This window comes from Salvelinus namaycush, chromosome 16, assembly GCF_016432855.1.
Source record: "Salvelinus namaycush isolate Seneca chromosome 16, SaNama_1.0, whole genome shotgun sequence".
Taxonomy (NCBI): domain Eukaryota; kingdom Metazoa; phylum Chordata; class Actinopteri; order Salmoniformes; family Salmonidae; genus Salvelinus; species Salvelinus namaycush.
Genome location: NC_052322.1, coordinates 40,241,687 through 40,313,775, shown reverse-complemented (window position 1 = coordinate 40,313,775; position 72,089 = coordinate 40,241,687). Strand labels below are relative to the sequence as shown.

Below are 72,089 nucleotides of genomic sequence, written 5' to 3'. Positions count from 1 at the left end.
TCACAGACATGGAAAAGCAACATTGTAACAATACGAACCTGAAAAGATCCGAATGCGCGAGACTCAGTCCTGTAGATAGGGCAATCCCAACGATTGTACGCTATCCACTGCGACAAGTTTGTGCAGCTACCGCGGTAGCCTACGTGGTGGCAAGTGAAGGAGGTGGCTATGGAATACCTATAGGCCTATTTAATCACTAATTATTATTTAGACTATGTAAGAATATGTTCTACGGCTCTATTCGACCAGTGACTTTAAGATGGCTACACTATGGGTTTGTCTATTTGGCGCTGACAATAACACGGTCCCAGTCCATTATCAGCCATATCGCCAGGATCCCAAGTGGAAGTGGTGGCGTGATCCCGGAAAACACCGCAAAGGGTGTGTGTGGGGGGGTGTGTGTGTGTGGGGGGGGGGGGGGGGGGATAAAGTTCGGAGAGCAAGACACAAGGGAAATTACCTTATTATTTTAGGCAGGTTTGATCCGAATGTGCACCCCTTATATCTTCCTGGTATTATTTTTCTTCTGCATAATTGATTATCTGCAATTTATGGTAATTTAATCATAAATTAATATTCAAATCATAATTATCCAGACAAAAGGGAATACCTTAAGTGCCACAGGCATGTGGTCCTTATTTCTGCATTTTGCATAGGCCTATAATGATAGCTAGCATATGTCTAATAAGCATAATAGCTGCCTATAGAAAAATGAAGAGCGAGACGATAGATTAGAAGATATCTAGGCCACCACTTGTCCTGAATAATTATAGGGGATGTATAGATAATGGGCATCTGACTAAAGCGAGTGATACAGGGTATGTGTGGGCTATAGCCACTTTGATTTTGATTGGAGCGGAGGTGTAGTTCTGGACGGTTAGTCGGCATAGCGCTCGAAATTACGCACAGCGCGAGTAAAATGGAACAGTTTTCAGGCCTGTTCAGACTAAGGGTGTTTTCACACTTGGTCCCTTTCAGATCATTTTTGTGAACTCAGTGCAGTTCGAATTTTTTTTTGTGCAGTGTGAACACTCCAAAGGAACTCAGACCCTTCAAACGAGCCTGAGTTCGGTTAGCTTGAATTCCGAGTTCCCGTTCCCTTTTTTAGGGAAATGTGAACGCAAAGTTGCCCAGGTTCGCATGTCATTATTCCCGAACGACGCACTAGACTACTGCAACACCGTTTCCCTTGCCATAAACCCTCACATACAGTTAAAGTCGGAAGTTTACAAACACTTAGGTTGGAGTCATGAAAACTCGTTTTTCAACCACTCCACAAATTTCTTGTTAACAAACTATAGTTTTGGCAAGTCGGTTAGGACATCTCCTTTGAGCATGACACAAGTCATTTTTACAGCGATTTTTTACAAACAGATTATTTCACTTATAATTCACTGTATCACAATTCCAGTGGGTCAGAAGTTCACATACACTAAATTGACTGTGCCTTTAAACAGCTTGGAAAATTCCAGAAAATTATGTCATGGCTTTAGAAGCTTCTGATAGGCTAATTGACATCATCTGAGTCAATTGGAGGTGTACCTGTGGATGTATTTCAATGTCTACCTTCAAACTCAGTGCCCCTTTGCTTGACATCATGGGAAAAACTAAAGAAATCAGCCAAGACCTCAGAAAAAAAGTAGACCTCCACAAGTCTGGTTCATCCTTGGGATAATTTCAAAACACCTGAAGGTACCACGTTCATCTGTACAAACAATAGTATGCAAGTATAAACACCATGGGACCAGCCGTCATACCTCTCGGGAAAGAGACGCGTTCTGTCTCCTAGAAATGAACGTACTTTGGTGCGAAAAGTGCAAATCAATCCCACAACAACAGCAAAGGACCTTGTGAAGATGCTGGAGGAAACGGGTACAAAAGTATCAAAATCCACAGTAAAACGAGTCCTATATCAACATAACATGAAAGGCCACTCAGCAAGGAAGAAGCCACTGCTCCAAAACCTCCATAAAAAAGCCAGACTACGGTTTGCAGCTGCACATGGGGACAAAGATTGTACTTTTTGGAGAAATGTCCTCTGGTCTTATGGAACAAAAATAGAACTGTTTGGCCATAATGACCATTGTTGTGTTTGGAGGCAAAAGGGCGAGGCTTGCAAGCCGAAGAACACCATCCCAACCGTGAAGGGGGGTGGCAGCATCATGTTGTGGGGATGCTTTGCCGCAGGAGGAACTGGTGCACTTCACAAAATAGATGGCATCATGAGAAGGAAAATTATGTGGATATATTGAAGCAACATCTCAAGACATCAGTCAGGAAGTTAAAGCTTGGTTGCAAATGGGTCTTCCAAATGGACAATGACACCAAGCATACTTCCAAAGTTGTGGCAAAATGGCTTAAAGTCAAAGTATTGGAGTGGCCATCACAAAGCCCTGACCTCAATCCTATAGAAAATCTGTGGGCAGAACTGAAAAAGCGTGTGCGAGCAAGGAGGCCTATAAACCTGACTCAGTTACACCAGCTCTGTCAGGAGGAATGGGCCAAAATTCACATAACTTATTGTGGGAAGCTTATGGAAGGCTACCCGAAAAGTTTGACCCAAGTTGAACAATTGAATGGCAATGCTACCAAATACTAATTGAGTGTATGTAAACTTCTGACCCACTGGGAATGTGATGAAAGAAATAAAAGCTGAAATAAATCACTCTCTACCATTATTCTGACATTTCACATTCTGAAATAAAGTGGTGATCCTAACTGACCTAAGACAAGGAATTTTTACTAGGATTACATGTCAGGAATTGTGAAAAACTGAGTTTAAATGTATTTGGCTAAGGTGTATGTAAATTTCCGACCTCAACTGTAGGTGCCGAACAAAAACCGAAAAAGATGATGGTGTGCATGTTGGCGTGAAAAAAAAATGTGTGCTGTTTTTGGATATTGATTAGAAATTGTCAAGGTTCCACAGAAATTTCAAAATGTGTGGAGTTTTTAGTTCAGATTATTTGATTTTAATTTGTGATCATAAACTGTTTATTGACTGTGGGATTTGAATAGTGTGAGAGGACAACCTATTTGGTGAGAATCACAACATAGGGTACAAAATCTATTCTAGCTCTCAAAGGGCCAGTAGCCTACCTTGGGTGTACAATTTTCAACTACAGCATTATTTATTCTGAAGTTATTCTTCTGCTATTTATTCTGTTAGCAATCAAATGTACATGTTAATAGTATACTATATATACTAAAGTATGTGGACACCCCTTCAAATTAGTGGATTTGGCTATTTCAGCCACAACCGTTGCTGACAGGTGTATAAAATCGAGCGCACAGCCATGCAATCTCCATAGACAAACATTGACAGTAGAATGGCCTTACTGAAGAGCTCAGTGACTTTCAACATAGCACCATGATAGGATGCCACCTTTCCAAGAAATCATTTTGTCAAATGTCTACCCTGGTCAACTGTTAGTGCTGTTATTGTGGAGTGGAAACATAGGCGCAACAACGACTCAGCCGTGAATTGGTAGACCACACAACTCACAGAATGGGACCCCCGAGTGCTGAAGCACGTAGTGCGTAAAAATCGTCTGTCCTCGGGTTGCAACCCTCACTACCGAGTTCCAAGGGTTTGCTGAGCAGCCGCACACAAGCCTAAGATCACCATGTGCAATGCCAAGCGTCGTCTGGAATGGTGTAAAACAGTAAAGGGGCGGGGTCATGTAGTGTATATTCTGATCACAATTATTATGTCTCATATTTTAATTAAATGCTATCTATTAGCTTCCAAAATGTAAGTAGGTATATCTAGCTGCCGGATAACACATACTGATTGAATGGCTTGTCCTGTACTTTGTAAAAACCCAGAGTGCATGTTGGAAAAAGCTCTTGGTTCCTTTCTAAACATAACAATGTGAATGCAAAGAGAACTCGGACCATAAAATAGGTGAAGTGAACTGGCAAAAGAGTTGAGTCCTCATTCAAAGGCAGTGACAGTGTGAATACAAAGAGAACTTAGTTATTTAGCTTTTTTTTTTACCCCAGAGTTCACTTTAAAGAGGACTGAGATGGGTCCTTTTAAAGAGGACTGAGATTGGTCTTTTAAAGAGGACTGAGATGGGTTCTTTTAAAGAGGACTGAGATGGGTTCTTTTAAAGAGGACTGAGATGGGTTCTTTTAAAGAGGACTGAGATTGGTTCTTTTAAAGAGGACTGAGATGGGTTCTTTTAAAGAGGACTGAGATGTGTTCTTTTAAAGAGGACTGAGAATGGTTCTTTTAAAGAGGACTGAGATGGGTTCTTTTAAAGAGGACTGAGATTGGTTCTTTTAAAGAGGACTGAGATGGGTTCTTTTAAAGAGGACTGAGATTGGTTCTTTTAAAGAGGACTATATGTGAAAACACCCTAAGATCAGTGAGTTCAAATTTGGATCCGTAACATAGTGGTCCAAAGGTCAAACTCGTGGTATCAATACGCACCTGCTATTTACACCTCTTCATGAATGGAAATGTCCTTTAAAATCAAATGTCAGAATCATTTGTGACCTATACTCTTTTAAATACCATTAAAAGCTGGTATTGCATCTCAACAGAGTGACTAATGGCACACAGAGAGAGAGAAAGAGATGTAAACATGTTTCCCATGCCAATAAAACCCTTTGAATTTAAGTTAATTTAATTGAGAGAGCAATTAGGCAGCCCATGAGAAGATAACCAGATGGAGACTGTGTGGAGGGATTATGCTCCGATAACAGCCATAGATAAAACTGTATTTGCAGCATTACTCCAAACAAAAATAAGTCAACCCAGACCACACCAATGCCAAGAGTAGCCTACAGTCAGTCCCACGTTGCATTCCCTTTATTCTAGTGCCATCGTGTGGTAACGGAGGCTCACTGCGTCGGAATTTGGAATGTTTTATTCTGGTCGTCCGCTAGAGGGCGATAGTGTTTTGATAGGTTCCGAAATCAGAACTAGCCGTCTACTCTTCTCCCTGCTCTCGTTTATGTAGTTGATGTTGTCAGGGGTACAGTCAACAATAAGCGCATCTACATGAAATATGGATTATCCCATTGCAAGTTGAGTCCTTTCGGATATTTAACACGGTCATAGATAGTGTTGCCTTTTATTGTATCTAAAGGAAAACAACCTGTCGTCGTGTCTGAAGAAGGCAGGCTCACTCGCTTAGCTAACCTACTGTACTTGCATGCTAGCTAAGCTACCGTTATATGGGTGAAATGAATGTTAGTAGCTAGCTACATAGTTAGCCATCTTTGCATGTATGATGCTGTTGTCAGCTATCGTTAGCTAACGCTAGCACACAGTGGCAGAACAGCCAGCATATGTACATCTCCACGAATATCCTGCCAGACATTTAGCTAGTCATGGATTATAGCAATCGACATATCCATTCAGAAATGGATGATGAATCTCAGGAAAGCATGGATGCGTGTGGCGACTCATCACCGTATGTGCCCCCGCACCTCCCTCCAATGCCTGGCCGAGAGCGGCTTCAGATTCAGAAGAGCAGTGTCTGCTCCCGGGCTTACTTCGTGGTGGTCATGGTCTTCTTCCATGTTTACATCATAAACATCATTGGGCTGTTGTTCTACGTACACTACAATAACAGTCCGGCGGATATTGTCAGCGCCGACGGGGACACATCGGCATCTAGCAGCGGGGTTGACAGCCGCCTGTCCCCGTCAGACCCACCTCAGCAAGACCCTGACCTGGATGTCCGTCAGAGCTTCAGTCTACCACGCATCGAGGGGATACGGGTGAGGAGATAATGAGGCGCACTCATACTATTACTATCATACAACAAAACGAGCGGTGTGCATCCAGTTGCAGTGGCCACCGGAAGACAAAAATAATATGCCAGCCAAGTTCGATCGCAGTGGTCTGTGCGCCCGCAATTTTCAAACTTTGCGAACTAGCTAGAACCAGGCAGAGAGGAAGAGTCGAGGCCAATATATATAACTAGGTCATCTTTGCTAGAATAACTCCAACAGTCTAATAGGCATGGCTTGGTGGTAGGTGTCGACGGTGGAAAGTAAACATACATCTATCTGCCTTTTCACTCATTCGAACAAAATTTTGACGGTCCACTAGTTCTGATAAATAGTACAAAGTACTAGTGGTGGCACGTCAAACTAGATGAGTGCAACGTTCTTAAATGAGGGAAAAGGCTCAACGGCAGCTAGCTAGCTGTTACCGTTCAAGCTAGCTAGTTAGCTGTGGTTGTTAGCCACACGGAATAGCTTGTACAATATTCCAAATTCATTGGTTTATTTAGCTAGCTAACGTTAGGTTACCTTTGCTTCTACTATCCAGTTGGAAACTCAAATCAGTCTATTAGCAAGCTAGCTAGCTTTGTTAGATAGTTAGTAGCCTTAGTCCTCTTTTAATGTGCAATACATTAGACTACAAACGTAGTTGCTTGTAGCAAATCTATTGTTTACAAGAGTTACCAAACCAACCTCGCATTAAAGTTTATTGTTATGGCAAACCATCAATGAATGACCAAGTCTTGTCAATGTCAGTTTGTAAATGGTCGTGTTACGGTTGTCAACGGATAAACTGGGCTATATTTTCTGAAAGAAACTGCTTTGCTTGGTTGTAGCGGCACGTTCCGTCTCACATAGTGGCCTCTGCTGTGCCGGAGTCTTATAGGCCCGAACTCAACGACGAGGCGCACTCGGTATACTGCGAGAGGGTTTGCGAAGACCACCATCCTAACAAACACTTAATGTTGATCATGCCCAAGGCTTTACAATATTAATGTAGACTGTTTCTTCAGGTGGGTCATGTCCAGAGGGTGTCACTCAAGCCTGACAGAATCCAGGAAATGAAGACTCTCAGCCTCAAGCCTCTGCTCTTTGGTAAGAATAGCACCTTTTACCCTTTAGGGCAGGCTTTGTCTTCACACATACAGTTTAGGATATATATCTGTTATTCAAATGCTTTGAGAATAACATGATTGATGACACTGTTAGACAACCCCCATCTTTCAAGACCCATGAAAACTGACAACCCAAACTGCATCAATAACATCATGAATGAATGCAAGCTCAACACTTTGAAAACACTAATTTAATTTCAGTCAACCTCTTACAAATATAGATCAGTGATATTTACTTATAATTTATAGATATGTACATTTTCAGGAAACACAGAAGGTCTTGTCCTTTGCAGCGTCCTCTCCTGAGCTCAGGATGGTGCTCTCTGAAACATCCAGCTATCCAAGGATGTGATTAAAATCCAGGAAGTCTATCATAGAAATGTACCCTCCCCCAAACAACCTCCTCTCTCTCTACTGATGTTATATGGTGTTTTAATCACATCCCTGACTCTGTACACCTAGGCCTATAGCTCTGCTCAGACCCATTTCAGACCTCAAGTTCAGCTTCTAGCCAGAGCCCCTGCTAGCCTCTACATCGGTGCTGTTTCCACTTGCGGGCTGCAGCCATCAGGTTCCTGGCGTGTTTGTTCCAGGCAAAGGCCTTGTTGACCACCAGCCATTCCCCCTGCACCGTGCCCGTCACCAGGAAGGTCCCGCCTCGGGGCTGACGCCGCGTCATGTTCCGTACACAGCTGGCGTCTCTCTCCAGCCACAGCTGCAGGCGGGAGCGGATCTGTCCTCCCAGGAGAGGCCCGTGCTTCAGAACCTGCAGACGAGAGGCCAGGGAGAACTGGGCCAAACTCACCTGACTGGATTTTAGCTGCGTGAGACGCAATTTCACCACTGGGGACACAGAGGGCAGCAGAGAGACAGAGAATTGCATTAAGATGGGTAGGTAGGGTACATCTCAATGTTTGATCTGGATATTGTCAATAGGGAGGACAGAGAAACATTGGAATACATCATCTGAACCAATCTCTGTAAAATAGTAATATAATAAAGGAACAGAGTGTAGTTCTGCTTACCAAAGTCACTCCTACAGAAAGTTTCCAGCACATCCTTGGCAGACGAGGCCTCCTCCAGCTCACAGTCTCGACAGCTAGCCTGGGGCACTGCTGAAACAATCATCACAGACACATCCAGTCAGAGTTCTTAGTCTGACATGGACAGTAGAAAACAGAGCATCTTATTTCATAGTGTGTGTGTCTCACCTCTGCGCCCTCCTGTGCTGGTGCTGGTGTTGGTGACAGAGGAGATACACATGAGGTGGTTGGCAGGAAACTGGTCACAGCGAAGGATATCTGGCCAGGGGTAACCATAGCAACCCATGATGGGCGCGCAGCTGTCCCGCACTGACTCACACAGACTCTGACACGGAGAGACGAACCTGCCCAGGAGAGAGGGATTGACAAAATAGATGCAAGAACAAAGAGCCAGGAGGAGAAAACAATAGTAAGTTGTTAGTGAATGGATCCAAATCAATAAAGGAGAAGTAGTGGAGGAAGAGAGATGCTGCTACACCCTATGAGATAACGTTTAGAAACATCTGTTTCTCCTTTTTAACACTATGTTTTCTCTCTTTAATAAAACATCCCGTGGCCGACTGGGAGCAGAAATCAGCCCTGGCATTTCTAACACACCAGCCCATTTTTCCCCGTAGCCCTTTGCTCTCGTACCGGGTTGAAAATTGCAGATTTGGGCACTGATAAACACCTACATTTAAATGTAGTAGCTGTACATGACATCAGGCTCTGCTTCTTTTTACCTTTATTTAACTAGGCAAGTCAGTTAAGAACAAATTATTATTTTCAATGACAGCCTAGGAACAGTGGGTTAACTGCCTTGTTCAGGCACAGAATAACAGATTTTTACCTTGTCAGCTTGGGGATTCAAACTTGAAACCTTTCAGTTACAAGTCCAACACTCTAACCACTAGGCTACCTGCCGCTTCACAGTGCTGTGTGGGTTTTATACTGACAAACATTCTGAACTTGAGCACCTCGTGTGACAAGAAGTTGCCCCATCCCTCTTGGTAACTTTTGCCATTGTTTTATTTTCTGAATGAGGGAAATGCTATACATTTAAGAGGATTATATGTGTTTTGAAAGATGAGACGTTGAGAATTATTTAACTAGGCAAGTCAGTTAAGAACAAATTGTTATTTACAAGAATGATACCCTAGCCAAATCCAGATTACGCTGGGCCAATTGTGCACTGCCCTATGGGACTCCCAATCACAGCCAGATGTGATGCAGCCTGGATTTGAACCAGGTACTGAAATGCTGAGATGCAGTGTCTTAGACAACTTCACCACTCGGGAGCCCATAATACAAGCAAGCCGAACACCCATGACTCCAAATGTGCACTTCACATTTCCATATCATAAAGCTCATGTCATATCCAGTGTCAACGTTTCTGATCACTGTGTGATGGACAGTTACAAGATGACATGGCGTCATACCCTGGTTGTTCTGAACACAATGAGCCTGTTAGTCGACTGTGAAGAAAACACCTGGATGCACTCATGACTCCTTTCTATGTGCACCAAAGTTATCTGTTTCCCTGAATTGCCTTGTGAAAGGCTAACACTTTAAGATCATATTTTATAACTTAGCTAGTTATGTTGGTAATAGAACAAGCTGTCAAATGATGTCGAGCTGACCCAGATTGGGATTTATAATGGACCGTTTTTGGATTGCGTAAACAACAACAACAGTAAATGTGATGGTAGGGATGTAGGGTTGTGTTCCATACAAAACAACTACAAGTGAGAGACCAAAAAAGCACCTTATAGTTGAACTCTTTGAGTCATAAAAGTGCATTGTGTGGCCACTTAGAGACAACAGTTAGTCCTCTCACTCAAACCCTTGTCATTTTTCTGTCTTATGTTACACCTACCTCACATTTTCCAGGAATATTCTTATCGTGTTACTGAATTTATCCAGAGTGTTTTCAGATTTCGTTATCAACAAATTCGGTGAAAAGTAGAGTAAAAGTAGAATGCACATATAATCAGTCTTGTGTCAGGTGAACTGTTGTGTCCTCAACTTTAATCTAATACATTTCCCATAATCTCCAAACTGTTCCCTTTCAATTGCTACCATGGTTATGCTTTTCAGATTTCTTCCGTAAGAAACATTTAAATTTAGCCCTATCCATATAGGTCAATTCCCACAAGTGTAAAGGGTTAAGTGCCCCATTACTAGCCAGATAATGAGGATTTTGCACACAAAATAACAAGTTAGACTGGGTGAAAAATGGACCAGCCTATCTGGCATTTGCCCAAAATGCCAGATGGCCAGTCAGCCGCTGAGCACAACTCAAACGAGATGAGGGGCCTTTCATGGCCTGAAGGTTGTGTGAAACCAGGGCCTTTTCTGTGAGGCAAACCCAGATTAGCATAGCTCCCGGCACCGTGTAATCCCCCACTCTGGAGTTGTGATTCAGCCCAGAGGAACAGAGAGAGACATGAAGACAGACAGATCCAGGTTTCCTCTCAATGGCTGCTTTGTTTTGAAGAGCTTTCCAAAAGATATCATGCTCACTCAGTAGATAAGTGCTTTGTAATATAATCATGATAAAGATCTGGAACCGCCCAGGCCAAAATAATGTAAATGTCACTGTATGCAAAATGACATCAAGAGTTTAAAAGTTCTACCAGTTATCTAGTCTACACTATACCTTCTCTCAAAGAGACACGTCTCCCCGTCTTTCTCCCTCTTTACCAATGACTTGTCTATTTAGTGTACACACATCTCTACACTCTGTTCTCTACAAAGAAATACCTTTGTATTTTCCTCCAACACGTTCTCTAATTTCTAAAGACAAGCTAGTAGTTCCAACTTCCCAGCGTCTCTCCCCTCCTTACCTGTCCAGACAGATGGGTGCGAACAGCGAGCAGAGGAAGATGCGGGCGTCAGGGTGGCACTCCCGGGCGAGCAGGGGCAGCCAGCTGGCACTCTGCTGGACGGCCTCGCCTGGCGACTCGTGCCCCAGCAGGTTGGGCATCCTCATGGTGGCGTAGCCGATGTTCTGGCAGAGGGCCATGCCCGCCGGGATGGGCACACAACGGGAGGAGCTCCGGGGCTCCCACTGCCCTTCACTGCTGACGGACAGGATGGTAGCACCAGCTCTATCTTCAGCCACGGCCTCATCCGCAGTCTCCAACCCAGCTCTAACTCTAGACCCAGCTCTAACCCTGGTCCTGGTAACTGTACCAGCCTCTGGTCCACTCCCAGCTCCAGGTCCTGCCTCTAGCCTGACACTCCAGCCAGGCCCAGCTGGAAGCAGGAGGAGCAGGAGCACGAGGAGAGCAGGAGCACGAGGAGAGGTCCTCTTAGAGGTGGTGCAAGGAGGTGGTGCAGGAACGGGCATCATCCCGGGAGGAGGAAAGGAAATCCACACAGGAGAGAGTGTCTGGGTGTTTGTGGTGATGGTCTGTATGACAGGGAGGGGATTGGTGTATTTATACTAGGCAGGCGGTGACACGTCACCTCTGTAGGCTTGGTCTGCATTTGAATAGGAGAGTGGTGGGGGAAGGGATGGGAGTGGGCCAGCAGGGGGTTAACGATGGGGGGAGGGCGTGGGGTACAAGGGAGTGGGACAGTGCTTGAGATGGGATTAGATATGAAACCCACTCACTTTCATTTGCTCCAATGTGTTGTGAGTGAGTGAGTGTTCTGTAGTAATGACTGAGTTAAGAATATCAAGGATTGTGTGTGAATCTACAGGTAACTGACAAAATAAAGGAAACACCAACATAAAGTGTCTTAATAGGGTGTTGGGACACCACCAGCCGGAACAGTTACAATGCGCCTTGACATAGATTCTAAATGTCTGGAACTTTAATGGATATATGTGACACCGTTCTTCCACGAGAAACCCCATCATTTGGTGTTTTGTTGATGGTGATGTAAAACGCTGTCTCAGGCGCCGCTCCAGAATCTCCCATAAGTGTTCAATGAGGTTGAGATCTGGTGACTGAGAAGGCCATGGCATATGGTTTACATCATTTTCATGCTCATCTAACCATTCAGTGACCACTTGTGCCCTGTGGATGGGGACATTGTCATCCTATGGGGGCATAGCCAAAATAATGGCCTGCCCAGCATTTGGTCTGCTCAGATGTTAATTGATTAATTAACTCAGGAACCGCACCTGTGTGGAAGGACCTGGCTTTCAATTAACTTTGTATCCCTCATTTACTCAAGTGTTTCCATTATTTTGGCAGTTACCTGTATGCGTGTGTGTGTGTTCAGAATGTTATGCTCTCTTGGTGTGTGTGTGTGTGTGTGTTGTCCTGACTTAGCCTTAGCCTGACTTGCCATTCCGCCCCCACAGCTTGAGATGAGGAAAAGAGTCCCCCTCATGTCACGAACACCTCCTCTCCCCTCTCTTCGGGTTGAATGATTCAGTTGTGCAACTGACTAGGTATCCCCTTTCCCTTCCTTTCTCGCTCTTTTCAAAGGCAAAGGAACCCTTTCTCTCTCTTTTCAAAGGCAAAGGAACCCTTTCTCTCTCTTTTCAAAGGCAAAGGAACCCTTTCTCTTGCTCTCTTTCTGCACTCCTGTCCCCAAGAAGCCCTCCAGTCTGCACTCCCTGTTCAAAGGATCCCCTCCACTTCCCCTTATCTCCCCATACCCCTACAAGCTCGTTTATCCCGATCTGACCCCGAGCCTCCTCTCCATCCCATCTCTCTAACTAACGAGTGATCTTTACAGATGAATCAGGAATGCCTGATTTCATTACCTTTTTATGAGGATTACTTGGTACTATTTCTGACATCTGTGTCTGTTGTGTGCTGATTACATCTAAGGGAATGTAAGAAACCTATTATTTAGTGTGTGAGCGCCCCAGCGTGTGTGTGTGAACATGCATGTGGGGGAGAGAGGTGGTAGGGTTCTCCCACTGTGAGGCTGTGACCTGATTCCTGTCCAGACAAGCAGGTCACTTCCTCTACAGAGAGACAGGGACAGAAAGAGAGAGACAGAACGGGGGAGGGAGAGGAGGGAGAGAGGGGCCAGACCCAGTCCCCTTCATTCATATCACCCATCTAGCTTAATGGTGCATGACTGGACAATAGGGATTAGCCATCAGCCCCTCCCTTTCTCTCTCCCCCTCCCTATCTCATCAGCCACAGTACAGTACAGGGTCTGCTGTGGGGAACAAGGCCTATACTGTACAGGCAGGCGTACAGCCGGAAGCCTTTTATTAGAAGAGGAAGGGATGGATAGAGGGAGTGATGGGAAGGCAGGGGTGCAGCTAAGGGGTTACCAGGGGGTCCTGGGCACTCTCATATCAGGAAGCCTTAGACTAACACACAGGTCCAGCCCACTGCTTTTAGGTCACCTCTGACAGTCCATGTGTAAATCATGGTTGTATATTCACACAGGGTGAGTGTGTTGTGTGGTCTTCTTGCTCTCCCACACACTCTATGAATGTGAATGGGTCTGAATGAGAATGATGATACCAACCTCACACAGACATACTGGTACTCCTGCATACTAACTACTATATATGAGCGACCACCAGTCCGGCTCTCACCCAGGGGAACCACAATACAGCTTCTTTCTCAGTCACCCCCCCTGTGGGAGACATTCAATGCCTTGGCTCATTAGCACTGTCAATGGGTCGGGCCATACCACAAATAGCTCCCTGTGGGGGTGATGGGGGGCCAGGGAGTTCTCATTATCCCCATATCCACGATCACTAAAGAGTCCCTGTGTACACACACCTGCTCAAACACGACACGGAGAAAGCTAAAGCAAACACAACCGAGACATATGTTGTTTTAGATAAGTTATTTCTTGAGCTTAACAAGTTGTAAAATAATTACTGCTTTTTCAGTGCAGTATCCAATCTCTTTGCAGTGCAGAAGGCCTGGGTCGTTTTCTACTGTAACTCTGTAAAGATAAGAACTTGTTTGTCTTCAAAAACATTGGTTATGAATTTAAAGTACTGTAAACTGGTAGCCCAAGTTTTAATCATCTCTACTCCTCAGGGATCATCATTCTGGTTTTCTGACATCAGCCAATCAGGAATACTAGGCTATTTGTTACATAAATGTAAACCAGTAACATAATCAGTCTTCCATCCATGTCATGATTGGTTCTACTAGATAGAACAGTCATGTGTGCGTCATCATCAGCAGCAGGGCAACATAGAGAGAAGTCTGTAGTCATTGATCATGCTGGTCTGATCTCCCAAGTCACTCAGGCCCTTTTGATAAGGAAATCCTTGATCGTGGACCTGGGCTCACCTGAAGGCTGCTTGTTGTCTGTTGTTATGCTAACATGGACACCACCACTGACTTCAGTATCATTATGTTGAGTCTGGATGGGTGGCGTTTGCACATACATTTGCACACTAACTACATTTAGGCTATCTGATGTCCTAGGCAAGCAAGTGAATGGCTACACAGATAGGACTGGTTTCAGTCCTAGGTTGCTAGTTTACCTAACCAAACCATCAGTCCTAGCTTGCCATTATTAAAATCAAATTCAACAATGCCAATAATGTTTTCAATTCGACTTCTTCTTTCAAAATCAGCTCAAACATAGAACATGTACGAATGAACTATAGCCATTGAATTCTACCGTGCAAATATACTGTGCATTATAGGGAAATAATACACACTCTAGAATGCCCTTCAAGCCAATCAGAAACAACGATTCAACATTGCCATGGTATAATTAAGCAATAAGGCCCGAGGGGGTGTGGTATACGGCCAATATACCACGGCTAAGGACTGTTCTTATGCACGATGCAACGCAAAGTGCCTGGACACAACCCTTAGCCGTGGTATATTGGCCATATATCACAAACCCCCGAGGTGGCTTACTGCTATTATAAACTGTTTACCAACTTAAGTAGAGCAGTAAAACGAAATGTTTTGTCATACCCGTGGTATACGGTCTGATATACCACGGCTGTCAGCCAATCAGCATTCAGGGCTCGAACCACCCAGTTTATAATGACTAATAATGGCCAACAGGAGCACGCCCTGTCGAGACATTAGTGTGGGAAACCCATTCTGTGTCTGCCTATACATTACATTTCCATCCAGAGCATGACGTTGTACAGGTAATCAATGACGTATGGGTCCCCCCTCTCTCTGTTCCTGTCAGAGATTCCTGGCTTCCTGTCTGAGGAGGAGTGTGGTGTGGTGGTGCAGCTGGCCCAGCTGAAGGGTCTGATGGAGAGCCAGGCCACAGTGCCACCAGGAGACCAGGAGGAGGAACTGCAGCCACTGCTCTCCCTCAGCCCCGAGGAGACCTTCAGCCTGCTAGACCTGGACCAAGACGGACTACTGCAGAGACAGGAAGTGAGAGAGGGAGAGGTGGGTGGATGAGAGGGAGGGAGGGGTAGAGAGCGGCCGGCAGCTCATTAGTTTGTGGTTGTGTGTTTCTGTCCCAGATCTTGAGCCACTCTCGTTCACGGGACGGGACCTGGCTGAGCCCAGAGAACTTACGACAGATACTCACCGGCCAGGAGGCCAGCCCAGCAGGTACTTTGTAGTGTGTGTGTGTGTGTGTAACTCGCTCTCCATAGCCAATGTGAGGTAAGACCTTTAAATAGGTTAACTTTCGCAAGGCAGACTGAATACCAGGACGTGTATTCAGAGCATGCACTGACCAGCTGGCAAGCGTCTTCACTGACATTTTCAACCTTTCCCTGACCCAGTCTGTAATACCAACTTGATTCAAGCAGACCACCATAGTCCTTGTGCCCAAGAAGAAGTGATGCAGTCAGTCTCTCCTCAACTCTTAGCCAAGAGAGACTGGCATGCATAGTATTTATGTTAGCCCTCTGATTACAATGAAGAGCAAGATGTGCCGCTCTGTTCCGGGCCAGCTGCAGTTTAACTAGGTCTTTTTTAGCAGCATTTCACAGTGCCATCCGTTTTGTCACCAAAGCCCCATATGCTACCCACCACTGCGACCTGTACGCTCTCGTTGGCTGGCCCTCGCTTCATACTCGTCGCCAAACCCACTGCCTCCAGGTCATCTACAAGACCCTGCTAGGTAAAGTCCCGCCTTATCTCTGCTCGCTGGTCACCATAGCAGCACCCACCCGTAGCACGCGTTCCAGCAGGTATATCTCACTGGTCACCCCCAAAGCCAATTCTTCCTTTGGCCGCCTCTCCTTCCAGTTCTCTGCTGCCATTGACTGGAACGAACTACAAAAATCTCTGAAACTGGAAACACTTATCTCCCTCACCAGCTGTCAGAGCAGCTCAAAGATCACTGGACCTGTACATAGCCCATCTATAAATAGCCCAAATAACTACCTCTTCCCCTACTGTATTTATTTATTTATTTTGCTCCTTTGCACCCCAGTATTTCTACTTTGCACACTCATCTACTGTCAAATCTACCATTCCAGTGTTTTAATTGCTATATTGTATTTACTTCGCCACCATGGCCTATTTATTGCCTTTACCTCCCTTATCTCACCTCATTTGCTCACATTGTATATAGACTTATTTTTCTACTGTATTATTGACTGTATGTTTGTTTTACTCCATGTGTAACTCTGTTGTTGTATGTGTCGAATTGCTATGCTTTATCTTGGCCAGGTCGCAGTTGTAAATGAGAACTTGTTCTCAACTTGCCTACCTGGTTAAATAAAGGTGAAATAAAAAAAAACGAATAAAAACTTGACCACATGGCCTGACAATAATCAAGGTAAGACAAAATTAGAGCCTGCATGACTTGCTTTGGAGTGTGGTGTCAACAAAGCAGAACATCCCATGACAGTTTACATTCTAAGGTAACACCAAGTCATTTAGTCTCCCCAACTTGTTCAACAGCCACACCATTCGCTACCAGATTCAGCTGAGGTTTAGAGCTTAGGGAGGGATTTGTACCAAATACAATGCTCTTAGTTTTAGAGATGTTCAGGACCAGTTTAATACTGGCACCCATTCCACAACTGACTGCAACTCCTTGTTAAGGGTTTCAGTGACTTCATTAGCTGTGGTTGCTGAAATGTATATGGTTGAATCATCAGCATACATGGACACACAGGCTTTGTTTTAATGCCAGTTGCATGTCATTGGTAAAAATAGAAAAGAGTAGAGGGCCTACAGAACTGCCCTGCGGTACACCACACCCTACATGTTTGACATTAGAGAAGCTTCCATTAACTTCTTAAGACTATTAAAGAAAACCCTCAGTTGTATTAGGTAAATGGCTCTGAATCCACAATATGGCAAAGGTTTAAAAGCTATAAAACATACACGACCGTTCAAAAGTTTGCGGTCACTTAGAAATGTCCTTGTTTTTGAAAGAAAAGCAAAAAAAAATGGTCTATTAAAATAACATCAAATTGATCAGAAATACTGTAAAGTGTAGACATTGTTAATGTTGTAAATGACTATTGTAGCTGGAAACGGCTTATTTTTTACGGAATATCTACATAGGCGTACAGAGGCCCATTATCAGCAACCATCACTCCTGTGTTCCAATGGCACGTTGTGTTTATAATTGTAAAAGGCTAATTGATCATTAGAAAACCCTTTTGCAATTATGTTAGCACAGCTGAAAACTGTTCTCAAACTGTCCAATAAAAAGAAAAGATTAAGATGGGCAAAAGAACACAGACACTGGACAGAGGAACTCCATATTCATAGCACGCAATGATTACATCAAGCTTGTGACTCTACAAACTTGTTAGAGAATAAATGGTTTTCGAATGATCCAATTAGACTTTTAAAATGATAAACTTGGATTAGCTAACACAACGTGCCATTGGAACACAGGAGTGATGGTGGCTGATAATGGGCCTCTGTACGCCTATGTAGCTATTCCATTAAAAATCTGCCGTTTCCAGCTACAATAGTCATTTACAACATTAACCATGTCTACACTGTATTTCTGATCAATTTGATGTTATTTTAATGGACAAAAAATGTGCTTTTCTTTAAAAAACGAGACATTTCTAAGTGACCACAAACTTTTGAATGGTAGTGTGTGTATATATATATATATATATATACACACACACACACATACATACATACATACATACAGTGGGGAGAACAAGTATTTGATACAGTGCCGATTTTGCAGGTTTTCCTACTTACAAAGCAGCATGTAGAGGTCTGTAATTTTTATCATAGGTACACTTCAACTGTGAGAGACGGAATCTAAAACAAAAAAACAGAAAATCACATTGTATGATTTTTAAGTAATTCATTTGCATTTTATTGCATGACATAAGTATTTGATACATCAGAAAAGCAGAACTTAATATTTGGTACAGAAACCTTTGTTTGCAATTACAGAGATCATACGTTTCCTGTAGTTCTTGACCAGGTTTGCACACACTGCAGCAGGGATTTTGGCCCACTCCTCTATACAGACCTTCTCCAGGTCCTTCAGGTTTCGGGGCTGTCGCTGGGCAATACGGACTTTCAGCTCCCTCCAAAGATTTTCTATTGGGTTCAGGTCTGGAGACTGGCTAGGCCACTCCAGGACCTTGAGATGCTTCTTACGGAGCCACTCCTTCGTTGCCCTGGCTGTGTGTTTTGGGTCGTTGTCATGCTGGAAGACCCAGCCACGACCCATCTTCAATGCTCTTACTGAGGGAAGGAGGTTGTTGGCCAAGATCTCGCGATACATGGCCCTATCCATCCTCCCCTCAATACGGTGCAGTCGTCCTGTCCCCTTTGCAGAAAAACATCCCCAAAGAATGATGTTTCCACCTTCATGCTTCACGGTTGGGATGGTGTTCTTGGGGTTGTACTCATCCTTCTTCTTCCTCCAAACACGGCGAGTGGAGTTTAGACCAAAAAGCTCTATTTTTGTCTCAACAGACCACATGACCTTCTCCCATTCCTCCTCTGGATCATCCAGATGGTCATTGGCAAACTTCAGACAAGCCTGGACATGCGCTGGCTTGAGCAGGGGGACCTTGCGTGCGCTGCAGGATTTTAATCCATGACGGCGTAGTGTGTTACTGATGGTTTTCTTTGAGACTGTGGTCCCAGCTCTCTTCAGGTCATTGACCAGGTCCTGCCGTGTAGTTCTGGGATGATCTCTCACCTTCCTCATGATCATTGATGCCCCACGAGGTGAGATCTTGCATGGAGCCCCAGACCGAGGGTCATTGACCGTCATCTTGAACTTCTTCCATTTTCTAATAATTGCACCAACAGTTGTTGTTTTCTCACCAAGCTGCTTGCCTATTGTCCTGTAGCCCATCCCAGCCTTGTGCAGGTCTACAATTGTATCCCTGATGTCCTTACACAGCTCTCTGGTCTTGGCCATTGTGGAGAGGTTGGCGTCTGTTTGATTGAGTGTGTGGACAGGTGTCTTTTATACAGGTAACGAGTTCAAACAGGTGCAGTTAATACAGGTAATGAGTGGAGAAGAGGAGGGCTTCTTAAAGAAAAACTAACAGGTCTGTGAGAGCCGGAATTCTTACTGGTTGGTAGGTGATCAAATACTTATGTCATGCAATAAAATGCAAATTAATTACTTAAAAATCATACAATGTGATTTTCTGGATTTTTGTTTTAGATTCCGTCTCTCACAGTTGAAGTGTACCTATGATAAAAATTACAGACCTCTACATGCTTTGTAAGTAGGAAAACCTGCAAAATCGGCAGTGTATCAAATACTTGTTCTCCCCACTGTACATACATACAAAAGTATGTGGACACCCCTTCAAATTAGTTGGAAACTCTACAATGTTGGAAAAGGACCCGTAAGTAAGTATTTCACTGTAAGTCTACACCTGTTGTTTACAAAGAATGTTACAAATAAATATGTCTTTCCCAAAGCCTATATACCAGGCTTTCCCTGCCAGTATTATTAAGGGGTGAGTGTTTGTGCGTGCCAAGGGTGTGTGTGACCTGATGCCATTATGCCAGGCGCCGTTTGCGTTTCCCAGTCCGGATGTGTCCCATCATCTCATTAAAATCTGTGGCCTACCAACCTCCTTCCTTAACATTCCCCCGGATCCCTCGTACTCCTCCTCCCCACACTTACTCGCTCCATCCTCCCCTCCTGCACCCCAGAGCTATTGTTTCGTCTGGGGCGCTGCTTCATAGGGGGATGAGGGGAAAGGGGGCCCGGAGGTTCACTCATTCGAGAGTAATAGAGAGCGAGAGAGTTACAGGGAGGGAGTGGAAAAGCAAGAGAGGAGCTGCAACAGCATACAGAGCTACAGATACAGAAAATGGCCGTGGGATGAGAAAGATCGGAGAATAGGAAAGAGGAAGATGAGCTGAGAGTAACAGCATACAGTATTACACCTACGGGGAGAGAGTGGATAACGTGATTAGGAAGATGTGAACATCTTAATAGGAGAGCGAGTGAGATAAATGTTTTTTGCAGCAGAGAGGGGGGCTAACCGTGTGTTGTCCCTGCAGGTGTGTTAACTCTAGAGGAGTTCAGGCGTGTGTGTGACGGCATGTCCCAGCATCCCTTGCAGCAGCGAGGCGGAACGAGGCGGGGCCAACCGAAAAGGAAGAGCCGACACACCTGGCTGTATCAGGGACCAGGATCACACCACATACTACACGCACTGAGGAATAGGTAACTCTCACTCAGTTGTAACACGCACCCCGTTGTCATAGTAACTCAGTTGTCATAGTGTTTTTATGGCTTTATTCCGGCCTCTCCTTCCTTAGGGTGACCCATCTAGCGCGTCTGCCCTCCCCATTGGTTGAGCTGAGCGAGCCGCTGCAGGTGATTCGCTACGAGCAGGGAGGCTTCAGCCACGCCCACCACGACAGTAGCCCCTCCCATCCAGAGACCACCTGCTCACACACACGCCTGGCTGGAAACACTTCGGCACACACCGAGATCTCCTGCAGGTCTGTCTCTTTCTGTGTGTGTGTGTGTGTGTGTGTGTGTGTGTGTGTGTGTGTGTGTGTGTGTGTGTGTGTGTGTGTCTGTGTCTGTGTGTCTGTGTCTGTGTATCCATATGCTTCCTCTAATTTTCATAGGTTGTCATCTTTTTATGGTGTCCATCTGTTTGCACAAATGTGCACTTTGATCCTCCCATATTCAGGTCAGATAGTCGCCTTAATATACGGATGTTCCCTCCTCCCCAGGTACATCACTGTGTTACTCTACCTGAACTCTGTGGAGGGAGGCGGAGAGACCACTTTTCCTGTGGCAGACAATCGCACCTATGAGGAGGAGGTGGGTGACCATACTATAAGCATTGTCCGTACTAAGAGTTTTTGCTTTCATGTTGAATGATGAGAAGGCTACTGATTTCCTGAATTGTGCTGCTATTGCAAACATAGTGCTGAACAATGACAAGGAATCTGACTGAGAAGCACTTGTCATGCTTCATATCAGGAGCATAGAAGAGCTGCATTTTTGTTGTGTTTGCACGTGTGTGTGTGTGTCTTCCAGGCATTAGTGCAGGGTGGTGTGGATCTGACAGACACACAGCAGAGCTGTAACAGAGGAAACCTCAGGGTGAAACCAACAGCTGGGACTGCTCTCCTCTGGTACAACCATCTCTCTGATGGCAAAGGTCCGTTCCAGCACACACGCTGCTCCATTCTTTGTGACTTGTCTTCTCCGTTAACACCGTACGCCACTACTCAAACTCCCTATCCCCTCCCCTGTCCCGCAGGTTGGATGGGTGAGCTGGATGAATACTCCCTCCATGGGGACTGCCCTGTGACCCGAGGGGTGAAGTGGGTAGCCAACAGCTGGGTGAACGTGGACCCAGACCACCAGCGCCAAGCCCGCTACCAGAGACTGGTGACCCACAGACAGGAGGGCGAGCCGGGCAGAGAGGAGCGGGAAACCCCCCTCCCTCACAGCAACCACCACCAGGACCTGTAGTACTGTAGCTAGGGCTACTGGGAACACACTGTGGGGAGATGCACACGTTCCTTTAAGCACACGGGCAAATCACTATTTCCGCTTAGTCATGTTGCATTGATGTCAATGGGAGACTAAGTGAACATTTGACTTAATGGCAGTTAGGATTTGCCCCTCAGAATATCTGAAAAGACAAAGTACCTGTGTAATTAATTGAATTCAAAACCCAGTTCTAATTACACATGCAGACATTTTAGTTGCATTTGTCTGTTTTTCAGTCATAGTTATGGTTCTGAGGGATCCATTCTTGTTTTAAATGTAGTATTCACAGCAAATTGAGCCAAATTAGAATCTAATCAGATGACCCATCTATCTATGTCTTCCTGACAGGCAGATTTGATGTGGGATTGTATCTGTATAGTTCTGTCTATTTCTTTCATGAGTGATGTGATGTTCTGACAGTATTTGTCAACAGACAAATACAAGGGTGCTAGTGGGGGTGCTAGTGGGCTCGAGGAAGCCCAATAACAAAGCAGGCCCCTGGACCTCAAGCATCAGATATTTACATTGGCCCAGCCCAAAGTCTTTAGGGAACCCCAAGAGTCCATGTGTAACTGGTGTGACTGTGTTGCTAACAGCTTCACTTCCTCCACTGTCCCTGTCCTCTTCCTGGTCTTGAACCAGTGGTCCACTGATTCCAAACACGTGTCCGCTTGCTTGACGTACAAACCAGTTGCGCCACAGAAAAGGATGAAATTCAATGGCCCCATTTCAAGCTGTGGATGAGTTTATCCAGTACAGTTTGGCTCCATTACACATCTGTAATACAAACCCTGTTTCTATGTTACAGTTCCTGTCTGGTGGTTGTGTTACGATGATGAAGAACCACTCATTCTCAAACCAGCTGTCCTTTCATACAACTCCTTGTTAAAGATGGAACCCGCATTAGGGGAAACAGCGCCACTGTCCGTCCCCAGCACCTTTCGTCATTGTTTTAGTTTGGGCAAAACAGGGGTGAGGTGCGTTGAGCAGTGTGGTTAAAAACCCTAAAACATGCAGTACATATTCTGCTGTTACGTCGCGCCTGCAATGATGTTTGAGAGGCAGAAAAACTGTGATTTACAGTAACTTCTTTGTTGTTGTGATAATAGTTATTTTTCAATGTCTGCTTGATTCAGGATTCAGATAAGTGTGTTTATTTATTTGTTTATTTATCTATTTATTGTATTTGATTATTTATTATCTATGTATTATTATTTATTAACTTAATAAGGTGATTGATGAATGTATCATTATTACTTGACTGGTTGATGTTGCATTGAGTCTATTACAGTTGTTGTTCACTGTATACATACAATAAGTCATGGAAAACAATACAATTTGTATGCTTTTTTCTGTAGCTACAGTGAGATTTAATTTTTATCTAAGCCTGCACCGAGGAGCATTCCATGTGGTTTTCTCATTTGGGCAAAAGTCGTTCCTACGTCCTCTTTCCTCTGTGACCGATAAGAGGTTGAGTGTTTGGAGAGTGTGTCAATTCGTTAAAAGGCAAATGGAAGACGGTCCTCCTCGATAGCCTCCTCTTGGCGAGGAAGCACAACTGAGGTATAATAAGAACTGGAGACTGCTTCCAAGATGTCCGACTGTTGTTTTCAAGGTAATATACTCATGTTAGCATACGCCGATTCATAGGCCTTTTATCAATTAGATTTGCTCACCTCCTGCGTCCTCTCTTCTTCGTCCTCTTTCGCCTCCTTTTGAAAAAGGTCAAAGTTAATTGAGGAGAGTAACCGTTGATGGAAATGCGCTTGCTTGAAATGAGACGGTCCTTTTAGCTAACCTTTTCCTAACCGTAACCTAATTATCCTAACCTGTTGCATAAATTCTCCTAACCTGCTACGAAATGTCAAATCTGACCTTAATTTGACAAAAGCTTGATCCTTTCTAGCCGTGACCCTGGCGCCTTGGGAAGCACAAGCAATGATTTTTTATAACTAACCCAAGATAGAACACAGCCTGTCATTTCCAATGGGAGAAAATTAATCATAGTGTGCAGAACTAGTGCTCATTCTAGCATGTATTTCCATATTTCCGTTAGGGAACGCCAACTCTGAAGTGGCGTGGGCAATAACTCAATTCACCCCTTCACTCCTAAACAACACACTTTTTAGAAACTTTGACAACGGGTAAAGTCTACAAAAACTTAGTCCACTCTGTTTGTAACATATTCTGGTTTTGGGAACAGAAAAATGTATTGAGATCAAATGCTTCATCAATGAGAAATCCATCTCACTCGATCTTCTCCCACTGCCGGCCACTGGGCTTCGAATCATCACCATATTTGGTGGTGAGTGGAAACGCCACCTTGTTCTTCTATGAGATTTAACGGCGGTTGGCATCCAATTTGTTGCATTACCGCCACCTACTGGACTGGAGTACAACTCCATTGTACTTTACTTGAAAAAGAAAAATGTACTAAATAAATACCCTACCATTTAACACTATATTCACTAATTTCAAAATGATATAAAATAAAATGAACAACCCCTTACTCCACTAATTAAATGTATTTATTCCTACCTCATGCCATCACCATGAAAGGATGGGACATCACCACTTAACACATCCTGTAACTCTTCTGCTGTCAAGTCTCGCACACCCAAATACCTCTTTGCAGCTGCCACCACAATCTCAATTTTCGGAGACTTCCGATCCATCCCTGCGGTACAATTAATAACCATTGCAATAAATGCTAACTTATTTCACTTTTTGGCCTATCCCTCTGTACTGGTATGTCTCTACTACTCTCACCCCTCCTCCCTCTGTACTGGTATGTCTCTACTACTCTCACCCCTCCTCCCTCTACTGGTATGTCTCTACTACTCTCACCCCTCCTCCCTCTACTGGTATGTCTCTACTACTCTCACCACTCCTCCCTCTACTGGTATGTCTCTACTACTCTCACCACTCCTCCCTCTACTGGTATGTCTCTACTACTCTCACCCCTCCTCCCTCTACTGGTATGTCTCTACTACTCTCACCCCTCCTCCCTCTACTGGTATGTCTCTACTACTCTCACCCCTCCTCCCTCTGTACTGGTATGTCTCTACTACTCTCACCACTCCTCCCTCTACTGGTATGTCTCTACTACTCTCAACACTCCTCCCTCTACTGGTATGTCTCTACTACTCTCACCCCTCCTCCCTCTACTGGTATGTCTCTACTACTCTCACCACCCCTCCCTCTGTACTGGTATGTCTCTACTACTCTCACCACCCCTCCCTCTGTACTGGTATGTCTCTACTACTCTCACCCCTCCTCCCTCTGTACTGGTATGTCTCTACTACTCTCACCCCTCCTCCCTCTACTGGTATGTCTCTACTACTCTCACCACCCCTCCCTCTGTACTGGTATGTCTCTACTACTCTCACCACTCCTCCCTCTACTGGTATGTCTCTACTACTCTCACCACCCCTCCCTCTGTACTGGTATGTCTCTACTACTCTCACCACCCCTCCCTCTGTACTGGTATGTCTCTACTACTCTCACCACCCCTCCCTCTGTACTGGTATGTCTCTACTACTCTCACCACCCCTCCCTCTGTACTGGTATGTCTCTACTACTCTCACCACCCCTCCCTCTGTACTGGTATGTCTCTACTACTCTCACCACCCCTCCCTCTGTACTGGTATGTCTCTACTACTCTCACCACTCCTCCCTCTGTACTGGTATGTCTCTACTACTCTCACCACTCCTCCCTCTACTGGTATGTCTCTACTACTCTCACCCCTCCTCCCTCTGTACTGGTATGTCTCTACTACTCTCACCACTCCTCCCTCTGTACTGGTATATCTCTACTACTCTCACCACTCCTCCCTCTGTACTGGTATATCTCTACTACTCTCACCACTCCTCCCTCTACTGGTATGTCTCTACTACTCTCACCCCTCCTCCCTCTACTGGTATGCCTCTACTACTCTCACCCCTCCTCCCTCTGTACTGGTATGTCTCTACTACTCTCACCACTCCTCCCTCTACTGGTATGTCTCTACTACTCTCACCCCTCCTCCCTCTACTGGTATGTCTCTACTACTCTCACCCCTCCTCCCTCTGTACTGGTATGTCTCTACTACTCTCACCCCTCCTCCCTCTGTACTGGTATGTCTCTACTACTCTCACCACTCCTCCCTCTACTGGTATATCTCTACTACTCTCACCACCCCTCCCTCTGTACTGGTATGTCTCTACTACTCTCACCACCCCTCCCTCTGTACTGGTATGTCTCTACTACTCTCACCACCCCTCCCTCTGTACTGGTATGTCTCTACTACTCTCACCACCCCTCCCTCTGTACTGGTATGTCTCTACTACTCTCACCACCCCTCCCTCTGTACTGGTATGTCTCTACTACTCTCACCACTCCTCCCTCTGTACTGGTATGTCTCTACTACTCTCACCACTCCTCCCTCTACTGGTATGTCTCTACTACTCTCACCCCTCCTCCCTCTGTACTGGTATGTCTCTACTACTCTCACCACTCCTCCCTCTGTACTGGTATATCTCTACTACTCTCACCACTCCTCCCTCTGTACTGGTATATCTCTACTACTCTCACCACTCCTCCCTCTACTGGTATGTCTCTACTACTCTCACCCCTCCTCCCTCTACTGGTATGCCTCTACTACTCTCACCCCTCCTCCCTCTGTACTGGTATGTCTCTACTACTCTCACCACTCCTCCCTCTACTGGTATGTCTCTACTACTCTCACCCCTCCTCCCTCTACTGGTATGTCTCTACTACTCTCACCCCTCCTCCCTCTGTACTGGTATGTCTCTACTACTCTCACCCCTCCTCCCTCTGTACTGGTATGTCTCTACTACTCTCACCACTCCTCCCTCTACTGGTATATCTCTACTACTCTCACCACCCCTCCCTCTGTACTGGTATGTCTCTACTACTCTCACCACCCCTCCCTCTGTACTGGTATGTCTCTACTACTCTCACCACCCCTCCCTCTGTACTGGTATGTCTCTACTACTCTCACCACCCCTCCCTCTGTACTGGTATGTCTCTACTACTCTCACCACCCCTCCCTCTGTACTGGTATGTCTCTACTACTCTCACCACCCCTCCCTCTGTACTGGTATGTCTCTACTACTCTCACCACTCCTCCCTCTGTACTGGTATGTCTCTACTACTCTCACCACCCCTCCCTCTGTACTGGTATGTCTCTACTACTCTCACCACCCCTCCCTCTGTACTGGTATGTCTCTACTACTCTCACCACTCCTCCCTCTACTGGTATGTCTCTACTACTCTCACCACTCCTCCCTCTACTGGTATGTCTCTACTACTCTCACCCCTCCTCCCTCTGTACTGGTATGTCTCTACTACTCTCACCACCCCTCCCTCTGTACTGGTATGTCTCTACTACTCTCACCACCCCTCCCTCTGTACTGGTATGTCTCTACTACTCTCACCACCCCTCCCTCTGTACTGGTATGTCTCTACTACTCTCACCACCCCTCCCTCTGTACTGGTATGTCTCTACTACTCTCACCACCCCTCCCTCTGTACTGGTATGTCTCTACTACTCTCACCACTCCTCCCTCTGTACTGGTATGTCTCTACTACTCTCACCACCCCTCCCTCTGTACTGGTATGTCTCTACTACTCTCACCACCCCTCCCTCTGTACTGGTATGTCTCTACTACTCTCACCACTCCTCCCTCTGTACTGGTATGTCTCTACTACTCTCACCACTCCTCCCCCTTAATCCATCTTCCTCTACTTTCTTCACTGCCTCTGCATATGACAACTTCTGCTCTACTCTAACCCTGGAAACCTCAACCTGCACGGGACATGTCTGATCCCCAGTCCCATGGGCACCCCTACAATAAACACATACCACTACTTTCCCCAATGCTACACATTCCTTTGTCTCATGCCCTTCTGCACATTTCTCACACCTTGGACCCTCCCTCCTACACACTGCTGCCACATGCCAGTAAGCTTGAAACCTGTAACATCTTAATGTGTTCGGCACATACGCTCGTACAGGATAACTTATATATCCTAACTTCACTTTGTCGGGCAAAGACTCATCTTCAAAACTCAAAAGAACAGACAATGACTCTTCTGTTTCCCCACTCTCGCCATCCTGTCTGCGTCACATCAAATGCCGAGCATCACATACACCGGGAATCTTTGCCCTCAGCTGGTCAACATTTATATCTACTGCTACCCCAGTTATCACTCCTTTCATTGGTGCCCTTTTCTTGAGAATGAAAAAAATGCACCTTTCTTGCCCCCATTCGTTTTACTTTGAGCACATTCTTCCTCTGCCTAACAGAAACACAAACAATTATCACTACACCACTTCTAGTTACCCTCAACGATTCCACATGACCCAACTCTTTTTTTCACCCGCCATGAAACCACAAATAGATCAGCCAAAAGACAAGAGTCCACTTTTTCCATAAACTTCACTCCTACTGTCACACTCTTCTTCATTCTGATCCTCGGTGCATACCTCGGTCTCCGATAACTTCACAGCACCTACCACCTCCGATACTTCACCCTCATTCACTTCCATTTCTCCTCCTGTCTTCAGCTCCCTCTGCTTACACTTTATACCATTCTTATTTGACAAACCATCTCCCTTTTTCCACCATTTTTATCCAACTCAAGCTCACCCTCTTCTTCCCTCACTCTCTTAGGCCTCTTCTCCCTCTCTTTTCCCCTCCATTAATTTCCCGTTTTCCACGTACATGTCTCCTCATGATAATACTGCCGCTCCATCCCTGACACCCATCGTGTACTTGCTTTCTAGGGACTCCATTTTCCCCTTCCGGAGTTCTGCTCATGTCCCCAATAACGTGCCTACAACAAAGCCTCCAATCTCTGCTCGGTGTTCTCGAGTGGAAACACCAACCGAATGCTTCAGATTTGTACCTCCGGTGAAACATATTGTTCATTGTTCTACACAATCTGTGACAGATGTGTATCCTACCGCGGAAGAGTTTTGAAACCTGACACACCCCCTTTGAATTAGCTTTTGTTTTGTCAGAGGAGAAAATCATGCACATGTTTAAAAACAATATGTTACGTATTGTTTTATCTATAAAATGTCTTGCACAACTAACTTGCATTTTTTGGATCACTTTCCACATTTCTTTTGGGTCCACCACTGTGAACGTCATTTGCCTGATGACGCGCCAGTGGTGAGGATGGTTTCATTTCAAGCAAGTGCATTTCCATCCACGATCACTCCTCGCTAGTTCTCCTCGATTAACGTGGACATTTTTCAAAAGGAGCCGAAAGAGGACTCGAGGTGTACAGATCTAATTTATAAAAGGACCTTGTCTTTCTAGCCTGGCTGACGCGCGACACACGTGACTACACAGCGCGCTGACTTCGAGAGCTTGGATTCTTATACATCAGTGGTGTCAACCAGACACTGCCACCCCTGAGCTGCCAACATTCCCTTGACCGCTAGATGTCGCCCAAGGTCAACAAGTAGATGCGATCAAATCCATTCAAAATTGAATTGCTTGCCTGTGTCAATGCTACTGGTTTTAAGCACTTTGGTACGGCTTTACTAGGCGTGTTGCACCGCTTATTAGAAAGTATTAAACATAGAGGTAATACAAATAGCCAAAATAACGGTCATATGCCAGGAATAAGACAAAGTGTAGCTAAATGAAGACAAAAATGTATTAGGTGTTTGCGTTCTTATGCCATCAAAAAACAGGCGCAAACGAAAACATTTAAACTGTAAGTGCTGTTGCCCTCAAATACCCGGATAAATACAGGAAGGCACGAATGAATGGATTGTTAGTACACACAACATGGACTGGCCCGTCCTCTCCAACCCCCTAAACTAAACATATTAAGAACCTCCTCATAAAGGCCTACGTGCCAAACGTGACTGTTGTACGTGAGATTGACAGTATGGCTACTGTAGCACAGTGTAGGCTGATCTGGAAAGAGGCTATGTGCGTGCGAGTATTGATTTGTTTGTTGACTGCCACGGGCATCATGCTGTATAGGACCAACAGACACAATACAGAGACACAGGTGCCCCAGAGTACAGACTAGGCCTGGATACTAATATATTAGTACTAGGCATGCTATACTGTAATTAGGTTAATTGCGTAATTTTATTATATGCTACTAAAGTGAACGTTTGCGTTGTCCTTGGAGTAATCGTTTATTGTAGTCTGTCATATTCCAGGTTGATTAATAAAAGACTGGACGCCCCCTTAAACTATAAATCGGCATAAAGTAGGCTTTAATTAGTCTGATCTGTGCAAAAACAGCATTGCCATCATCAAGACATGTATTAAACCAATGATATGGTAAAGATGGCCATGGACTAGTTTCTCCTCGTTATGTTTAAGTCATTCGTGTCCATTTATTTTCTTAATCTGTTCCAACTGTAGGCTAGAGCCGCTAGAGTTGCTGTGCGTCACGAGATTGCCCTTGCAACAACAACAAAAAGGTACTCTTATTCATTCACGAATTGAATGTGATTGTATTTTGTGGACAATTCGAAATAGAATATGACATGTGCTGTTATCTATCCAGCCCAATTTGCTGCCAGCTAGGCTGTCTGACACTGAGATTTTACTGTGCGGGGTCAGTGGCGTACTTTTTCGCGCACCCCAAGGTCCGAGCAAGCCAGCTCCTCCCAACCAAAAATAATAATAATATATTTTTTTACAAAAACGTTCAATTTTTTTGTTGTAAAAAGGCTAACTTCCTGCAATTTACACATTTTGCTATGGGCCAAAGACAAAAATGTGAAGTTGTATAGCTATTGTCATGCATTTCCATACATGCCATGGGGCAGAGATTTTTATTAATAGCTAATCTCATACCATTCTATACATTTTGCCATGAGGCTGATAGATCATTTTGCAGTTTTAAATCACATTTCCTGCTATTCTACATATTTTACCATGAGGCTGAGAGAAAATTTGTTCAGTTTTAATGCTAATTTCCTGTAATTCTATAGATTTCTTTCCATGTTTTATGACATGTTAACATGCTATCTGGGGCCTGACATGCCAAATAGGGGAGACCGGAGTTGGTTTTCTCACGGGTTGATTATCACAGTGCTAATTATTCCCAATCTAAATGGCACTGTGTAATATTTTTACGGTTCAGATGTGTGAATTATTTGAAAGAACTTATCTCCCTGGTCAATTCATGTCAGCATGACAAAACGTTAAGGTGAGGCGAATTTGTGTGTTTCATAGATGAAAGTAAAACATAAAAAATAAAAAAAATAGTGTTTTCTTTGTAAATGTTTGAATTATGGGAGTATCCATAGACAATTTTTGTTTGTTGAAAAGAGGCGGGGTAGGGGATGGTTGTCACATAGAATGTGGGGTTAGTTGTCTCTATCAACTCCATTATAATAAAAACTGGTGTAGTGGAGGGTAAACACAAGTAAACACATTTTACCCACCTTTTCAAGAAAAATGCATTAAAAGTATACTTTTTTTCACATGACTGGCGATCAGAGTTTACCAACCTATTTGTTTTTACCACTACATCACTGATTTAAATCACAATCCCTTTTGTGGTTGTGCTATAAAGAGCTCCCTTCATTGCCTCTGTCACACATATTTTTCTGTCACACACCCACACAAGATACACAAATCGAATTTACTCAAAATATCATATGTTATTCTCATGGCATAAAATGCTACATTTTGTTAGTAATATAATTTGATCAAAGAAAGGTTGTTAGCAAACATTGTGACAACCAACCCCATACTGTGTGACATCTAACCTCACGATGGGGCTGGTTGTCACTAGTGGACAGAGTGTGTTGATGGCTTATAACTCAATTTTGGAATAAGATATGAGGATAAAAAGGGTCCTCCTAATTTTGAAAAGAGCCAGTAAGATGTACTGGTGCTGAGAAATACACACGAGTAAAAAGTGACACCCAACCCCGGTCTCCCCTACTGTCCCGTCTACCTGTCAATTCGTGTCCCCCATGGGTCACAATAGGATTCGATTAGCGTCCGTTGCTATGTCAACACTGTGACTAGCTAATGCATCGAATTTTAGAGCTCATTACAGCCAAAATTATGTTATTTTCATCCCGAAAGCATTGCGGGGCTCGAGATGCCCCCCCCCCCCCCCCCATACACTGATACGCCAGTGTATGCGGTTGCTCAAATAATTTATCCATGTAAACAGAATTATTGCCAACCTTCAGTAGGCTATCCGATATTTGATTATTTATTTATTATCCTGTGCGTCGTGCAAATGTATGAATGATAAAAAAGCGGCTTGGTGATGGTGCTGGTTTTGCTACGCACTGTAGAACGCGCACTGCACATATTAGCCAATTGCATCGCAGAGCCGTGCGCGAGGAGGAGGAGGGGGGCTGCCAACCCATAGACCAACGGAGCAGGAACAGCTCACATCACATTCTTCGTCTCATCAGAGCCTGGTGAAGGACCTACCCAGCATACAACATCACTTAGCTAGCTAGGTTATTGGACCTCTGACTTAACGATACAAATAGCGACCTAAACCTCTCGATTTACTAGCTAGCTAGCTAGCTATCATTTTCATTTACTGTCATCCATGAGATTCTTCAGGCTATCATTCAAGTGCTTCGTCGACTGCTTTTGAATTCCCTCTCCCCAACGTCTGACGCGACGCTTTGTAAATATTACATTTATTGTTGAAGGGCACCAACTCGTTATGATAAATTAAAAAATAGAAATATTTTTTGATAACAAGAAGACGAAAAATTAACCAAGGAAAGAACTGGAGAACTGCATAGCTTCTCTCTCTCTCTCTCTCTCCCCCCTCTGAGACGCACCGAGTATCTTGATAGCGTCACTAGCTACTAGCTAGCTGCACTTGGCTCTACCCACCTAACGTTACCCGGTTTATTTAAACCGAATCAATCAACATGTCGCCAGAAGTAGAAGAGAACTCCCCAGGTGAGTGATTTAAAAATATATATATATATATGATAATAACAATGGTAATAACATTATTGTTGTTGCATTGTTATATTGTAGCTATGACTTCAATGAATTCAAAGCAGCATTATAGATGTCAAAGACCCCAGCTAGACAGCCATAACTAAGTTTAGTTAGGGTATAACGTTAGCTTCAACAGCAAGTGTTTTGGCTACATAGTAGCTAGCTAGGTATAGGCACTACTGTGCACCTCAGATGCACATCTAACTAGCTAAGTATGGACAGATGACATGTTACTTTTATAGATTTTAACCTGTCACTTCAGACTGAGTTCAAGACACCTCACTTGCTTTATAATTACCTTAACGTTACACTAGAGTTACCTAGCTAACATCCACCTACCTGTCAGATGATTAGGCTATCCAGGTAAGGTTATAGCAAATTAGCGACACATCCCTCACTAATATGTGATGCAGCATGATCGTCAAGTCCTCTTGCTGTAATGCACTATACCTGTTGAATATACCAAAAGGCAGGTCACAATCCTGTTCTCACATGAGATTCTTGTTGCAGCCCAGCAGCTGTACTATACTCCATTAATCTGTGATTGTGTTCGTTGGGGTCTCAGTGACACCTTACTAATGCCAAAGCTAAAGTTTAGATTCCTGGTTAGACAGGAACCAAGTGTATCCTCCCTGTGTGTTAGTGTTCTACAACATTGCCAAGAGGTCTGGACCTCTGTTAGCAGTTTTGCTTGCTGGTTCAAGATCCATTCAAACTTCTCCACCTTAATCACACTACATCGATCACACAGACCTGCATTGTGTAGGGCAGGCTAGCTTTCTGTCAGAGCCGTCAGTCACTGTCTGATGGGTTGTGTATGCTCCAGTGAATAGGCCTACTAAGGATTATAGCAAATCAACCCACCTCTCATGCCAGACTTGCTATGTCTATGAAAGCAGATATCCAAGCATATTCTATTCTATTAGCATCAGCTTCTCTCTCTCTCTCCTGCCCTCCCTCTCCTGCTCACACACTCCCTCTAACTGCTCTGATCTGGAAAAAACTGCTTTCCTAATGTGCATCCGGATCAGAGCGGCTGACATCGATATCATAGAAGGCGCACATTAATGAACTGTCAGAAGAATCGGTTTGTTTGAGAGGGAGAAAGAGAAAGACAGAGAGAAAGTAAATTAAAGTGTTGTCGTAGTCAGTGGTGAGACGGACACCTCGTTGTTGTAGTCAGTTGTGAGACTATTGTCGTACCCCAGCACACAAATCACATTTTGGGAACTGGGAAGAGGTAGAGAGAGGGTAGGAGAGAGAGGGCAGGAGGGAGAGGGTAGGAGAGAGAGGGCAGGACGGAGAGGGTAGGAGAGAGAGGGTAGGAGAGAGAGAGAGGGTAGGAGGGAGAGGGTAGGAGGGAGAGGGCAGGAGGGAGAGGGTAGGAGAGAGAGGGCAGGAGGGAGAGGGTAGGAGAGAGAGGGCAGGAGGGAGAGCGTAGGAGAGAGAGGGCAGGAGGGAGAGGGTAGGAGAGAGAGGGTAGGGGGGAGAGGGTAGGAGAGAGAATGAGGGAAAAATAAACAAGGAGAGAAGATGCAAGAAAGGCATCTGGACCATTAAAGCCAATTGCATTTCCAGTAGCTACCCTACACTCTTAGAAAAATGGGTTCTGCGTCTGTCCCCATAGGATAACCCTTTGATGAACCCCTTTTGGTTCCTCGAAAGAGTTCTACCTGCAACCAAAAAAGGGTTCTACCTGGAACCAAAAAGGGTTCTCCTATGGGGACAGACGCAGAACCCTTTTGGAACCCTTTTTTCTAAGAGTATACATTACAGTAGGAGTACTGCCCTCTTTTACATGTGGTAAATGTAGGCCTCAGCTTAGACTGCTGACTGAAGAACTGCACTGTCTGGAGGTCATAGGCTTAGAGAGGATTTAATAAATATTTCATATTGTTGTGTAATAGGACTGAAAATGTTCTTAGTTGTCACTCAGCTCTATTAGAAATATAGAGGCAGTAGACATAGCCTACCATACATATAACAATATGTTTCCACCATGCTTATAGTCACTCCATCTTAATGATGTGGTGAGGGGGGGCTTTTTGGCATTCACTGTGAGTCACTGCAGCTTTGCGAGTTTGTGACTCCTATGATTGATTTTGTTGATTGGTGGACCTTTATGTTTATGTGGCTGTAAAAGCTTGGTTGATTTACAAGGCAAGCAAATGGCTTTTAACCCCTCTCTTTCTCTCTCGCTCCCTCTCTCCACTCTTCCTCCATACTACCCCCCCCCCCCCACCTCTCTCTCTCCCAGGTGATGTGCGGCTCTCCCAGATGGAAGCAGGGATTCCATCAGAGGAGGAGGGTGGTGTGGCTCGCCCCCTAGTCCCTGTCCCTGGGGTTGGGGTGGGGGCAGGGGGGTGTGAGGGAGGGGGAGGACAGACCCAAACACAGCCTCAGGTCCAGGCTACAGCAGTACCGTATGTGGAGAGAGAGACCTGGACCAGACAGATGGACTTCATCATGTCCTGTGTGGGCTTCGCTGTGGGGCTGGGCAATGTGTGGCGCTTCCCTTACCTCTGCTACAAGAACGGTGGAGGTGAGCTCACACACACACAATGTATATACACACACACACAAACAAACCAACAAACACAATACTCACACACATCTTCAGCATGTGCACAGCACACACATACTGTACATCCTCAGACTTAATTAAACACATTTCAACAGACTTGCACTCAGCATATGCACACACCCATACTGACACACCCATACTGACACAGCCACACTGACACAGCCACACTGACACAGCCACACTGACACAGTCACACTGACACAGCCACACTGACAAAGTCACACAGACACAGTCACACTGACACAGCCACACTGACACAGTCACACTGACACAGCCACACTGACACAGACACAGCCACACTGACACAGCCACACTGACACAGTCACACTGACACAGACACAGCCACACTGACACAGTCACACTGACACAGACACACTGACACAGACACAGCCACACTGACACAGCCACACTGACACAGCCACACTGACACAGCCACACTGACACAGCCACACTGACACAGCCACACTGACACTGACACAGTCACACTGACACAGACACAGTCACACTGACACAGCCACACTGACACAGACACACTGACACAGCCACACTGACACAGTCACACTGACACAGCCACACTGACACAGCCACAGTCACACTGACAAAGTCACACTGACACAGACACAGTCACACTGACACAGACACACTGACACAGCCACACTGACACGGCCACACTGACACAGCCACAGTCACACAGCCACACTGACACAGCCACACTGACACAGCCACACTGACACAGTCACACTGACACAGTCACACTGACACAGTCACACTGACACAGCCACAGTCACACAGCCACAGTCACACTGACACAGCCACAGTCACACAGACACACTGACACAGACACAGTCACACTGACACAGTCACACTGACACAGTCACACTGACACAGTCTCACTGAAATAGTCACACTGACACAGCCACACTGACACAGTCACAAACTCCTACTTTATGACACACCTATGATGTAATATGCAATACAGGCAGTTGGACTGATATGATGGAAAGGCAGTTTTAAGTAAAGAGAAAGGGGGAGGAACGAGAGAGGGAGGGAGGAGGGAAGAGATGGAGGGAGACCAAGCAGGGCTTGCATGAGTGTATGCACGTAGCCGTAGTAGCCATGCCCCTCATATGGTGACACTTGAGCACACTCCCCTCCTTTCTTTCTCTCATTCTCTCGCTACGGTAACCTGTCCTTTCCACCTTTGCTCTTTATTTCTTATCTCTCTGTCCCTCCTACTTTTATGAGATGTTTGAATAAAAGTGAGTGTGTGTTTTTCTCTCTCTCTCTTTCTCTCTCTCTCTCTCTCTCTCTCTCTCTCTCTCTCTCTCTCTCTCTCTCTCTCTCTCTCTCCCTCCTTCTTCTTCTGTCTTGTGACTCTAATACCCACCTTCTCATATCATTTAACAATGGCCTGCCTCACACAGTGACCCCCCCCCCCACCCCCTGTGCTCCTGCCCTGCACACAAAGGTGCTTTCTCCTCTCCTCCCCTGATAGTAAGGAAAATATGGATGCATGTCACACAATAAGCGTCCTGTGCCCGTCCTTCCCTCTGTGTCAGCAGTGCCACTGCGACGCCACGTTTGGTGTCCTTGACCAACCCAGGCCAGGGGATGTCTCGTAACACAACATCGGCATCAGATAAGACTGAGTACTGGGCACTCACAGGCTCTCAGACCTGTTCTCTTTACTCAAACACCCACCGACGGATATCTGACTGACTAAAGTGGAGAACAGAGAGAGGAAATTAATTTGAAAGGAATTGTTGTTTTTATATTAAACCCTGTCCTATATTTGGGTAGTCTAGTCTATACTTTGAGAGAAGTTCATGTGTGAAATGATGGAGAGTCTAATACAATAGTGGCTTAGGGAAAATCATTATTATTTTTCTTTATTTTTTTTTGTCTTTCCAATCGTCTTTTTAATCCATTCAGTCTTCCTACTCTCTCTCACTCTCGTTCTCTCCTTATCCCACTCCCCCCCTCTCTCTCTCTGAACTCTTCCTTATATGGCTTCGGCTGTCTGATCTCAGTGAATGAGACTGAGAGAATGAGGGAGAGGGAGAGAATAAGAAAGTCACTATCACCAGATGAGGTCATTGTATTTTCATGTCTCAGATTCCTATTTCCTCTTCTTCTTTATCATCCACATTTCTGGTTCATCTTTCCTTCTTACATTCTCCTGTTATGTTACCTCTCTTTTTTTCCTCCACATCTGAACAGGCAGTCTCCTCCCTGCGTCATTCTCATGTGACTCTGTCCCATCTGTTTACCCCCTTCCTTCTAAGTATTGGTATGGTCCTCTGTATATAGTTTCATCATACCGGACATACCAATATGTCTGGGGTGGGGGGTTTGGGTGAATGTTCTGTTTGTTTTTTTCGCTGTACTTCCAGTTTTAGAGGTGTTTTGTTGCTAAGGCATGTTAGGAAGCTGCAGAATACAGTGGCAGTAAAAATAAGCGCATCAAATGAAAATCAAATGGATTTACAATGTAGAAGTTGACCTTTCCCTTTGTTGTTGTTAGCTCGGATCTGTTAATTTGATTATCTATTTCTGCTTGATGTGTTTGCCAAATCAAATGATCTCAGATAAAAGTATCCCAGGTAAAATACATTATATATACAAAAGTATGTAGACACCCATTCAAATGAGTGGATTCGGCTATTTCAGACATACCTGTTGCTGAAAGGTGTATTAAATCGAACACACAGCCATGCAATCTCCATAGACAAAACATTGGCAGTAGAATGGCCTTACTGAAGAGCTCAGCGACTTTCAACGTGGCACTGAAATAGGATACCACCTTTCCAACAATTCAGTTTGTAAAATTTCTGTCCTGCTGCCCCGGTCAGCTGCCCCATTCAACTGGAAGTGGTGATATTACGAAGTGGACACGTCTAGGAGCAACAACAACTTAGCCACAAAGTGGTAGGCCACAGAAGCTCACAGAACGGGACTGCCGAGTGCTGAAGCACGTAAAAATAGTCCGTCCGGCCTCCCGAATGGCGCAGCGGTCTAAGGCACTGCATCGCAGTGCTTAAGGTGTCACTACAGACCCGGGTTCAATCCCAGGCTGTGTCACAACCGGCCGTGACTGAGAGTCCCATAAGGCGGTGCACAATTGTCCCAGCGTCGTCTGGGTTAGGGGAGGGTTTGACCGGGGGGGGCTTTACTTGGCTCATCGTGCTCTAGCGACTCCTTGTGGCGGGCTGCAGGCTGACTTCGGTCGTCATTTGAACAGTGTTTCCTCCGACACATTGGTACGGCTGGCTTCTAGGTTAAGCGGGCGGGTGTTAAGATGCGCGGTTTGGTGGGTCATGTTTTGGAGGATGCATGACTCGACCTTCGCCTCTCCAGAGCCCGTTGGGGAGTTGCAGCGATGAGACAAGATCGCAATTGCATATCACACATTTTTTTAAATAAAAAATACATTTGTCTGTCCTCAGTTGCACTCACTACCGAGTTCCAAACTGCCTCTGGAAGCAACGTTAGCACAATAACTGTTTGCAGGGAGCTTCGTGAAATGGGTTTCCATGGCCGGGCAGCCACACACAAGCCTAAGATCACCATGCGTCGGCTGGAGTGGTGTAAAGCTCACCACCATTGGACTCTGGAGCAGTGGAAACGCGTTCTCTGAAATTATGAATCACGCTTCACCATCTGGCAGTCCGATGGATGACTCTGGGTTTGGCAGATGCCAGGAGAACGCTACCTGCCCCAATGCATAGTGCCAACGAGAGGTAGACCGATGATGATTTTTCAACGCCGATACCGATTATTGGAGGACCCAAAAAAAAGCCAATACCGATTAATTGGCCGATTTTGATATATATATTTTTAATAATGACAATTACAACAATGCTGAATGAACAATGAACACTTTTATTTTAACTTAATATAATACATCAATAAAATCAATTTAGTCTCAAATAAATAATGAAACATGTTTAATTTGGTTTAAATAATGCAAAAACACAGTGTTGGAGAAGAAAGTAAAAGTGCAATATTTGCCATGTTAAAAAGCTAACGTTTAAGTTCCTTGCTCAGAACTTATGAAAGCTGGTGGTTCCTTTTAACATGAGTCTTCAATATTCCCAGGTAAGAAGTTTAGGTTGTAGTTATTATAGGACTATTTCTCTCTATACCATTTGCATTTCATATACCTTTGACTATTGGATGTTCTAATAGGTACTTTAGTATTGCCAGCCTAATCTCGGGAGTTGATAGGCTTGAAGTCATGAACAGCGCAATGCTTGAAGCACAGCGAAGAGCTGCTGGCAAATGCAGGAAAGTGCTGTTTGAATGAATGCTTACGAGCCTGCTGCTGCCTACCATCGCTCAGTTAGACTGCTCTATCAAATCATAGACTTAATTATAATATAATAACACACAGAAATACGAGCCTTAGGTCATTAGTATGGTCAAATCCAGAAACTATCATTTCGAAAACAAAACGTTTCTTTCAGTGAAATATTTTATTTAACGGGTGGCATCCATAAGTCTAAATATTGCTGTTACATTGCACAACCTTCAATGTTATGTCATAATTATGTAAAATTCTGGCAAATTAGTTCGCAACGAGCCAGGCGGCCCAAACTGTTGCATATACCCTGACTCTGCGTGCAATGAACGCAAGTGTCAGGGTTTGTGTGCAGAGATGTAGCGGAGTCAAGCGCAGGACACAGGTGTTGAGCAAAACAACGGCGTTTACTCAAAATACAAGCAAAAATTCCTCATAGGGAATAATACAAACACACATGCACCAACAACAACCACTAACGAAACAAACAATCACGGACAGAACAGAAATGTATGCCAGAGGGTTAAATAGGGAACATGATAGGGGAATTGAAACCAGGTGTGTGTAATACAGACAAAACAAAACGAAACTGAAACATGGATCGGTGGTGACTAGAAAGCCGGTGACGTCGACCGCCGAACACCACCCGAACAAGGAGAAGGGCCGACTTCGGCGGAAGTCGTTACAGCAAGAGAAGTGACACAATTTCCCTAGTTAATATTGCCTGCTAACATGAATATCGTTTAACTAAATAGGCAGGTTAAAAAATATATACTTCTGTGTATTGATTTTAAGAAAGACATTGATGTTTATGGTTAGGTCCATTCGTGCAACGATTGTGCTTTTTTCGCAAATGCGCTTTTGTTAAATCATCCCCCGTTTGGCGAAGTTGGCTGTCTTTGTTTGGAAGAAATGGTCTTCACACAGTTTGCAACGAGCCAGGCGGCTCAAACTGCTGCATATACCCTGACACGGAACCCAAACCGGCTGCGCGCGTGCGCCATCGTGCATAAATGTATTTTGTCCCCCTACACCAAACGCGATCACGACACACAGGTTAAAATATCAAAACAAACTCTGAACCAATTACATTAATTTGGAAACAGGTCGAAAAGCATTAGACATTTATGGCAATTTAGCTAGTTAGCTTGCTGTTGCTAGCTAATTTGACCGGGGAAATTAACATTGAATTGTTATTTTACCTGAAATGCACAAGGTCTACTCCGACAATTAATCCACACATAAAACGGTCAACCGAATCGTTTCTAGTCATCTTTCCTCCTTCCAGGCTTTTTCATCTTTGAACTTATATGGTGATTGGCATTTAAACTTTCATAGTATTACTACACCGACCGGCAACACAGTTCGTCTTTCAATCACCCACGTGGGTATAACCAATGAGGAGATGGCACCTGCTTCTATAAACCAATGAGGAGATGGGAGTGGCAGGACTTGCAGCGCGATCTGCGTCAGAAATAAAAATGACTTCTATTTTAGCCCGTGGCAACGCAGACGCTCGTTGACGTGCACGAGCAGTGTGGGTGCAATAATTGATAAACAAAGATTTCAAAATGTATTTTGCAACACGCGACACGAGCGGTGTGGTCAGCCTATGACTCTGTTGCACAGAACGCAAGAGAAGTGACACAATTTCCCAAGTTAAAATAAATTAATGTTAGCAGGCAATATTAAGTAAATATGCAGGTTTAAGAATATATACTTGTGTATTGATTTTAAGAAAGGTGTTGATGTTTATGGTTAGGTACACGTTGGAGCAACAACAGCGCTTTTTTTCGTGAAAGTGCATGTTAAATCACCCGTTTGGCGAAGTAGGCTGTGATTCAATGATAAATTAACAGGCACCGCATCGATTATATGCAATGCAGGACAAGCTAGATAAACTAGTAATATCATCAACCATGTGTAGTTAACAAGTGATTATGTTAAGATTGATTGTTTTTTATAAGTTTAATGCTAGCTAGCACCTTACCTTGGCTCCTTGCTGCACTCGCATAACAGGTAGTCAGCCTGCCACGCAGTCTCCATGGAGTATAATGTAATCTGCCATAATCGGTGTCCAAAAATGCCGATTACCGATTGTTATGAAAACTTGAAATCGGCCCTAATTAATCGGCCATTCCGATTAATCGGTCGACCTCTAGTGCCAACTGTACATTTTGGTGGAGGAGGAATAATGGTCTGGAGCTGTTTTTCATGGTTTGGGCTAGGCCCCTTAGTTCCAATGAAGGGAAATCGTAACACTACAGCATACAATAACATTCTAGACGATTCTGTGCTTCCAACTTTGTGGCAACAGTTTGGGGAAGGCCCTTTCCTATTTCAGCATGACAATGCCCCCATGCACAAAGCGAGGTTCATACAGAAATGGTTTGTCGAGATCGGTGTGGAAGAACTTGACTGGCCTGCACAGAGCCCCCTATCGAACACTTTTGGGATGAATTGGAATGCCGACTGCGAGCCAGGCCTAATTTCCCAACATCAGTGCCCGACCTCACTAATGCTCTTGTGGCTGAACGGAAGCAAGTCCCTGCAGCAATGTTCCAACATCTAATGGAAAGCCTTCCCAGAAGAGTGGAGGCTGTTATATTAGCGAAGGGGGGACCAACTCCATATTAATGCCCATGATTTTGGAATGAGATATTCGGCTGGCAGGTGTCCACATACTTTTGGTCATGTAGTGTATGTATGCGTTTCATTTGACCTCAAGCTTTTGAGTCAGTTGTACTGTAAAAGGGACATATAGGATGGTTATATTTTACATAATACATACAAGCAAGAATCCCTCCTAGTGTACTTTCACTTTTACTAACTGTCTCTTTCTCATTCTCTTTCATTCTCTCTCCTTCCTACTTTCTATCGTTCTCTCTGTTCAAAGGACAATGCCAGCCACTCATGCCCAAACACTAAATGAATGAAACAATATAGTTATCTCCCTCTCAATACACCTCCTCCTTATCTATGGCCTTGTCTACCCTCCTCTCCTCCTCCTGCTCTCTCTCTTTCTCTCTCACTCACTTAATCTGTCCTTCCTTCTTTCCTCCCTTGTCACTGCACTGCAATAACATTTTGCTAGATAAGTTTTAGCCTAAATGCCAGCTCTAGTTCTTCAGCTTGCGATCTCTCTCTCTCTCTCTCTCTCTCTCTCTCTCTCTCTCTCTCTCTCTCTCTCTCTCTCTCTCTCTCTCTCTCTCTCTCTCTCTCTCTCTCTCTCTCTCTCTGTGTGTCTCTCTCTCTCTCTCTCTCTCTCTCTCTCTCTGTCTCTCTCTCTCTCTCTCTCTCTCTCTCTGTCTCTCTCTCTCTCTCTCTCTCTCTCCCATGAGCATGTAGAAGTATAAATTATATAATCATGTCTGTTATAGAGAGCCTTTTATCTGTCCACAACAAGTTGAACACTAGTTATACAAGCATGCACTAGGACTAGATTTGCTAGATTTGTCACATAATAGAGTTTGTGTTGTGTTGTATGTTTGTGAAATATAGCCTCTGTGTTGTGGAGTTGTGTTGCTAACGTGTGTGTGTGTTGCGTGTTGTAGGCGTGTTCCTGATCCCCTACATGATTATTGTGTTCATCGGAGGTATTCCCGTGTTCTTCCTGGAAATCGCTCTTGGTCAGTTCATGAAGCAAGGCGGGGTCTCTGCATGGAACATTGCCCCTCTCTTTAAAGGTACTGTAATGTGAATGCATTAATGAAGAGTGAATACATGTTTCTGAGGTAGGTTTTGTCTTGTTTTATTCTGCAACCCCTCTGTCTCACACTTTCTTTCGCCCCCGTATAATATAGGCTAGCATTTGGTTGTTCAAACCACCAATTTAGGCATAGATGTTGGCATTATGTAACTGAAACAACTGTCAGAATAAACAGTCTTCTCGCAACAAGACTTGATTGATGAAATCTTGACATAAGAGCTGTTGTGAATATGTTGATTCTGTTGTAACTTGCAGTCCAGCTCCTCTGTCACATCATAGCATCGTCATCAACTTCCAACCTACACTCAGTGACCAGTTTATTAGGTACACCACCCCGTTCAGGAAAATGGTTGGCTCCTACAGACAGTGAGTCACATGGCCATGGCTTGTTATATAAAGCAGGCAGACAGTCATCAAGGCATTCAGTTACTGTTTGATTGAACGTTCGAATTTGCAAAACAAGTGATCTAAGCGACTTTGAGTGTGGTATGATTGTCAGTGCCATGCACGTTGGTTCCAGTATCTCAGAAACGTCTGGCCTCCTGGGCTTTTCACGCACAACAGTGTCTAGGGTTTACAGAGAATGGTGCGATAAACAGAAAACATCCAGTCAGCGGCAGTCCTGTGGTCGAAAACAGCTTGTTGATGAGAATGGCAAGAATCGTGCAAGCTAACAGCGGGCCACAAACCGGCAAATAATGCCGCAGTACAACAGTGGTGTCAGTCCTTGTCACGCATGGACTATTGCAGCAGACGACCACACAAGGTTCCACTCCTATCAGCTAAAAACAAGAAGAAGCAGCTCCAGTGGGCACATGATCACCAACACTGGACAATTGAGAAGTAGAAGAACATCACCTGGTCCAACGAATCCCAGTTCCTGTTGCATCATGCAGGTTAAGGATTTGGCATAAGCAGCATGAGTCCATGGCCCCATCCTGCCTGGAGTCAACGGTACAGGCTGGTGGTGTAATGGTGTGGGGAATGTTTTCCTGGACACGTTAGGTCCCTTGAAACCAATTAAGCAACGTGTCCATTCCTCGAAGAATGCAGGCTGTTCTGGAGTCAAAGGGGGGTCTGATCCGGTACCTGATGGGTGTACCTAATAAACCTAATAAAGTGTGTATTCTCAACAGCCCTTGGTTATTGTAAATAAGCATCTGTTCTTAATTGACCTGCCTGGTAAAGTAAAGGTTTCATAAAATTCAAATCTATTTCATTATTTAATTCTTGTGAAGATAACTATTTTCCTGACAGCTTTTCCCCTAGGCGGCATAGGTGCCACAAAGCGATACCCGTACCTTAGTAGTGCTGGCACACAAAACACAAAGTATTAGAATTTTGGAACTTGATCTTCATAGATGTTGTTTAATGGAGATGGAATTAATTTTTCTGAGTGAGGTTTTTTCTTTTTTTGTTCTCTAACCCGTCCATTTTTCTTTCTCATATATCCTTCCTCTAAATGTTTGTCCTTATGTTTTCCACTGTACATCCCCCCATCTGCCACTCCTTCTCATTCCCCCTCTCTCCACAGGTCTTGGCCTGGCCTCCATGGTAATAGTGTTCTTCTGTAACACCTACTACATCATGATCCTGGTGTGGGGCCTGTACTTCCTGCTTCACTCCTTCACCAACCCGTTACCCTGGGCTACCTGCGGGCACCCCTGGAACACAATCAACTGCACTGAAAACTTCCGCCGGGCTTGCCACAACCGCAGCGCCCTGCCTCTCCTCTCCTCCACCCCCGATCCCTCTATCCCCATCTCCCTCCTCTCGTCGGTGGTATCCTCCCCACTCAACCTCTCATCCTCTACTCTGCTCCTCTTCAACGGCAGCTGCGTGGAACCAGAGGGCATGCGCTCGCCAGTCATTGAGTTCTGGGAGTAAGTGATCTGTGGTCTGTTGTGTTGGGTTGGTTATAGGGCTGACTACCTAACCATAGGTTATTGGTTGTCAATTATTTTTGTCTGATCTCTCTCTCTCTCAATTCAATTCAAGGGGCTTTATTGGCATGGGAAACATATGTTAACATTGCCAAAGCAAGTGAAGTAGACAATATACAAAAGTGAAATATACAATAAAAATAAACAGTAAACATTACACTCTCTCGGTCTCTCTCTCTCTCTGTGTGTATGTGTCAGGCGTAAGGTGCTCCGTCTCTCTGGTGGTCTGGATGAGCCTGGTGACATCAGCTCTCACATGGTCCTCTGTCTGATCGCCACCTGGGTTATTGTTTACTTCTGCATCTGGAAGGGAGTCAAAGGCACAGGCAAGGTCAGTGAACGGGTGGGTGAGTGTGGGTGTAAGGATATGTCTTGTGCTTTGCTTAGCTTAAGTTAAGATACAGGTTTTTTTCTGCCTAGAAAAGTATTTTCAATCCAAACAATGTAAAAACAAAACATGTAGCTGCTGTAGCAACATTAACGAGAATGGAATTTCTGTGTTCTTGTGAGTCTAGCTTTAGAGCTTTGTTCATTCTCCACTTTGCCCTCTGACCTCAAAGCAGCTTTAGTACGGATCATAATGTCTAGACTGACAAATATAATCAGACACACTTGTAAGCACACATGTAAAATCAACTAATATGTGGGACTGGAAAAACATGCGTGTGTGTGTTGCCTTAGTACAGGTATTTCCAAACGGGTACATGCGCAATGCCGTCGTGTGTACGCCAAAGAAAAATGTGATTCACATTTAAAATATAAATAAACAACATTTTTAATTAAATTTTTTCACATTTTCAAACAGTCCATTTGTATTTTCCAACGGGGCTATACATTTGGGTGAGGTTTTTTTCTCGCCTGAGTAGCCTCGTTTCACTGCCCAAAATAAAATGAAACCCTCTAGTGTTCAGCGAAATAACAAAACAATGTGAAATACAGGTAGCCTAGTCAAATAATTAACATCCAATCACATTAACCATTACTCTCTCGCGGGAATTCCACTAAAGGTTTGTATGTAGCCAAATGTAGCTGCTGCTCATTGCGTTTGCTCGTAAATTGATAAATAGTTTAAAAAAGTAAGGCCCGCATCCATACAAAAACATAACAGCTCTACTGGTAGTACTGCTACTACTAGCAGTACTACACCTGCACCTGTCGACGACACAAGTTGTTCTGCTTCCACGAGCACATCCAATGCTAGCATCAGTAATTCTACATTTGTTGTTAGCCCAGCTAGCATGGACACTGACAGTTGTGAATCTGATGCAGCTGAAGAGCTACTGCCCCCTTACCCGGGAAAGCACCGAACAACAGACAGGGATGTTGGACCATCGAAGAGGCGCAAATATGATGAGAACTACATTGATTTGGGGTTCACTTATATTGAGAGTAGTGCCTTTCCTCAGCCACAGTGGGTTTGTGCAAAAGTACTATCTCACAACCTGATGAAACATTCACTCTTGCGCAGACATTTAGAAACAAAACATGCCAATTTGAAAAATAAGCCACAGGAGTTTTTTGTGCGAGAATTAAGATGTCTTTCGAGTAGTAAGACATGTATAATAGCAAAAGATACCATTAATAAGAAGGGGCTAGAAGCCTCTTATATGGTGAGCTACCGAGTGGCTAGGACAGGCAAGCCCCATACTATTGTGGAGAACTTACGGTAATTCTTCCTGCTGCCGCGGATATGGCTGGGACAATGCTGGGGGAAAAGGCCAGAAAAACTATACAGACAATGCCTTCATCAAACAACACTGTTTCACGACACATCAGCGACACGCCAGGAGGTGTTTTGAAACAATTACTGCTTCACATACAAGCCAGTGAATTCTATGCATTACAACTGGATGAGTCAACAGACGTGGCGGGCCTGGCACAGCTCCTGGTCAATTGAGGAAGACATTCTCTTCCGCAAACCACTGGAAACCAGGATAACAGGAGAGGATATTTTTTAAGTACTGGACAGCTTTGTGACATCAAATGGACTTTGGTGGTCAAGATGTGTTGGTATCAGTACTGATGGCGCTAAAGCCATGACAGGGAGACATAGTGCAGTGGTAACGCGCATGCAAGCAGTTGCACCCGACGCCACTTGGGTACACTGCAGCATCCACCGAGAGGCTCTTACTGCCAAAGGAAAGCCTGACAGCTTGAAAGACATTTTGGACACTACAGTGAAAATGGTTAACTTTGTTAAAGCAAGGCCCCTGAACTCTCCTGTATTTTCTACACTATGCAATTATATGGGCAGCGACCATGTAACGCTTTTACAACATACAGAAGTGCGCTGGTTGTCAAGGGGCAAAGTATTGACACTTTTTTGAATTGAGGGACGAGCTTAAAGTTTTCTTTACTGACCATCATTTTCACTTGTCTGACCGCTTGCATGATGATGAGTTTCTCACACGACTGGCCTATCTGGGTGATGTTTTTTCTCGCCGGAATGTTCTGAATCTAGGATTACATGGACTCTCTGCAACTATATTCAATGTGCGGGACAAAATTGAGGCTATGATTAAGAAGTTGGAGCTCTTCTCTGTCTGCATTAACAAGGACAACACATAAGTCTTTCCATCATTGTATGATTTTTTGTGTGCAAATGAACTCAAGCTTACGGACAATGTCAAATGTGATATAGCGAAGCACCTGAGTGAGTTGGGTGCACAATTACGCAGTACATTCCCGAAACGGATGACACAAACAACTGGATTCATTATCCCTTTCATGCCCTGCCTCCAGTCCACTTACCGATATCTGAACAAGAGAGCCTCATTGAAATTGCAACAAGCGGTTCTGTGAAAATTTTATTTAATCAGAAGCCACTGCCAGATTTCTGGATTGGGCTGCGCTCAGAGTATCCTGCCTTGGCAAATAGCACTGTTAAAACACTGATGCCCTTTGCAACCACGTACCTATGTGAGAGTGGATTCTCGGCCTTCACCAGCATGAAAACTAAATACAGGCACAGACTGTGTGTGGAAAATGATTTAAGACTGAGACTCTCCAATACAACCCAACATTGCAGAGTTATGTTCATCCTTTCCAGCACACCCTTCTCATTAACCTGTGGTGAGTTATTCACAATTTAACAATTAACAAATAAGGTTTTATATGTAAGATGGTTAAATAAAGAGCAACATTATTGATTATTGTTATATTATTATTTGTGCCCTGGTTCCTATAAGAGCTCTTTGTCACTTCCCACGAGCTGGGTTGTGACAAAAACTCACACTCATTCTTATGTTTAATAAATGTATCGTATAATGTGTGTGTGGCAGGCTTACAATGATGGCAAAAAACAACATTTGAGAGTTGACCCTGGTGCTAGAGGGGGTACGCAGCTGGAGGTTGAATGTTTGAAGGGGTACGGGACTATAAAAAGTTTGGGAACCACAGCCTTAGTAGATGCCTTTGTGTTGAAGTACTCTTATGTTTGTCATGTATGGGTTGAGAACCGTAAATGCCTGGCTTGTATAGTTCACACTCAATTTTCACTGTAACTTTAATGAACTTCTACCTAGTGGTCCCCACAGCAACACACACACAGGGTGTTTCTCAATATGCATACTACCGTGCTCCACATTCTCATGCTCTGAGTGCATTCTCCGAGGACGTTCTTGTGAGGACAAGAGTGTGAAGAATGCATAAAACATTATATTTGAGAAGCATTCGCATTCCCCCTACTGAATTACCTCACACTCCCCCTACTGAATTACCTCACACTCACCCTACTGTATTACCTTACGCTGCACCTCCCCATTCACTGAACCTTCTTCCAGCCAGGACAATGGCAACAATAGCAACGAAACAAGATACAATGCATTTGGAAAGTATTCAGACCCCTTGACTTTTTCCCCATTTTGTTATGTTACAGCCTTATTCCAAAATGGATTAAAATCTACACACAATACCCCATAATGACAAAGCAAAAACAGGTTTTTAGAATTTTTTGCAAATGTATTAAAAATGTAAAACTGAAATATCACATTTACATAAGTATTCAGATGCTTTACTCAGTACTTTGTTGAAGCACTTTTGGCAGTGATTACAGCCTCAAGTCTTGGGTATGACACTACAAGCTTGGCACACGTGTATTTGGGGAGTTTCTCCCATTCTTCTTTGCAGATCCTCTCAAGCTCTGTCAGGTTGGATGGGGAGCGTCGCTGCACAGCTATTTTCAGGTCTCCAGAGATGTTCAATCGAGTTCAAGTCCGGGCTCTGGCTGAGCCACTCAAGGAAATTCAGAGACTTGTCCCGAAGCCACTCTTGTGTTTTCTTGTCTTGGTGCTTAGGGTCTTTGTCCTGTTGGAAGGTGAACCTTCTTCCCCAGTCTGAGGTCCTGAGCGCTCTGAAGCATGATGCTGCCACCACCAGGCTTCACCTTAAGGATGGTGCCAGGTTTCCTCGAGACATGACGCTTGGCATTCAGGCCAAAGAGTTCAATCTTGGTTTCATCAGACCAGAGAATGTTGTTTCTCATGGTCTGAGAGTCCTTTAGGTGCCTTTTGGCAAACTCCAAGCAGGCTGTCATGTGCATTTTACCGAGGAGTGGCTTCCGTCTGGCCACTCTACCATAAAGGCCTGATTGGTGGAGTGCTGAAGAGATGGTTGTCCTTCTGGAAGGTTCTACTATCTCCACAGAGGAACTCTGGAGCTCTGTCAGAGTGACCATCGGGTTCTGGGTCACCTCCCTGACCAAGGCCCTTCTCCCCCCAATTTCTCAGTTTGGACGGGCGGCCAGCTCTAAGAAGAGTCTTGGTGATTATAAACTTATTCCATAAAAAAATGATGGAGGCCACTGTGTTCTTAGGGACCTTCAATGCTGCAGAATGTTTTGTACACTTCCCCAGATCGGTGCCTCAACACAATGTCAACTGCAAACACCAAACAGGTGTTTGCCTTTCCAAATCATGTCCAGTGAATTGAATTTACCACAGGTGGACTCCAATCAAGTTGTAGAAACATCTCAAGGATGATCAATGGAAACAGGATGCACCTGAGCTCAATTTCGAGTCTCATAGCAAAGGGTCTGAATACTTATGTAAATAAGGTATTTCTGTTTTTTACTTTTAATACATTTACAAGAATATCAAAAAATCTGTTTTCGCTTTGTCATTATGGGGTATTGATAAGTGTAGATTGATAAGGACAATGTTTTATTTAATCCATTTTAGAATAAGGCTGTAACGTAACAAAATGTGGAAAAAGTCAATGGGTCTGAATGCACTGTATTACCAACGCAAACATTTTAATTCATAATTAGCAACTATATGTGAATCGTAATAATCTAGCTATCCAGCTAGTTAAAAAGGCAAAAATTACCTAAAACTAATGTTATGCAAGGTAGATATACATTTTTGGTGGGTAGCTAGCTACCAATTATTTGTGGCTAGCTAGCTAGCTGGTGAGTTATCCCTATTGACTTACTATGAACTTACCCATTCACTGAACCTTCTTCCAGCCAGGACAAGATGTACGTTCTTCGTGGATAGCTAGCTAGCTAACAATTCTTTATGGCTATCTGTCTAGCTAACAGTAGTAGCTAGCCAGTTAGCCCTATTGACTTACTATGGGCTTGCGATCTACGCACACTACAGTGGGTATTGTAGGCAGGTAAATATGCGAAAATTACCACAGGCAACGTATCAGATGTAAATGGACAACATTTCATTCCGACGTTGGAGTTTATTTTCTCCCGATTCAGCTCAAATAGTAATAGCCGCCATTGATTTCAATAAATGTGCAAATACTTTCTGTAAATACTTTCCATTGAAGCTTGCATCAATGCATGCTTCAAAATATGTACAAACGGAGTACGCATTCGAGAAGTACCCCCCTTCGTGCTCTGTTTCGCGTACTTTGATTTGGACTCCGACTCTCCCGTGCTCCAATTTGCATGCTCGGAGCACGGTGGTATGTATTTTGAAAAATACCAACAGTCTCAACTTGAAGCAGCTTTGAAACAAATATCTAGTAGGAAAGGCTGTGTTTGGGCATAATGTGCATGTGTGTACGCGGGTTTGTTTCTGTTGTTTTATGTATCTGTACATATAATTGTGTGTCTATGTAGGTATGCAAACGTGTTTATGTGTTCCACAGAAATAGCCAAAGCTCACAGAGCAGGGTGAAAAAAAGGAGGGTAATTGAGCCGGCCACTTAAGCCGATTAGTAACTTTCCCCTCTGTGTGCATTTGAGGGGCGGGTAGGGGGGTCCCTGCAGATCAAGGCAAATATGTTCCTTTTTTCCCCAAACTTTATTAAATACGGTTAGGAGGCTCTAACACAAGATTAGCAAAGGATAGCGGGAAGTTGCTTTCTCAGCAAAATCGCAAATCTGCGTATGTGCTTCAGGGAAGAGAACAGAGCTGTGAAGTAGAACAGAGCCATGGGTTTTCCCCCGTATATCCTGGGAGTTATTATTTGACTGTACGTGCTGTGTTCCTAATGTTGTGTCAGAAGAATCTGTGTGTGGGTTTGGATGCATGCATGTGTGTGTATGTTCACGTGGTGTTGCTGTGGATTGACTCTGGCCCTCAGTTATTCTTCTCCTATGCAATTGTCACCTATGCCGCCGCCTCTGGAAAAACAGTGTTCTCTAAGTTTTGTTGGAGTATTTGTTGGAGTGTTTGGCCCCGACAGAGATGGACGCCTCGATTCGCGTTCTTAGGAACCTATGCAGTAGTTTATTTTTTTTACGTATTATTTCTTACACTGTTACCCCGGGAATCTTAAGTCTTATTACATACAGCTGGGAGGAACTATTGAATATAAGAGCAACGTCAACTTACCAACATTACGACCAGGAATACAATTTTCCCGAAGCGGATCCTCTGTTTGGACCACCACCCAGGACAATGGATCGGATCCCAGTAGGTGACCCAAAACAACAGAGCCGCAAACGGGGCGGTCTTCTGGTCAGGCTCCATAGACAGGCACACCGCCCACCGCTCCCGAGTATACTACTCGCCAATGTCCAGTCTCTTGACAACAAGGCAGACGAAATTCGAGGAAGGGTTGCCTTCCAGAGAAACATCAGAGATTGTAACATTCTTTGTTTCACGGAAACATGCCTCACTCGGGATACGTTATCAGAGTCGGTACACACCCGGTTTCTTCACACATCGCGCCGACAGAACCAAACATCTCTCTGGTACGAAGAAGGGTGGGGGTGTATGACTTATGATTAACGAGTCGTGGTGTGATCATAACAACATACAGGAACTCAAGTCCTTTTGTTCACCTGACCTAGAATTCCTTATGATCAAATGCTGACTGCATTATCTACCAAGAGATATCTCTTTGATTATAATCACAGGCGTGTATATCCCCCCCAAGCAGACACCTCGACGGCCCTGAAAGAACTTCATTGGCTGCATTTATTGTAGCTGGTGATTTTAACAAGGCTCATCTGAAAACAAGGCTCCCTAAATTTGATCAGCATATCGAATTCGTGACCCGGGCTGGCGACACTCTGGATCATTGCTACTCTAATTTCCGCGACGCATACAAAGCCCTCCCTTGCCCTCCTTTTGGCAAATCTGACCACAACTCCATTTTGTTGCTCCCAGCCTATAGACAGAAACTTAAACAGGAAACACCCATGCTCAGGTCTGTTCAACGCTGGTCCGACCAATCTGATTCCAAGATTGCTTCGATCACGTGGACTGGGATATGTCCGGACAATAACATTGATGTATACTCTGATTCGGTGACCGAGTTTATTAACAAGTGCATCGGTGATGTGGTACCCACGGTGATTTATTAAATCTTTCCCCAACCAGAAACCGTGGATTGATGGCAGCATTCGTGCAAAACTGAAAGCGCGAACAACTGCTTTTAATCATGGCAAGGCGACCGGAAACATGACCGAATACAAACAGTATAGCTATTCCCTCCGCAAGCCAATCAAACAAGCTACGCGTCAGTATAGAGACAAAGTAGAGTCGCAATTCAACAGCTCAAACACGAGACGTATGTGGCAGGGTCTACAGTCAATCACAGACTACAAAAAGAAAACCCTGGGTCTCGACCCCGCCCTGTGCAACTGGGTCCTGGACTTTCTGACGGTCCGCCCCCAGGTGGTGAGGGTAGGAAACAACATCTCCACCCCGCTGATCCTCAACACTGGGGCCCCACAAGGGTGTGTTCTCAGCCCTCTCCTGTACTCCCTGTTCACCCATGACTTCGTGGCCATGCACGCCTCCAACTCAATCATCAAGTTTGCAGACGACACCACAGTGGTAGGCTTGATTACCAACAACGACGTGACGACCTACAGGTAGGAGGTGAGGGCCTTCGGAGTGTGGTGTCAGGAAAATAACCTCACACTCAACTTCAACAAAACAAAGGAGATGATCGTGGACTTCAGGAAACAGCCGAGGGAGCACCCCTCTATCCACATTGACAGGACAGTAGTGGAGAAGGTGGAAAGTTTTAAGTTCCTCGGCGTACACATCACGGACAAACTGAAATGGTCCACCCACACAGACAGCGTGGTTAAGAAGGCGCAACAGCGCCTCTTCAACCGCAGGAGGCTGAAGAAATTTGGCTTGTCACCAAAAACACTCACAAACCTTTACAGATGCACAATAGAGAGCTTCCTTTCGGGCTGTATCACCGCCTGGTATGGCAACTGCTCACAACCGTAAGGCTCTCCAGAGGGTAGTGAGGTCTGCACAACGCATCACCGGGGACAAACTACCTGCCCTCCAGGACACCTATATCACCCGATGTCACAGGAAGGCCAAAAAGATCATCAAGGACAACAACCACCCAAGCCACTGCCTGTTCACCCCGCTATCATGCAGAAGGCAAGGTCAGTACAGGCGCATCAAAGCAGGGACCGAGAGGCTGAAAAACAGCTTCTATCTCAAGGCCATCAGACTGTTAAACAGCCATCACTAACATTGAGTGGCTTCTGCCAACATACAGACTCAATCTCTAGCCACTTTTATGATTTAACATTTGGATGTAATAAATGTATCACTAGTCACTTAAACAATGCCACTTTATATAATGTTTACATACCCTACATTACTCATCTCATATGTATATACTGTACTATATACCATTTACTGCATCTTGCTTATGCCGTTCGGCCATCGCTTATCCATATATTTATATGTACATATTATTAATCATTCCTTTACACTTGTGTGTATAAGGTAGTTGTTGTGAAATTGTTAGATTACTTGTTAGATATTACTGCATGGTCGGAACTAGAAGCACAAGCATTTCGCTACCCTCGCATTAACATCTGCTAACCATGTGTATGTGACCAATACAATTTGATTTGATTTAAATGAAATTATGAAATAATGAATGGCTGATGTGCATTTTTTAACAGTGCATTCGGAAAGTATTCAGATTCCTTTTTACACGGTTTGTTACGTTACAGCCTTATTCTAAAATGGATGAAATACAAAAAAATCCTCATCAATCTACGCACAATACCCCATAATGACAACGTGAAAACAGATTTTTGGGAAATTCTTGCAAATCTATGAAAAGAAAACAGATATCTTACTTACATAAGTATTCAGACCCTTTGCTATGGGACTCAAAATTGAGCTCAGGTGCATCCTGTTTCCATTGATCATCCTTGAGATGTTTCTACAACTTGATTGGAGTCCACCTGTAGTAAATTCAATTGATTGGACATGATTTGGAAACATCTGTCTATATGGTCCCACAGTTGACAGTGCATGTCATAGCAAAACCATGATGTCAAAGGAATTGTTCGTAGAGCTCCGAAACAAGATTGTGTCAAGGCACAGGTCTGGGGAAGGGTACCAAAACATTTCTGCAGCATTGAAGATCCCCAAGAACACAGTGGCCTCCATCATTCTTAAATGGAAGAAGTTTCAAACCACCAAGACTCTTCTTAGAGCTGGCCGCCCGTCCAAACTGAGCAATCGGGGGGAGAAGGGCCTTGGTCAGTGAGGTGACCCAGAACCCGATGGTCACTCTGATTGAGCTCCAGAGTTCCTCTGTGGAGATGGGAGAACCTTCCACAAGGCCAACCATCTCTGCAGCGCTCCACCAATCAGGCCTTTATGGTAGAGTGGCCAGATGGAAGCCACTCCCCAGTAAAAGGCACATGATAGCCCGTTTGGAGTTTGCCAAAAGGCACCTAAAGGACGCAGACCATGAGAAACAAGATTCTCTGGTCTAATGAAACCAAGATTGAACTCTTTGGCCTGAATGCCAAGCTTCACGTCTGGAGGAAACCTGGCACCATCTCTACGGTGAAGCCTGGTGGTGGCAGCATCATGCTGTGGCGATGTTTCTCAGGGACTGGGAGACTAGTCAGGATCGAGGGAATGATGAACGGAGCGAAGTACAGAGGGATCCTTGATGAAAACCTGCTCCAGAGTGCTAGGGACCTCAGACTGGGGTGAAGGTTCACCTTCCAACAGGACAAAGACCCTAAAGCACACAGCCAAGAAAACACAAGAGTGGCTTCCGGACAAGTTTTTGAATGTCATTGAGTGGCCCAGCCAGAGCCCGGACTTGAACTTGATCAAACATCTCTGGAGAGACCTGAAAATAGCTGTGCAGTGACGCTCCCCATCCAACCTGACAGAGCTTGAGAGGATCTGCAGAGAAGAATGGGAGAAACTCCCTTAACATAACAAAATGTGGAAAAAAGTCAAGGGGTCTGAATTCTTTCCGAATGCACTGTAGACGTTCACACACTTGTTTGAGGACGTTACGTCATGTCATCACACCCACCAGTGTGGAGACCCTACTCTAGCTCTTATTACCATCTTTTATGCCTAAGTTGGTTTTAGGTGGTTTGAAACAACCAATTGATATACTATAAGGTCTGTAAGTCAAGTAATAAACTAGTGTGGGAGGAAACACTAGCAGTCAGTTCACAGCTCTGTTTCCTTCCCTGTAGGTAGTGTACTTCACAGCTCTGTTTCCTTCCCTGTAGGTAGTGTACTTCACAGCTATGTTTCCTTCCATGTAGGTAGTGTACTTCACAGCTCTGTTTCCTTCCCTGTAGGTAGTGTACTTCACAGCTCTGTTTCCTTCCCTGTAGGTAGTGTACTTCACAGCTCTGTTTCCTTCCCTGTAGGTAGTGTACTTCACAGCTCTGTTTCCTTCCCTGTAGGTAGTGTACTTCACAGCTCTGTTCCCTTCCCTGAAGGTAGTGTACTTCACAGCTCTGTTTCCTTCCCTGTAGGTAGTGTACTTCACAGCTCTGTTCCCTTCCCTGTAGGTAGTGTACTTCACAGCTCTGCTTCCTTCCCTGTAGGTAGTGTACTTCACAGCTCTGTTCCCTTACCTGTAGGTAGTGTACTTCACAGCTCTGTTCCCTTCCCTGTAGGTAGTGCACTTCACTGCTGCTTCCTTCCCTGTAGGTAGTGTACTTCACAGCTCTGTTTCCTTCCCTATAGGTAGTGCACTTCACAGCTCTGTTTCCTTCCCTGTAGGTAGTGTACTTCACAGCTCTGTTCCCTTACCTGGTCCTGGTGGTTCTGTTGGCCCATGGTGTAACCTTACCTGGAGCGCTGGATGGGATTGTGTACTACCTGAAACCAGACTGGTCCAAACTCTGGGAAGCCCAGGTATGGTGTGTACAGTACAGACAGCATGTGTTGCACAGGGATATGCAAGGATTGTTTTAACATAAATATTCATGTTGTGTTCCTAGGTGTGGATCGATGCTGGCACTCAGATCTTCTTCTCCTATGCCATTGGTCTGGGTGCTTTAACTGCCCTGGGCAGCTACAACCGCTTCCACAACAACTGCTACCAGTAAGTATGACAAAAAAGCACAGTTAGACCATAAAACCCATCAACCACTGCTACCAAACATGACCACAAATTGGATCCCCCCAAAAACTGCAGGGATAATTAGTTATTGGTTATGCATCTTTATTTCTAGTTGGATAAAATGTAAGAGAAAAAAAAGCATTGTCTTGAACTTCCATTATTCTCCCAAGAGTGTCTGAGTATAACATCTAATAATCAGAGTGAGTCAGCTCCCTCACTAGTCCCACTGCTGCAGCAGCTCTGGGTTGAATGGCTAAGATGCTTCAAGCATGTGTTTAGCCTAAACTGACTCAGAAATGTAAACAAACCCAACTTCCTAAAATGGCAGTTTTCTGGACGTTGCCAATAATATGGATGCTTTTTAATAGATACCAAGTCTCGATACTAATGTTAGGCCTTAGCGGGAATTTATGGAATGTCCATTTAGGAGTAGCGTTTCAATGACTTTTTTCTATAATTTTTTGTTTACCTTAGTTAGAAATGTACACGCAGTCTCAGTTATGAAGATATTCATATTAGCTAGTCATGGTCCTCTGATGTAGGCTACATGATAACCATTAACTGTAAATGAGGGTAAACAGGGTATGAGAGAGTTTGAGTTTTGATTTGGTTTATAGTCTAGTAGATGATGGAGCTGATGAATGGAGCTGTTAAAACAATGCTTCATCATCAGGGACCAATCAGCACATTCACCTCCTGTCCACCAATCAGCACGTTCACCTCCTGTCCTCACAGTTTTATAGGATCTCATTAACTTGTTTCTCAGTGGTTGTCTTGAATTAACACTTAACACTTCATCCATGTATCACTCTGTTGTGCTATCTGTCCACAAATCACTCTCAACATACAGTAGCCATGAACTATTATCTGGACCTCTGATGATGATGATTCCAAATGCATCCTGATTAGGGCTGTCAAAAACCATGTGACCGTTTAGTCACGGTAATTAGGCTTCTCCAAGCTCTGATGCTGGTCGTTAATAGCCTACCAAACTTGCTAACTGCCTGGTACTCAGCACTCTATTGTCCCTCTAATCACTCTGACATCAATGTAAATGTATTCGAAAACCTAATCAAGCACTTCATGAGAGCCCATGAGCTCATGTTGTGCAACATTTCAATAGGCTATGCAATTCCGCAAGAAAACAGAGTGATGGCCTCTACTAAAAAGAGGAGGATCCTATCAGCTTTCAATAGGCTAGGCCTACTATATTTATTTCTCAACTTTCCTATTATTAAGCACATTGCTTATATTTGCAACAGGAATATAGCCTACCTAGCTGGCATGAAAATAAACCAGGGGGAAAAGTGTCCTCCTTTCTTTTCTTCTTAATGTGTTTGAGCCAATCAGTTTTGTGGTGACAAGATAGGGTTGGTATACAGAAGATAGCCCTATGTGGTAAAAGACCAAGTCCATATTATGGCAAGAACAGCTCAAATAAGCAAAGAGAAATGACAGTCCATCATTACTTTAAGACATGAAGGTCAGTCAATCCGGAAAATGTCAAGAACTTTAAAAGTTTTTTCAAGTGCAGTCGCAAAAACCATCAAGCGCTATGAAGAACATGGATCTCATGAGCCTCGCCACAGGAAAGAAAGACCCAGAGTTACCTCTTCTGCAGAGGAAAAGTTCATTAGAGTTACCAGTCTCAGAATTTGCAGCCCTAATAAATGCTTCACAGAGTTCAAGTAACACATCTCAACATCAACTGTTTAGAGAAGACTGTGTGAATCAGGCCTTCATGGTCAAATTGCTGCAAAGAAACCACTACTAAAGGACACCAATAATAAGAAGAGACTTGCTTGGGCCAAGAAACATGAGCAATGGACATTAGACCGGTGGGAATTGGTCCTTTGGTCTGATGAGTCCAAATTTGAGATTTTTGGTTCCAACCGCCGTGTATTTGTGATCTCCACATGTGTGGTTCCCACCGTGAAGCATAGAGGAGGAGATGTGATGGTGTGGGGATGCTTTGCTGGTGACACTGTCAGTGATTTATTTAGAATTCAATGCACACTTAACCAGTATGGCTACCACAGCATTCTGCAGTGATCCGCCATCCCATCTGGTTTGCGCTTAGTGGGACTATCAACAGGACAATTACCCAAAACACACCTCCAGGCTGTGTAAGGGCTATTTGACCAAGAAGAAGAGTGATGGAGTGCTGCATCAGATGACCTAGCCTCCACAATCACCCGACCTCAACCCAATTGAGATGGTTTGGGATGAGTTGTACCGCAGAGTGAAGGAAAAGCAGCCAACAAGTGCTCAGCATATGTGGGACCTCCTTCAAGACTGTTGGAAAAGCATTCCAGGTGAAGCTGGTTGAGAGAATGCTAAGAGTGTCCAAAGCTGTCATCAAGGCAAAGGGTAGCTACTTTGAATAATCTAAAATATAAATACACTTTTTTGGTTACTGCATGTTATATGAGTTATTTCATAGTTTTGATGTCTTCACTATTATTCTACAATGTAGAAAAGAGTAAAAAATAAAGAAAAACCCTTGAATGAGTAGGTTTGTCCAAACTTTTGACTGGTACTGTATATTATTTAGTATATGTAAAGACAATATTAAATCAAGAATAGTCTGATGGGTGACAATATTAGCCTATCACTTGTGAATTATATATTATCACTTGTGAATGATGCCCAGAATAAGAAATAATGTCCTTTTTTGCGATTTTCTTCTAATCATAGTCACACACCGCATGTAGCCTGTAGGTTTGCGTCACAACTAAAGTGGCCTAATAACTTCTTAAAATTAAGAACAATAATCCGCTTTACAAGGGGTGGAGAGCCTAACTGTTACATAAGCAGCATGTGAGTTTCAATTTTGGGGGAAATCATTTCCCCCATAAAAATGCACCTTTTATAATAAAAGCATTACATGCATAATTGCATTTGCTGTCACTTTTGATCATGGTGTTTTCTGCTAATGGAACATTCACGCTTATAGCCTACTACGATGTGGGCATAATGTGAAGAAATACCCTAATAGTTTATCAACATTTTAAGCTAAACATTCTGATCTGTTGCATCAACCACATTCCGTAAAAACATTTTGGGGGATGCTAATGGTTGTATTCATTTGGGATCTATCGCATCCCACAACTGTCCCAGACTGTGTTTGGAATATTTATTTCTCGCTCAGAATAGAATAGGTTGACTTTTGTTCCATGGGAGATAGTAGATTGACATAGGCTAGTGCTTTTGCTGTTCGTTAGGCCTACTCATCTTGTTGGCTGATGAAAAGTTGAAGGAAAAAGGAAACCGCACACTGCTCTTGATAGTATCACCGATATTTAATAAGCTTACGTATCGGCCACACGGCCTTCGTCAGATACGTAAGCGGTGATACTATCAAGAGCAGTGTGCGGTTCCCTTTTTCCTTCAATTTGTTAAATTGTTGCCATGCACCTGCAAATAAGATTGCTCAGATGTGCGAGTGCCTTTTTTAATTTTGGCTGATGAAAAGTAAAAGTGGACAGTTCTTCCAATATCTTCAATAAGCACCTCGGAATTAGATAATGACGCGCGCAGGTGCATCACCGATGTGTCTTTCTTCACTTGTAGCCTGTGAGAAAGACCCGATCACGTGATGGAGCACGCAGAACTCAGGGAGAAGGGCACAATGGCCATTTTTTTAGGGTGCATTACGGACACACAAAGGGGATGCCGCTGTGAAATTTTTGGCATTATCAAGTGCTTGTCAAATTGTGAATGAGTGACTGATGTAGTGTGTATAGCCTGCGCAAAAAAAGCAAAGCAGAGCTCATGTCTTTCAAGGGACTTTTTTCAAATCATCATTAGAGTCTCATCATGCAGCCTTAAAATGTATTAAAATTCAAAACATATAGCCCAACATTTATAGAACAACTAAAGTTACATTAATAACTCTAAATTAAGCATATAGGAATACCTATTTCTTTGTTAACCGCTCAACACAGAATAGCCGCATGTGCGCACTCCCTCAAATCGTTTGGAGAAAATATCCTTTATGTTTTATTCACCTTTGTTCAATTGTGTTCTTCATACTATAAAATAATGCCACGGAATTCTAAGCAAATGTTGTCTGCTAAATGAACTAGTGTAGCCCACAGCCATTTGGCATAGCCAGATCAGGACCTAACATAAGGACTACTCAGAGTATGCTATTCTGTTCTTCTGAAATAGACTACATTTTCTTCATATCATGCTTCTTTAGACCTGTGTAAAATAAATAATGAATTTATTGTGAAGGTGTATGCTATATTACATGGATTTATTATACTTTCTAAGATGTAGATGTTCCAAAGGTCTGCATCAGTGGCTTGTAGGCTATGTATGGTAGCCAGATGATGCTAAATGTGTTTTTGTTAATTAACGGTCAATTACCGTGAGACCGACAGTTATTTGCTTGACAATCACCGGCGGACTAATTTTTGTTACCGCCACAGCCCTAATCCGGATGCTGACTGTTTGGATTGTTGTTGCATAAAGCAACAGCAATGCTACAAAGCTCAAGTATGCAGGTCATGTTGTTGTGTACACACTCCTCATATAGCTGGCTCTTAATAAGGGCACAATGGGGCTTATTGGTGGGACAGAGTTGGCAGTATGACTCAGCGTTATCTACAGGGAGGCTAATCCATCTCAGGGAGGATGGGACAGGGAGGGTAGGGCTTTTTCTACCCACATTAAAAAATACAACAGTTTACTATGGAATACTACAGTACTTACTATAGAATTCTGTAGTATACTGTAGAATACTATACTAGACGTGTATTACTTACTATAGAATGTCGTAGAATACTATAGTAAATAGTACTGTAATAAAATGTTTGCAAAAACAACACTTTTTTAACTATAGTAAATACTGCAGTTCCTCATTTGCATATACCCTGCTTATTCCCCTCCCCCATATCCCAATTTGTGCTATACATCAGTGAGAAACCTACATGCCAAGTAGAAAAGAGCAGATGCTCTGAACTATCTGTTCAGACCCCAGTCCTACCTGCAGGTTATGGAAAATTTACTAAAATTTTAGTATTTCTCCAATAGGTTTCCTCAAGGAGAAAGCCTCCACTTCTATGTCAAAGATAATTAAACTAAAATACTACAGTAATTTTCGCAAGAACACTACAGTAAATGTTACAGTATATTACAGTCAGCACAAACACTATAGTAAATACTACGGTATACTACAAGCCGCAAAAACACTACATTAATTACTATAGTATATACCATAGTTTTCTTTCACTACAGTATTTATACTATAGATACCTGTAAATACTACAGTATACTACAGTAAATACTACAATAACGTCTGCAAAAACACTACAATGAATACTATAGTGTATAAATAAGTAGCAATACTATAGTATTACAGTATTATTTATTTATATGGGTTTTACAGAGGTGTCCCTCTATCCTCATTTACGATCTAGCCTAATGTTTCACAGGAAGTAGAATTAGGTGGAAGTGTAGCTGTTATTGCCTACGCCTGTCCAATCCTGTCAGATCTGCATCATAGCAGCATCATTTGAATCAATAAGAACAGTGATAACAACACATTGATCTGTACAGTATCACTACTAACTGTCCTGGATGGATGTTGTTTCTATCACTAGTCTTTTAAAGTAGCTCATTTGCTCTCGTGGCTTTAGAGTCGATATCCAAATTACACCGACAACACAGCAGCTATCAGAGAAAAGCCTACTGATCCTCCTGTCTATTTCTCTCTTTCTCTCCTTCGTCCTTCAATCTATTTTAGCCTCCAGCTTTCGTTCCGTACTACCCTTTTCTAGTCTCACTCATCTTCTCACTATTACTCATTCACTATTATTACATCTTTCACTTTATGTTGTTGCCTACTTGTGTGTGTGTGTGTGTGTGTGTGTGTGTGTGTGTGTGTGTGTGTGTGTGTGTGTGTGTGTGTGTGTGTGTGTGTGTGTGTGTGTGTGTGTGTGTGTGTTTGCTTGATATCAATACCACATCTTTAAAGTCTCTCTCTCTCTCTCTCTCTCTCTCTCTCTCTCTCTCTCTCTCTCTCTCTCTCTCTCTATCTGCAGAGATGCGTTTGTTCTAGCCATGATCAACAGTGGGACCAGTTTCTTTGCAGGGTTTGTGGTGTTCTCAGTGCTGGGCTTCATGGCTGCAGAGCAGGGGGTCGACATCAGCAAGGTGGCCGAGAGTGGTAAGGACAGAGATCCCTAAAACACTACTACCCCTGTACCTCATCCAGGTGGCTGGTGGATGCCCAAATTTTTCCAGCCACAAAAACATTTAACAGGCACATTTTCTTCAGATTTGTTTTTAATTGTGAAGATAAATCACAGAAAACACATACACACTCAAATATACACTACCATTCAAAAGTTTGGGATCACTTAGAAATATCCTTGTTTTTCAAGTTTGAGTTTCAGAAGAAAGTTCTTTGTTTCTGGCCATTTTGAGCCTGTATTTGAACCCACAAATGCTGACGCTCCAGATACTCAACTAGTCTAAAGAAGGCCAGTTGTATTGCTTCTTTAATCAGAACAACAGTTTTCAGCTGTGCTAACATAATTGCGAAAGGGTTTTCTAATGATCAATTAGCCTTTTAAAATGATACTTGGACAACGTGCCATTGGAACACAGGAGTGATGGTTGCTGATAATGGGCCTCTGTACGCCTATGTAGATATTCCATTAAAAATCTGCCGTTTCCAGCTACAATAGTCATTTACCACATTAACAATGTCTACACTGTATTTCTGATCAATTTAATGTTATTTTAATGGACTTAAAAATAAAAAAAATCTTTCAAAAACAAGGACATTTCTAAGTGACCCTAAACTTTTGAACGGTAGTGTATATATATTTTTTACATGTTGGCTTTGAATTGAAAATAAAAAACTGTTCCCAAATACTCTGTGACCACCCACCAATGTGACTTTTAAGAATAGACACTCTACCAGCCAATGGCTAAATCTAACTAGCATTTTGGCTGGTGTTAATTCCCCACCGTGATTCATCCCTATATCTTCATCCTCACTTTGACTTCATCGCACTCACCCTGACCCCTTCCTTATCCCTTTCAGCTTGTGCCCTGATAAAACATCTTCCCTTCCCGTCTATCTTCCCCATTTGGTGTTGTGAAAATGCTGACTAACTCTGCCTCTCTGTCTCTCTCCAGGTCCAGGCCTGGCGTTCATAGCCTATCCCAAGGCTGTTACTCTGATGCCTATGGCTCCAGTCTGGGCAGCGCTCTTCTTCTTCATGCTGTTGGTACTGGGCCTGGATAGCCAGGTATTGGACAATGCACATACACAACACACACAACACACACACACACACACACACACACACACACACACACACACACACACACACACACACACACACACACACACACACACACACATACACACACACACAGAGGGATTCTGACAGTTAATGTCTGCAGTTCTATGACACATACTGTGCGTTCACACACAGCCACTTACCTTGACACAGTGGGGACATTTGAACTTGTCGAGTTGTATATCAAAGTAGTCCATCTTTGTTAGTCCCAGGGCCTGCAGCCATTGTTCCGCAAGCACAGAGGCAGTCAATGAGCCTCTGTCTGCCTCACAGAGAGCATCTGTCCACTCTCCTCTCTGTTCATACACTGCTCCTCTCTCTATCTCTCTCTCTCCATCTCTCCTCTCTATCTCTCTCTCTCCATCTCCTCTCTATCTCTCTCTCTCCATCTCTCCTCTCTGTTCATACACTACTCCTCTCTCTCCATCGGTCTCTCTCTCCATCTCTCCTCTCTATCTCTCCCCCCATGACCATTCAAGGACGCAAACAGCGCTGCTATAGAAGTAACTGTTATTAGAGTATCAGAAAATTAAATATTATCCGATATATTATAATCATGATTATGACATGACAGCATATCAAAGTATGGTAGCAGAATATCAGAGTAATCTCTCTTTCTCAGTTTGTTGGGGTGGAGGGCTTCGTCACGGGGGTCATGGACATGCTACCGCCCAAATCTATGGCGGGCTCGCTGCGTCGCGAGGTTGTCGTGGCGATATGCTGCATCACCTGCTTTTTCATCGACCTCTCCATGGTAACAGAGGTAAGAGGGTCAGGAGAGGGGAAGGGAGGGAATGGACAAATGAAGAGAAGAGGGATGAAAAGGGGTCAGAAGGAACTTATTTAGTAGTTCATATTACATCACTCTTACAAGACAACATGAACTCATATTCTTTCTCATTTCCTTTTCTGTCTTTTCACCCCACTGTTCTCTCTCTCCCTTCCCCTCTCTCTCTCTGTCTCTCTCTCTCTGTTCTCTCTTTCTCTCTCCCCCCTCTCTCTCGCTCTCTCCCCCCTCCCCTCTGTCTCTCTGTTCTCTCCCTTCCCCTCTCTCTCTCTCTCTGTTCTCTCTTTCTCTCTCCCCCCTCTCTCTCGCTCTCTCCCCTCTGTCTCTCTCTGTTCTCTCCCTTCCCCTCTCTCTCTCTGTTCTCTCTTTCTCTCTCCCTCTCTCTCGCTCTCTCCCCCCTCCCCTCTGTCTCTCTCTGTTCTCTCCCTTCCCCTCTCTCTCTCTGTTCTCTCTTTCTCTCCCCCCTCTCTCTCGCTCTCTCCCCCCTCCCCTCTGTCTCTCTCTGTTCTCTCCCTTCCCCTCTCTCTCTCTGTTCTCTCTTTCTATCTCCCCCTCTCTCTCGCTCTCTCCCCCCTCCCCTCTGTCTCTCTCTGTTCTCTCCCTTCCCCTCTCTCTCTCTGTTCTCTCTTTCTCTCTCCCTCTCTCTCGCTCTCTCCCCCCTCCCCTCTGTCTCTCTCTGTTCTCTCCCTTCGCATCTCTCTCTCTGTTCTCTCTTTCTCTCTCCCCCCTCTCTCTCGCTCTCTCCCCCCTCCCCTCTGTCTCTCTCTGTTCTCTCCCTTCCCCTCTCTCTCTCTGTTCTCTCTTTCTCTCTCCCTCTCTCTCGCTCTCTCCCCCCTCCCCTCTGTCTCTCTCTGTTCTCTCCCTTCCCCTCTCTCTCTCTGTTCTCTCTTTCTCTCCCCCCTCTCTCTCGCTCTCTCCCCCCTCCCCTCTGTCTCTCTCTGTTCTCTCCCTTCCCCTCTCTCTCTCTGTTCTCTCTTTCTATCTCCCCCTCTCTCTCGCTCTCTCCCCCCTCCCCTCTGTCTCTCTCTGTTCTCTCCCTTCCCCTCTCTCTCTCTGTTCTCTCTTTCTATCTCCCCCTCTCTCTCGCTCTCTCCCCCGTCCCCTCTGTCTCTCTGTTCTCTCCCTTCCCATCTCTCTCTCTCTCTGTTCTCTCTTTCTCTCTCCCCCCTCTCTCTCGCTCTCTCCCCCCTCCCCTCTGTCTCTCTCTGTTCTCTCTCTCCCCTCTCGATCTCTCTTTCCCCCTCCTCTCTCTCACTCTCTCTGTACGCTCTCTCTCTCTTCCCCCTCCTCTCTCTCACTCTCTCTGTACGCTCTCTCTCTCTTCCCCCTCCTCTCTCTCTCTCTCTCTCTCTCTCTCTGTACTCTCTTTCCCTTCCTCTCTCTCTCGCTCTACTCTCTCTTTCCCTTCCGCTCACTCTCGCTCTCTCTCCCCTCTCACTCCCTCTACTCCTCTCCCCTCTCCCTCCCCCTCTCTCTATACGCTCTCTCTCTCTACTATCTCTCTACTACCTCTCTTTCTCACTCTCTCTCTTTCTCTCGCCCCTCTTCTCTCTCTCCCCTCCCCTCTCTCTCTCTCTGTCTCTCTCTACCCCCACATTCTCTCTCCCCCTCCTCTCCCTCCTCTCTCTGTCTCTCTCAGGGAGGGATGTATGTGTTCCAGCTGTTTGACTACTACTCTGCCAGTGGGATCACACTGCTCTGGCAGGCCTTCTGGGAGTGTGTGGTGGTGGCCTGGGTCTATGGTAAGGTGTGTGTGCATGTGTGTGTGTGTGTGTGTTTGTTGTATGAGTGCCATCTCTGGGTTACTACTGGGATTGCATCGATTATTGGAGACATGGGAATTGTGGTTGGAGATATGGATGTGCTGTACATTTTTGTGTGATTTATGTGTGTGTGTGTGTGTGTGTGTGTGTGTGTGTGTGTGTGTGTGTGTGTGTGTGTGTGTGTGTGTGTGTGTGTGTGTGTGTGTGTGTGTGTGTCTGTCTGTCTGTCTGTCTGTCTGTCTGTCTGTCTGTCTGTCTGTCTGTCTGTCTGTCTGTCTGTCTGTCTGTCTGTCTGTCTGTCTGTCTGTCTGTCTGTCTGTCTGTCTGTCTGTCTGTCTGTCTGTCTGTCTGTCTGTCTGTCTGTCTGTCTGTCTGTCTGTCTGTCTGTCTGTCTGTCTGTCTGTCTGTCTGTCTGTCTGTCTGTCTGTCTGTCTGTCTGTCTGTCTGTCTGTCTGTCTGTCTGTCTGTCTGTCTGTCTGTCTGTCTGTCTGTCTGTCTGTCTGTCTGTCTGTCTGTCTGTCTGTCTGTCTGTCTGTCTGTCTGTCTGTCTGTCTGTCTGTCTGTCTGTCTGTCTGTCTTGGCTACCACACAAATCTTGTACAGAGAGACACAGTAGAGGAAATGAAATATGTGTCAGAGGCTCTAAAGCCAACTAAAGTCCAGTGTTAGGAATAGATTGTTAGTGAGATCTGGGAAGTCTAGCCTGTTTGTGTCTGCGTCAGTTATCTTCTCCATGTCTTGTCAGACATCATGCGGTGACACAGAACACACAGACTGTTTGGCAGGGAAGTGACATGCAGAAAACAATTTGGCACCTAATCAACTCTGAGACCTACTCACAACCATGTTATCTCTCCCTTCATGATTTACCACTTCTATCTCTCTTCCTTCCTTCTTTCTTCTTCTTCCTCTCTCTCTCTCTCTCTCTCTCTCTCATTCTCTCTCTCCCTCTCTCTCTTTCTCTCTCTCTCTCTCTCTCTCTCTCTCTCTCTCATTCTCTCTCTCCCTCTCTCTCTTCCTCTCTCTCTCTCTCTCTCTCTCTCACTCTATTACTGTGTCTTCCTTCCTTCTTTCTCTCTCTCTCTCTCTCTCTCTCACTCACTCACTCACTCACTCACTCACTCACTCACTCACTCACTCACTCACTCACTCACTCACTCACTCACTCACTCTCTCACTCACTCTATTCCCGTGTCTTTCTGTCTCTGCCCCCGTCTCTCAATTCAACTCCAGGGCTTTATTGGCATGGGAAACATATGTTAACATTTCCAAAGCAAGTGAAGTAGATAATAAACAAATACACATGAACAACAATAAAAATGAAGAGTAAACATTACACTCACAGAAGTTCCAAAAGAATAAAGACAAATGTCATATTATGTCTATATACAGTGTTGTAGTGATGTGCAAATAGTTAAAGTACAAAAATGAAAATAAATAAACATAAATATGGGTTGTATATACAATGGTGTTTGTTCTTCAGTGGTTGACCTTTTCTTGTGGCAACAGGTCACACATCCTGCTGCTGTGATGGAACACTGTGGCATTTCACCCAGTAGATATGGGAGTTTATCAAAATTGGGTTTGTTTTCAAATTCTTTGTGGGTCTGTGTAATCTGAGGGAAATATGTGTCTCTAATATGGTCATACATTTGGCAGGAGGTTAAGAAGTGCAGCTCAGTTTACACCTCATTTTGTGGGCAGTGTGCACATAGCCTGTCTTCTCTTGAGAGCCATGTCTGCCTACGGTGGCCTTTCTCAATAGCAAGGCTATGCTCACTGAGTCTGCACATAGTCAAAGCTTTCCTTAAGTTTGGGTCAGTCACACTGGTCTCTCTCTCTCTCAGGTGCAGATCGTTTCATGGATGATGTGGCTCGTATGATTGGCTACCGGCCGATGCCCTACATGAAGTGGTGCTGGTCCTACATCACGCCCCTTGTTTGTGTGGTGAGTTAGGTTGTTAAAGCACACACCTCCAGAGCTAGGAAACTATGGCCTACAGTCATGTAGATTTAGCATAGTTCAGGGTATTTGGAATACCAGAGCATTTGTGCTGTGCTTCACTGATCAATGTAATTATGGCTTTGGGATGAAATCTTTTTAAATTGCCTGTGTTGTTAACTAGTGTGTGTGTGTGTGTGTGTGTGTGTGTGTGTGTGTGTGTGTGTGTGTGTGTGTGTGTGTGTGTGTGTGTGTGTGTGTGTGTGTGTGTGTGTGTGTGTAGGGAGTGTTCCTGTTCCACGTGGTGAACTACAAGCCCCTGACCTATAACTCAATGTATACCTACCCCTTGTGGGGGGAGGCGCTGGGCTGGTGTCTGGCCCTCTCCTCAATGCTCTGCATCCCCATCACGGTCCTCTACAAACTACTGCGCTGCAAAGGATCCTTCACAGAGGTGTGTGTGTGTGTGTGTGTGTGTGTGAGAAAGAGACTGGCCTCACGCTTCTATGCTGAGGTGTGAGCATACTGTTTGTGTGAGTAGGAACTGTGTTTCCCTGGTGACGTACCCCCTGCCTGGGTTGCCTCTGTGTGTGTCTGAGTAGGAACTGTGTTTCCCTGGTGACGTACCCCCTGCCTGGGTTGCCTCTGTGTGTGTCTGAGTAGGAACTGTGTTTCCCTGGTGACGTACCCCCTGCCTGCGTTGCCTCTGTGTGTGTCTGAGTAGGAACTGTGTTTCCCTGGTGACGTACCCCCTGCCTGGGTTGCCTCTGTGTGTGTCTGAGTAGGAACTGTGTTTCCCTGGTGACGTACCCCCTGCCTGCGTTGCCTCTGTGTGTGTCTGAGTAGGAACTGTGTTTCCCTGGTGACGTACCCCCTGCCTGGGTTGCCTCTGTGTGTGTCTGAGTAGGAACTGTGTTTCCCTGGTGACGTACCCCCTGCCTGGGTTGCCTCTGTGTGTGTCTGACTGTGCTGACTAAACTGTAACATGTTACTATGAATATCACTGTCTGGCTCATGGTGGTGAATGTGTCACATCATCAATCAGACTGCTGAGTTGAAACTGTTTCCCACGTTAGCCTCTACCCTGCCCTGTTAAAATGTCTCTGTGACTCTTGGTAGGCTTTCACACTATCACTGTCTCCGTGCTAGACTCATTTCATTCAGTGATATTTACCCTTCTCTTTCTCTCTCACTCCCTCCCTCTTACTCTGTCTCTCTCCCTCCCTGTCTCCCCCTCTGTAGCGTTGGCAGCACCTGACCACTCCGGTGTGGGGTCGACATCACATGGAGTACTTGGCTCCTGAGTCTGAGGCCAAACTGCTGCCCCCTAATGGCCAGACCAAAAACACTTTGCTGTTTGAGAGTGTCATCTGACCATCTGAGCCCCACAGAATCCACCCCCTCGTTTCCCACTCAGAACCCTCCGTCCCAAACACACACTCACACAAACACACATAGATACATACACACACCCTGCCTTGGCCCAGCCATAAATGCACAGGAAGGCCACTCTGAAGCCGATTAAACACACACACTGAACAGCCCTGGACCAATGGACCAAAGAAAAGATGGGACAAGAGCTCAAATACACAATCAATACAGGCTGACATTCTTTCTGTTTTCCTCTACCTCTCTCTCTCTCTCTCTCTCTCTCTCCGTCTTCTGCTCTGTGCCTCACTGCTGTCCTTTCCTGTCTCGTCCTGTGATTGTGTTGTGATGTCGAATGCAGCTGCGATATCTTGCCCCCCCCATCCCATCTCCACTGTGTCTCTCCCTCTCCTCCCTGTGTAATGGATTCTGTGGGGCGGTTCAGTGCTGCTGACCCAGTCTGTAGTAACCCAACATACCCTGTTGATGGTGCTGAATGAGTATTACTGATCCCAAGCTGGTAAACACTTATCTGTCTACTGTAGATCTGACCGTGTGTGTGTGTGTGTGTGTGTGTGTGTGTGTGTGTGTGTGTGTGTGTGTGTGTGTGTGTGTGTGTGAGAGACTAAAGGAGAGAGGTACTGTGCTCTATGTTATCTGTGTTCGTCTTTGACTCTGAGCTCAACCTGTCACCCGACCACTATTTTCTATCCTCCCTCATCAGTCAAACTGTTAAGAAACTTCCCTCTGTAAATTACAAAAACAGCTAAGCACCACCACTTCCAGTGTAACTAACTAACTTACTAACTTAAGTGTCTTGAGTATTGTGTGAGTCTGTGAATCAGTGTTAATATTGGGGAGGGGATTGTAATCAGCATTTCCACCTTGTGAGAGAGAGAGAGAAGCCTACTGATTTAGAAAGAGAGAGAGGGAGAGGGAGAGAGAGAGAAGCCTACTGATTTAGAAAGAGAGAGAGGGAGGGAGGGAGGGAGAGAGAAGCCTACTGATTTAGAAAGAGAGAGAGGGAGAGGGAGGGAGAGAGAAGCCTACTGATTTAGAAAGAGGGAGAGGGAGAGGGAGGGAGGGAGGGAGAGAGAAGCCTACTGATTTAGAAAGAGAGAGAGGGAGAGGGAGGGAGAGAGAAGCCTACTGATTTAGAAAGAGGGAGAGGGAGGGAGAGAGAAGCCTACTGATTTAGAAAGAGAGAGAGGGAGAAGGAGGGAGAGAGAAGCCTACTGATTTAGAAAGAGAGAGAGGGAGGAGGGAGAGAGAAGCCTACTGATTTAGAAAGAGAGAGGGAGAAGGAGGGAGAGAGAAGCCTACTGATTTAGAAAGAGAGAGAGGGAGAGGGAGGGAGAGAAAAGCCTACTGATTTAGAAAGAGAGAGAGGGAGAAGGAGGGAGAGAGAAGCCTACTGATTTAGAAAGAGGGAGAGTGAGGGAGAGAGAAGCCTACCGATGGAGAAAGAGAGAGAGGGAGAAGGAGGGAGAGAGAAGCCTACTGATTTAGAAAGAGAGAGGGAGAAAAGGAGGGAGAGAGAAGCCTACTGATTTAGAAAGAGAGAGAGGGAGAGGGAGGGAGAGAGAAGCCTACTGATTTAGAAAGAGAGAGGGAGAAGGAGGGAGAGAAGCCTACTGATTTAGAAAGAGAGAGAGGGAGAGGGAGGGAGAGAGAAGCCTACTGATTTAGAAAGAGAGAGAGGGAGAAGGAGGGAGAGAGAAGCCTACCAATGGAGAAAGAGGGAGAGGGAGGGAGAGAGAAGCCTACCGATGGAGAAAGAGAGAGAGGGAGAGCAATGTGTCTTAATGCCAAGCCAAGAGAGAAGCAATAAAAGACAAGATGGAAACTTTATTCTTTAGGCTCTTTATTTGCATAGACACTACCAATATTATTCATACAAATACATG

At 44.6% G+C, this 72,089-nt stretch overlaps 3 protein-coding genes across 4 annotated transcripts in view; 2 read left to right on the top strand and 1 right to left on the bottom strand.

The window, feature by feature from the left end:
* The window catches only part of LOC120061439 (cyclin-dependent kinase 17-like), an 85,340-nt gene extending 85,005 nt beyond the window's left edge, over window positions 1–335 (bottom strand). Inside the window, exon 1 of the mRNA XM_039011247.1 lies at window positions 39–335. The gene's annotated coding sequence lies outside the window, so the exon portion shown is untranslated. The remainder of the gene's footprint in view (window positions 1–38) is intronic.
* Window positions 336–4,956: 4,621 nt separating this feature from the next.
* Window positions 4,957–24,133, top strand: LOC120061438 (transmembrane prolyl 4-hydroxylase-like). Of its 2 annotated transcripts, none has more exons than XM_039011246.1 (9): window positions 4,957–5,736; window positions 6,759–6,840; window positions 14,987–15,183; window positions 15,276–15,366; window positions 20,239–20,404; window positions 20,500–20,685; window positions 20,926–21,016; window positions 21,236–21,359; window positions 21,462–24,133. In XM_039011246.1, the coding sequence occupies exons 1-9, from the start codon at window positions 5,344–5,346 to the stop codon at window positions 21,674–21,676; spliced, it is 1,545 nt and encodes a 514-aa protein (XP_038867174.1). In that variant the 5' UTR covers window positions 4,957–5,343; the 3' UTR covers window positions 21,677–24,133. The 2 variants fall into 2 exon arrangements, with proteins under 2 accessions (XP_038867174.1, XP_038867173.1); XM_039011245.1 differs by having other exon boundaries at window positions 14,987–15,198.
* Window positions 24,134–35,069: 10,936 nt separating this feature from the next.
* si:ch211-117c9.5 (sodium- and chloride-dependent creatine transporter 1) lies at window positions 35,070–71,141 on the top strand. Its single transcript, XM_039010209.1, has 13 exons — window positions 35,070–35,219; window positions 43,116–43,247; window positions 44,805–45,153; window positions 45,412–45,544; window positions 56,658–56,792; window positions 56,879–56,982; window positions 63,051–63,175; window positions 64,156–64,268; window positions 64,945–65,085; window positions 66,749–66,851; window positions 68,720–68,820; window positions 69,098–69,268; window positions 70,057–71,141. Exons 1-13 carry the CDS (start codon window positions 35,132–35,134, stop codon window positions 70,186–70,188), a joined length of 1,827 nt encoding a protein of 608 aa, XP_038866137.1. The 5' UTR covers window positions 35,070–35,131; the 3' UTR covers window positions 70,189–71,141.
* The last annotated feature ends 948 nt before the right edge of the window (window positions 71,142–72,089 follow it).

What these genes read in the sequence shown, in the direction of transcription:
- LOC120061438 (XM_039011245.1), top strand. Translation starts at nt 5,344, where the DNA reads ATGGATTATAGCAATCGACATATCCATTCAGAAATGGATGATGAATCT. An exon ending in CCTCAAGCCTCTGCTCTTTG is followed by an intron (nt 6,841 to 14,986) that starts GTAAGAATAGCA and finishes TGTTCCTGTCAG; the next exon opens with AGATTCCTGGCTTCCTGTCT. An exon ending in AGGAAGTGAGAGAGGGAGAG is followed by an intron (nt 15,199 to 15,275) that starts GTGGGTGGATGA and finishes TTTCTGTCCCAG; the next exon opens with ATCTTGAGCCACTCTCGTTC.
- si:ch211-117c9.5 (XM_039010209.1), top strand. Translation starts at nt 35,132, where the DNA reads ATGGACTTCATCATGTCCTGTGTGGGCTTCGCTGTGGGGCTGGGCAAT. An exon ending in GAGTCAAAGGCACAGGCAAG is followed by an intron (nt 45,545 to 56,657) that starts GTCAGTGAACGG and finishes CCTTCCCTGTAG; the next exon opens with GTAGTGTACTTCACAGCTCT. An exon ending in TACTGGGCCTGGATAGCCAG is followed by an intron (nt 64,269 to 64,944) that starts GTATTGGACAAT and finishes TCTCTTTCTCAG; the next exon opens with TTTGTTGGGGTGGAGGGCTT.